The 62,312-nt window shown below is 37.5% G+C and overlaps 2 protein-coding genes across 5 annotated transcripts; one reads left to right on the top strand and one right to left on the bottom strand.

The window, feature by feature from the left end:
• The first annotated feature begins 32,550 nt into the window (after nucleotides 1-32,550).
• Nucleotides 32,551-37,323, top strand: LOC145165536 (cellulose synthase-like protein D3). Of its 3 annotated transcripts, none has more exons than XM_079084272.1 (4): nucleotides 32,551-32,763; nucleotides 33,479-34,405; nucleotides 34,499-35,306; nucleotides 35,428-37,323. In XM_079084272.1, the coding sequence occupies exons 2-4, from the start codon at nucleotides 33,540-33,542 to the stop codon at nucleotides 37,192-37,194; spliced, it is 3,441 nt and encodes a 1,146-aa protein (XP_078940398.1). In that variant the 5' UTR covers nucleotides 32,551-32,763; nucleotides 33,479-33,539; the 3' UTR covers nucleotides 37,195-37,323. The 3 variants fall into 3 exon arrangements, with proteins under 3 accessions (XP_078940398.1, XP_078940397.1, XP_078940399.1); XM_079084271.1 differs by lacking the exon at nucleotides 32,551-32,763 and adding an exon at nucleotides 33,283-33,399; XM_079084273.1 differs by lacking the exon at nucleotides 32,551-32,763 and adding an exon at nucleotides 33,335-33,399 and having other exon boundaries at nucleotides 33,537-34,405.
• A 605-nt stretch (nucleotides 37,324-37,928) lies between these two features.
• Nucleotides 37,929-51,692, bottom strand: LOC145165535 (shionone synthase-like). 2 transcript variants are annotated; one of them, XM_079084269.1, is made up of 19 exons: nucleotides 51,660-51,692; nucleotides 51,308-51,512; nucleotides 51,029-51,214; nucleotides 50,833-50,922; nucleotides 50,484-50,681; nucleotides 50,322-50,406; nucleotides 41,354-41,520; nucleotides 41,088-41,276; nucleotides 40,873-40,986; nucleotides 40,632-40,751; nucleotides 40,393-40,515; nucleotides 40,214-40,312; nucleotides 39,955-40,011; nucleotides 39,824-39,870; nucleotides 39,496-39,639; nucleotides 39,228-39,405; nucleotides 39,025-39,105; nucleotides 38,841-38,924; nucleotides 37,929-38,266 (listed from the first exon to the last, which is right to left on the bottom strand). In XM_079084269.1, the coding sequence occupies exons 1-19, from the start codon at nucleotides 51,674-51,676 to the stop codon at nucleotides 38,144-38,146; spliced, it is 2,307 nt and encodes a 768-aa protein (XP_078940395.1). In that variant the 5' UTR covers nucleotides 51,677-51,692; the 3' UTR covers nucleotides 37,929-38,143. The 2 variants fall into 2 exon arrangements, with proteins under 2 accessions (XP_078940395.1, XP_078940396.1); XM_079084270.1 differs by lacking the exon at nucleotides 40,214-40,312.
• Nucleotides 51,693-62,312: the final 10,620 nt, after the last annotated feature.

The following is a 62,312-nucleotide window of genomic DNA, read 5'->3' as shown; positions in this document are numbered from 1 at the left end:
TTGAATTGCAAATTAGGGTTTATAGCCATGAAACCCTAAAGGCCAAATTTTCGATTTTAGGGTTTTGGTTCAAAGGGTTTTCGAAAACCCTAGCCTCCAAAGAACCCTAATCGAAATTAGGGTTAGGGTTTTGAAAACCCTAGCCTCCTCCCTTTGAATTTCGAAATATGCCTAGTAATTTTAGGGTTTCTTGTTTTGGATAATTGTTACTTGATTAGATTAATTGAATAATTATCCTTTACCCTAATTTTCGAAATTTAGAGGGATAAGGATTAGGATTAAATTAATTGATTAAGTTGATTAGATAATCCTTACAAAATTTAATAAATTGATTAAAAGTTAATTAATAGATAAACATTAAATCTAGTAATTTGGTTTATTTTAAATTTAAATTAATAGTTTAATTTTCGAAATTTATATAAACCTTAAAGTTTTAAAAAGTTTAAAACATACCTTATATATGTATTATAATTAAAAGTTTAATATTATATATGTATAAGAATATGGTTAGTCAAATCGCTAGTATGCCTCATTCACGAAGCTAGTCTAAAAGGGGGTATAAGGAAAATGCCTATAAAATGGTAGTTGAATGGGTGTCCACTCTCACCCACCGCTTCCTTGATTAGTGGAGGGTCGTTAGCAGAACGGATTTGATAGGAAAACTACTTCTCATTAAAAGTATAATGCTATTAAAGAAAGTACTAGAACATTATTTTACAAAATCCCAACTCTAGTTACTTTAGGAAAAATGTGAAAAGTATGCTAATCCATGAAATTGCACATTGTGCTTTATTGGTCGTTAGTGGAGCGTGTGTGGTTAACCAGCACACTAAATGGCACTAATAAATAGTAGTAATGGGTATCTCATAATTGTCATTTTGATGGAGCGTGTGTGGTTTACCAGCACATCAATAGTTAATGATAAAGACAATGAGGTTACCAAGCACATTTGCATGGTTATTCACATCTTGTTTGTGATCCTCGGCATCCCAGTCACAAATAGAAGAGCATAATCTGAGATTAAAACATGCCATTGAATAGTTTCAATGTATCTCAAAAGAATTAGGAATTTCACTTCGTTTGTTTCGTCTAATGGTGGAATTGGTGAATCGTCATTCACCTACCTTTATGAAATTTACACTTGGATCTCGGCATCCCATTTCTAAGTTGTGAATCTTCATAGTTGGATCCTAACCTTGATATTTTATCTTTGGGTTATTATATTGAGGTATCTTGAAATCTGACTAAAACTTTCTTTCTTTTCAGATGTCTACTCCTGGAAACACTTCTGCTTCATCCTCCTCCAACCAAAACTTCTCTTTGCTCAATATCTGCTCCAAAGTCGTTATGGATGGCTCAAACTATAACGATTGGATGCGCAACATCAAGATGACGCTTCGTTTTGAGAACAAAGAATATGTTCTTGAAAAGGAGCTCAAAGAGCTTGATGAGTCTGAAGCTACTCCTGAAGATCTTGCTGCCTACAAGAAACATTACGATGATGCTACCAAAGTGGCGTGCATCATGGTGGCAACCATGTCCCCAGAACTGCAAAGGTACTATGACGACTACTGGCCTTTCGAGATGAACAAGGACCTTATGGAAAAGTACCATAAGCGAGCTCGTCAAGAAAAGTTTGAAGTAGTCAAGTCACTCATGGCTTGCAAGATGAAAGAAGGGGAGTCGGTTGTGTCACATGTGCAAAGAATGCAACGCTACATAGAGCGTTTGGTCAAGCTCAACATTCACTTTGATGAGGAATTGGCCATTGACATGGTCTTGAACTCACTACCTGATTGTTATGGTCAGTTTATTCTAACTTACCATTTGAACAATACTGAGCAGACTTTGGCCCAATTGCACAACTTGTTGCAGACAGCTGAAGCAGGAATGAAGGGTAAAAGTATACCCTCCATGCCTGCAAGTGCCCCTGTGTTGGCTATTGGACAGGGAAAGGGGAAAAAGAGGAAAGGTCCTCCCAAGCAAAACTGGAAGAGCAAGGCTCAAGCTGGGTCGTCTAGTAATGGCCCAAAAGCTAAGCCCAATGGTTCCACACCCCATGTTTTTGATCCAAAAGAGGCCGTTTGCTTTTACTGCAATCAAAAGGGGAATTGGAAGAGATCTTGCCCACAATATCTGCAAGATATCAAGGATGGCAAAGTCAAGCCATCTTCGGCAGGTATTTACACTATTTCTACTAATAACTCATTATCTTCTCGTTCATGGGTCCTTGATACAGGATGTGGTTTTCATATCTGTTCTGATATGCAGGGGCTAAAGGAAAGTGAGGAGATAGAGCGAGGAAGGATAAAATTGATCATGGGAAACAAAAAGTCTTCACCAGTAACCAAGATCGGAGTTTATCAGCTTTTGCTTAGTAATGATGTTAGATTAGATTTGATAAATTGTTGCTATTCGTCTGAGATGACGAGAAACGTTATTTCATTTAATGCATTGTTCAGACAAGGTTTTAAATATTCTTTTAATGATTTGAATGGTTCAATTTCTGTTTATAAGAATGGTGTTTTTATGTTTGAAGCTTTACCTTGTGATGGTGTGTATGAAACAGTGACTTGTGTTGATAGCTTAGGAAATAGTGTACTTAATATTGACTTGTCTAATAGTGTAGACAAGGCATGCTTGTGGCATTGTCGTCTTGGACACATTAACAAGAAACGCATAGCCCAACTCCAAAAGGATGGAGTGTTGGAATCATTTGACCTAAAATCAGATGATATATGTGAATCTTGTCTTTTGGGAAAGATGACAAAATCACTATTCACAGGGTCTTGTGAAAGAGGTGAAGGTCTGTTGGATCTCATACACACAGATGTGTGTGGGCCCTTTAGATCAACTACAAGAGATGCTAATCGATTCTATGTGACTTTCACTGACGATTATAGCAGATATGGTTATATCTACTTGATCAAGCATAAGTCAGAAACCTTTGAAAAGTTCAAAGAGTTTAAGCATGAGGTCGAAAATCAATTGGGCAGGAAGATAAAGATACTTAGATCCGATAGAGGCGGGGAGTATCTTAGTATCGAGTTCAACGACTATCTGAAAGAATGTGGGATAGTCTCACAATTGACTCCTCCTAGGACACCTCAGTTAAATGGTGTAGCTGAGAGGCGTAATCGAACCTTGTTAGACATGGTTCGTTCTATGATGAGTCGTGCTTCGCTTCCTATTCACTTCTGGGGGTATGCCTTAGAGACAGCCGCCCACATCCTCAATCTTGTCCCTACAAAGAAGGTTGCCAAAACACCTCACGAAATGTGGACGGGGAAAGTTCCCTCGTTGGCACATATTAAAGTCTGGGGTTGTGAAGCTTTCGTAAGACGAGAGACTCACGACAAGATAGCAGCTAGAAGTGAGAAATGTGTTTTCATTGGTTACCCAAAGCAGTCTTTTGGATATTTGTTCTACAGACCTATTGAAAACGTGGTCTTTGTAGCACGAAGAGGAGTCTTTCTAGAAAGGGAGCTCATATTCAAAGAGGACAGTGGGAGCACCATTGACCTTGAAGAAATTCGAGAGTCAGCCAATGAAGGAACCTTAGATGACACTAGCACTCAACCAGAGGAAACAGTTCCTGTTGAACCAGTTGATAACTCATTACCTCTTCGAAGGTCCACTAGGGTGAGTGTGCCACCTGAGTTGTATGGTTTTCATATTACTTCAGACGGTGACACATTCATCAGTGATAGGACACTGGTAAATTTAGATGAACCAGTCACTTATAAGGAAGCAATGGCAGGTCCAGAGGCTTCCAAGTGGAAAGAGGCAATGGACAGTGAGATTAAGTCCATGTATGACAACCAAGTTTGGAATTTGGTTGATAGTGCACCAGGTCGTAAGACAGTTGGGTGCAAATGGATCTTCAAAAAGAAGACAAACATGGATGGAAATGTGCACACATTCAAGGCTCGACTGGTTGCAAAAGGTTTCACTCAAACCCCAGGGGTTGACTATGATGAGACCTTCTCGCCAGTAGCTAAGATTAAATCTATTAGGATATTGCTCGCCATAGCTGCCTTTCATGACTATGAAATCTGGCAGATGGATGTCAAGACTGCTTTCCTTAACGGGAAGTTGGCTGAGGATGTTTACATGAATCAGCCAGAGGGTTTTGTTGATGCAAAGTTTCCCAATAGAGTGTGCAAGCTTGAGAAATCCATTTATGGATTGAAACAAGCATCTCGCAGCTGGAATCTTTGCTTCCATGAGAAAGTCAAAGAGTTTGGTTTCTCTAGAAGTGAAGATGAGTTTTGTGTGTATATCAAGGCTAGTGGGAGTATAGTAACTTTTCTGGTGTTATATGTCGATGACATATTACTCATTGGTAACGACGTTCCAACCTTGAAAGATGTTAAGTCTTGGCTTGGAAAGTGTTTTGCCATGAAAGACCTTGGAGAAGCTGCCTATATTCTTGGGATTAGATTATTGAGAGATAGAAAGAAGAGTCTAATTGGACTTAGTCAGAGCACATACTTGGATAAGGTACTAAAGAGGTTTAGTATGGAAAATTCCAAGAAGGGAGAGCTACCTATCCAAAGCAATACCAAATTGAGTAAGACTCAATGCCCGAGTACAGATGAGGAAATAGCAGACATGAGTCGTGTACCTTATGCTTTCGCTGTCGGATCGATCATGTACGCTATGACATGTACTCGCCCTGATGTGGCATTTGCTTTGAGCATGGTCAGTCACTATCAGGGAAACTCGGGTAGAGCTCATTGGATAACAGTAAAGAACATACTCAAGTATTTGCGAAGGACGAGGGACTGGATCCTTGTACTTGGTGACAATGATACTTTGAGAGTAGATGGTTACAGTGATGCCAACTTTCAGACGGATAGAGATAACTCCCGTTCACAGTCAGGCTGGGTATTTTTACTGAATGGAGGAGCAGTTACTTGGAAGAGTTCCAAGCAAGATACGGTGGCTGATTCTACTTGTGAATCAGAGTACATAGCAGCGAGTGAAGCGTCGAAAGAAGCAGCTTGGTTGAGGAACTTCATCGGAGATCTCGGAGTTGTTCCAACCATCCAGGAGCCTATGGAACTGTTCTGCGATAATGAAGGAGCGGTTGCCTTGACAAAGGAACCGAGAGATCATGGTAAAACCAGACATATCGACAGAAAGTACCATTTCATCAGACATAGAGTGGAAGAAGGCCATCTTATAGTAAAGAGGGTGTCATCTGAAGATAACCCAGCAGATCCCCTCACAAAGGGTCTGAGTAGGGCTAAGCATATTCAGCATGCTCGGAGCATAGGACTGAAAGATGATATTAGATTAGTTTTGTTCTGAACTTGTAACAAAGTAAATGTAATTGACTTTTGGTGATTAAATAATAAAGTATTATTTATAAGTTTGGTTTCTGCCTTTTGTCAATTGTTTATTATTGTGTTTCATTTTTGCATGTTTTACTTCCCGAATAATAAGATTATTCAAACTCCACAGTCGCTCGTACTTTTGGAAGTAAGTAGTGAATCAAGACTGTCATGAACTGGATTGTAGATTGTCTAAAGGATAGACATGGCAATAGAATTGCTGCAACATTCATGAGTACTCAGAAATTGAGATTTGAGTATTGGATAAACCCTCGCTCAGAGTATCACTTCATGGAATTCATCACGAGTAATACTGAGACGATAATATCTTATAATCTTGAAACGAAGATATATGAGTTGTAATTTACAAATCGGTCATGCATTGGTGATACGAAAACGCATCAGTAACTTGGTGTTATAAAACGTATTGTCATGTATAATTTGATGAGTAAAAGATACAAGCATATGAGTCAACGTTTATTCGTTCCTTTTGCCCTAACCGGAAAAGCGATATCTGTGGGCCCCTCGATGATTTGGTGTTGACTTATGTGCTGGGCCCAGCCAGGACTAAATTGATGTGTTCAATTAGAAGTCCTACATCATCACAAATCAGAAATCGGGAAACATAGATTCTGGACAAAGAGATTGATTACATTCCATGTCTTATGTCTGGGGATATCTTGCAGAACGAAGGATTATATGATCACTTATCTTAGGACACGTAACTGACTGGGTCAGAGTTCGGCAGCAGCTTTTGGAAGCTACAATTTGCTGGTCAAATTTAGAAGGCATACTAGCAATTATAGTTACAGACTTATCCAAGTGGGAGACTGTTGGATTAGGTGTCTAAGCCCATAACTATAATTGGTATGTACTTGAATTGATAGCAGCACAGTCCTTTTGGGTTGCCCTCAACCTAGCAACTGGACAAGGAAATTATGAAATGAGAGATATTAATTTATAAGATTAATAAATTAATATAAATGATATATTAATATGTTAAAAGATTAATATATTAATTAGAAATCATTATGTTTAATTAATAGTTAGCCAGAAATTAATCAGAATTAATTTTGGGGTTAAAAGAGTTAATTATAAAGTGCAGGGACTAGTTTGCAATTAACTAATAGTTGAGTAGAAGGATCCAGAACCTCCTTGGAAGGAAGTGGACGAAATCCATAGGGGAAACCCTAAGGATTTCGTCCAAGGGGCTTTGGATAAGTCCTTTGGGTTAGCTTAGGCCCTAAGCAAAGGATAATTAGGGTTTTCCCTAAACCCTAGATCCCTCAGCTATTTAAGGAGCCTCCTGGCTCACATTTTAGGCCACTCTATTCTTTGGAAGATATCTAGGCCGAAATTGCATACTCTCTCCATCCTCTCTCCTTCTAGTTTCTTTCTTGCTAGCTCTTGGGTGTGATTCCATTAGAGGCATTACATTTGTGGTGCTAAGCTTCCAAGAAGATCAAGATCAAGATCAAGATCAAGATCAAGATCAAGATCAAGAGGATTGTCAATTGTTTGCTATAACAATTGAAAGGTATGTATCTCTTAAACCCTAGTTTACTATTTTCGAAAATAGCCTCCTCCTCTAGGGTTCTTGTTTTGCAATTTAAAGTTGTATGTTCAATAGTTAAAACATAGATCCAAAGTAGGTTGCATGTGAACTTAGGAATTGTTTTCTAGTTTATTTGTTTTATCTAAAACCCATCAATATCATCACTGGGCCGAACTGAGACATTAGGTGGAACTAGAATACGTAAAACATGATTATAAAACTACTCAAACAGCCAATTCGAGCTTAAACGGAGAGATATACCTTAATTTTAAGAACAACTCCGAAAAGTTTAAGAACTTCTAGCTCCACTTTCTCCTTCTTTTCTTCACTGTTTCTCGTAATTTCTATGGGCATTTCGCTCAATTTTTCGAGCTATATATAATGGCCATGGTTGTAACCGAAGAAACCCTCTACATCTTCCAAATTTATGCATCTATAATGAGTGAGGTTTATTTAGGATTAATACCCATAAGTTAACCCCAATTACCATCATTTTCTCTTAATTACTTAACTAAGAATGTTAATATTTATTTACCTCTATTTATATTTTTATTTGGATTATCACACATTCGGTATCTAAGAGGTTAGTCAAATCATATTTGATTAGTCTTTCTTATGAATACCAAACATCTCATAATATAAAGTAAATCACTAAACTATATTGGTCATTGTTGTTTGCATAAAATTATGGATAATGTTAAAAATCTTTTCAATTTTCATCAATAGTAAAACACTGAAGCTTTTTATGGATATGGTTCCACTTTTTAACTTACGTCTATGAAGAGCCGTTAAGTAGTGTTGGAAATTTTAGTATAAATATTTATATTTTTACTAACTTTGGACATAAAAAATATATACATATGTTGTATATATAATTAACTCTAAGTGAGTTTATGTTCTATTCCGTGAGAACTTCAAAAAGATATATCGTATGTGCAAAATTAAGTATGTGTGAATGAGATATCGATATCCAAAGTTGGGTATTTGAGAATAAAAGTTAGCAAGTAAAGTAAGTGTAGGAATGAATCCCACGTTGAAAGAAAAACCATACTCTATTAAGTTTATAAACTTGAATGTATGATAGGCTTGTAAGCTTCTACATATGGTTTTGTAAGTGTGCTTTACCAAATTTTAAATCTTCAACAAAAAATACTTTGGCTTTGAAAGTTAAACATTATCTAGTAAATTATATCTAACAACGACTTCTACGCTTCAACATCATTATTATATAGGTCACGAGTTTCAAAAAAAATTTCTAATTCTCTTTTACTCTTATAAGTAACCACCAAAGTTTATCCTTTTTAAAGGGTACCAAGCTAAATGTTTGATGATATTTTTTAAAGGTTTTATAACTAAATTTATATCTTTTCTAAAAGTGTACAATCTATGATTAGTTTTTCGTTTTTCTCATATATTACCCTAATCAAATAATATATATGAGAAAAAGTGAAAAGGGATGGTGGTTTATACCCATTCTTTAGCATAACGGCATTTTTGGATTTTTATTAGATGATAGAGAAATAATAACAAATATTCTCAACTGACACGTGGACGTTGTTGATAAAGTGTGCATATTCTTTCCGCCAATCACTCCATTAATTCGGCGTTCTGACCTTGTTGCTTCTTTAAATCCTTTATTTCTTTCGATAACACGTAAAATTTTACATACATTAGGATATACGGTGTGACAATGTTACCGACGGTAAACACCGCATCTTGACTAGTACTTTTGCCGACGGTGATTTTTATCTGCATACTATTATCGATCACTTTGCCTGAAAAGGGATGATGTGCATGATTAGCTTGTACAACTAGCATTATATAAAATACATTACATGGATTTTATTTTTTTAATTAAAAACTGTTGGTAGGCAAGGATCTTACCTCACCATACTCATAAGCAAAAAACAGTAAGAATTACAAAAACTAACATGACACCTACCATAAATTTTTTCATATTTAAAAATTGCACCACACATTTTAGCCTTACCTTTTAACCTTATACGTAAAATATTTTATTTTAAAACCAACAATAGTAAAATATATATTTATTTACTTTTTACTAAAGGGTCCGTGTCCCGACCATAGTCTCGTTCGTGGTGAAAGATGTCAATTTATAAGTATAGTAGTGACTATGTAAGTTAATTTAGTTTGTGCGTTTGTGGCAAAAGTAAGGTTATGTTTTAGTCTATCCAAATCACCCGATGTATTTTAAAAAAGCTTCGACCCGCAAACATATATCTTTGTGTTCAATGCCGCCAAAAAAAATAAAATTTTGAAATTTTTTTGTCAAATATTACATAAATTTAGCTTTCATTCGTCAAATCATATCAAGAACATTTCTCTTCATATTTTGAATTTGTTTACTTTTGATGTCGCTAGATAGAGTTGGTTATAAAATTAGCTCCAGTTGTGTCGGCTAAACACTCATCTTGTCTATTGTAGATGCTCTTCCCTCTAATAATGGACTTTAATAAAGTCTTGATCCCTCTCTCGTGTAATGATCCCACACTTATGTGATGCAACGCCTCTCGTGACGAAGGACAATATAATTCTGCAAAGATATAAAACATCAAAGAGCATCAACTTGGAATACAAAATTAAACAAACTAAAAAAATAAAATCACACAAAAATAACTAAAAATGATATCACGGTCACTCGTCTTCGTTGCAATCATGCTACAATTGTCAATTAAATCATTTGCTATCACATCTAAACCACACCTTATAGGCAGTAAACTTGATTGAGTATAATATAGTTTTGATAAGCAAAAGTGTTGAACTCAAGGGGGAACGATAGTGAATTACATGTCAATAACTAAACTACTAGAATAAACTGACTGGAAACGAATCACTTCTGATACTCTGGTTCAAATTAGATTAGATCTCAAAATCATAGATAAATACTTTAGTGCAATGGTCATTTATTCATTATTCACCTATTCCTAAATTGATTCGTGTATTTGGTCCATACATGAATACTAATGACTCTAAGAACTTTTAATTTCATCGTCATGCCGTTAATTATCCCTAAATTCATTGTTCAGCTCGTATCATGCACGATTCGATTTTTATTAATCCTAAAGATTATTAGAATTAAATAATGTTAAGATTGGACATCTAAAACATGCACACACATTAAAGTTCATAACTTTATTAATCTAACCCTAGATTTTGATCCAACACTAGTCATAAATATTTTACGGTAATAAAACAACTATGATTTGAGAATACATAACTAGATTATTCTTCTAATCACATAGACTCAACAATAGGTAATAAAGTAACGAGCTTTAACAAATATGAATATTCAATCGAACTTGAGACAATAAATTAAATAAAAATAAACAATCCAAATAGCAATTTAATCCAAAATCTCATGATTCATCTATTCCAAACACAAAGCAAAAAAATTTAACATCTACATTTAGAAAGTAAAAACAAAAGGAACACAATTAGAATACTAATCGTGATCAGAAAAACAAATTGAATGATTACTGTCATGAATTCGCTCTTGAATCCTTCAGATCTTCGTTCCATATCAGCTAAACGGCTCTCCGACCGCCTTCTGTCACATCCCCAAACCAGGATGGCGGAAACGTCCGAGGGTGGATGACTTTCATGTATTGTATCATAACAATTGAGTAATAGTAAAGAAAGCAAACATAACCACCATATATATAATTGAAAAAGTTACATCATTGTAAGTGTTACATGTTTCAAAAGTCAATTACAATATGATGACAAAAGTTTTTTTTGACGCCTTAGCGCCCCATCCTCAAAAGCTGTTGGTTACCTTTTTTACTAATTCCCTGAGAATACAAGTTGTTTGAAAAAGTGTCAACAATTAAGTTTGTGAGTTCATAAGAGTTTATATGAAAAATAGTAAGCCTTTCCGTGAAAAGATATTGTGTTTGTTTCCAGAAAATCCGATATTTTCTAATAAATGAGATGTAAGTCGTTCACTTGTAAAATGATAGTGTTTATTCCAGAAAATCCAATATTTTCTGTAGAAATGAGTTGTAGTCTTAAATGTTCCAAGACTGAAATGTACCAGTGTTTTCCATACATAAAGTAATAATATGTAGTTTTATTCATGTATAAAACCGTTTGAAGAAATGTGTTTTCATGTAAAATGTACGTATAGTCGTTTCCCCATGTGAGTTTTTATAACCGTGCTTTTAAGATGCAGTGCCTGCCTCGTCGTTCTTCAGGCGTCGAGTTATTTATAACATTTGTCACCCATAACCTGCCGGTCTGACTGTAGCTAGTAGTCAGGGTGTGGGATCATCAGTCTCGTATAGATCTATACACAAGTATCACGCTCTCGTATCAGAGATTCCGGTTATAATACATGACTTTCGTGTATACCTCAGTTAGGTACGATGAAGACAATGTCTCACAAATTTATTCAACGAGTGTACGTGTTTTTGAAATGAAAACGTTTGTATATGAAATTATCCCCTCTTTCCAAGATAATATCGAAAATGCCGTAAAACAATTATATAAGTACTTTATATAATTTTACCCTTTTCTCAACGGGTTACAAAGGGAGTAAAGTTTCGTAAACTCTATTTATAAAGTTTTAAAGAAACGAATAATGTAATGTATTTTGTAACCGTTTTTCATATCTTTACGTTATTATCAAAACGATGTGTGTAAAAATATACTAAGTTGATAATAAAGTCGTTTCGTGTATTTAACACTTTTCGTAAAAATGGTAAAATAACGTATTTAAACGTTTGCGTTTTAACGTAAATTTTCTTGTGTGTTACTTGTATCCCCCCCCCCCCCTAAAACATAGAAAAAGTCTTGAAAAATATAGGGGTATGAACTCACCTTATGTGTGGTTGCGGTTTGATAACGAGGTGACGGTGACGAGCTTTAAGTTACAAACACTTGAAGATGGTTGAATCCTAAGAGTTTTTAACACATATTAATGTGTAAATAAGAAGAAACCAGTATTAAAGAATGTGAAACACTAGGTTATATATAAAAATACTTACCAAATACTAAGGAACAATGTTGATCAAAAGGCTTCCTGGGAAATATTGATGAAGAACTTGGAAGGTTTGGAAAATGGAGAGAAAACTCAATATGGAAGAGTTTGAATTTGTGAAATGTGATAACTGTGAATGACTCTGCTTGTGGTCTCTAATTCGTGCATTATATATAAGGGTATTAAGAGATAACGAATTGACAGTGAGTTGATGTTTACCTTGGTATGTGCACTTATCACCTTGGGAAATTAAATCGGTCAATCAAATTGCAACACAAGTGGGTCGAGTGGGTGATTTTTGGCCAAAATGGGGTGATTTCGGCCATGGTATGACCGAAATCACCTTGTCCCCTTTGTGATTTCGGTCTTAACTTCATCCAAGGAAGGGATTTCGGTCTTAACTTCATCCAAGGAAGGGATTTCGGTCTTAACTTCATCCAAAGAAAGGGATTTCGGCCCTAGTGGTCCAAGGCATTGAGATTTCGGTCCTGACATAAGGTTTTGGTCCCCACAAAACCGAAATCCCAATGCTTCTTTGATTCCAAAAACCGATTCCCCCTTAGTAGGGTATAATTTATACTTTTTTGATTTATTTCTTTGACTTGTGTTGAATTGGAAAGTTTATTACGTCAAGGTTTTTATTATATAACCATATTAAATCATATAAATATGCCCTCTTGGCTTTCAATGTTTTATTGCATCCAGTTATATTTGTGAATTTACTTGTACGCGGTTAACGTTTAGACCTTGTTTGCTCTAAAATTTTCCAGTTGTCACATCATCCCCCCGTTAGAGGGAATTTCGTCCCGAAATTAGTTATAAAGTGGTTACTCACAGACTAGGGAAAAGATGTGGGTACTTTTGTTTCATTTGGTCTTCTCGTTCCCAGGTAAATTCAGGTCCTCGTTTGGCGTTCCAACGGACTTTTACTATTGGTATACGAATTTGCTTTGTTCTCTTGATTTCCCTATCCATGATTTCCACTGACTCTTCAATGAAGTTGAGACTCTCATTTACATCGATTTCATCGAGTGGGATACGAGAGTTTCGTCGAACAGACATTTCTTTAGATTGGACACGTGGAAGGTGGGGTGTACATTACTAAGTTCCTGTGGTAGTTGGAGTTTGTAAGCTACCGATAGGGGTGAGCATTTGGACCGGTGGACCGGACCGGACCGGACCGTTTTTTTGGACCTCCGGGCCGGTTCTCGGTTCTAGGAATCCATCCCGGTCCGGTTTTTACCGGGTTTAGAACCGGTTGGACCCGATTTAAAAAAAAAATTGTAATCTGTGAAAATTTTTAAACAATCATAACTCATTCGATTTAAGTCGGATTGACACGCGGTTTTTTCCAACATTTAATTTACAGTTTGTAGATGAATTTAGACTATAATTTTGTTGATTTTGGTATTATATTCAATGAGTTACAGTCTTTCAAAGTTAAGCTATCAAAGCTGAAAATTTTCAGCTTTTTAGCAAGATTTTTAAAATTTTCTAATCTGTGAAAATTTTTAAACAAACATAACTCATTCGTTTTAAGTCGGATTGACCTGTGGTTTTTTCCAACATTTAGTTTACAGTTTGTAGATGAATTTTGACTATAATTTTGTTGATTTTGGTATTATATTCAATGAGTTACAGTCTTTCAAAGTTGAGCTATCAAAGCTGGAAAATTTCAGCTTTTTAGCAAGATTTTTAAAATTTTGTAATCTGTGAAATTTTTTAAACAACCATAACTCATTCGTTTTAAGTCGGATTGACCTGCGGTTTTTTCCAACATTTAGTTTACAGTTTGTAGATGAATTTTGACTATAATTTTGTTGATTTTGGTGTTATATTCAGTGAGTTACAATCCTTCAAAGTTGAGCTATCAAAGCTGAAATATTTCAACTTTTTAACTATTATTTTAGACTATAGTTATGAATTTTATGTATCTTTGAAAGATAAATCATATGAAAGGGATCATGGTGAGCGTGATTTATATGTTAGTTTCTTTTATTTGTAAAATTAATTTTGCAAGTTATAATATTCTTACATCAAGGTAGATCAGTTATGCATGAAACGGAAACGTAATCATTTTTACAAGTTGTATCGTATCAAACCCAAAAACTTATTTTTACGACTTGTACTCTATGCAATTAAAGTTGTACCGGTCCAAACGGGTCCAAGAACCGGAAAACCCGAACCTGGACCCGGACACGGACACGACTTATCCGGTCCGGTCCACGGTCCACAATATTCTCCATAATCGGTCCGGTCTAAGAGCCTGTCCAGTCCGGTCCGGTTCGGTCCAAATGCTCACCTCTAGCTACCGGGCCGATTCTAGTAACGATTTCGAAGGGCCCGATGTACATTGGATTTAGTTTTCCACGTTTTCCAAAGCGTATTATTCCCTTCTAGGGTGAGACCTTTAACAGAACGCGGTCACCCACCTGGAATTCCAAGGGTTTGCGTCTTTTATTTGCATAGCTCTTTTTCCGGTCCCTGGATGCTTTCAACCGTTCACGGATTTGAACGATCTTCTCCGTTGTCTCCTTTATGATCTCGGGGCCGGTGAGAGTGCTGCCAGGAATTTGCCCCTTTACTAGTTGCATGTCACCCACTTCAGCCCAGCACAAAGGTGATCTGCACTTGCGGCCATAGAGGGCTTCAAATGGAGCAACTCCGATGCTAGTGTGATAACTATTGTTGTATGAGAACTCGAAGAGGGGTAAATAGGTATCCCAAGCTTTACCAAAGTGTATCACGCAAGCTCTCAACATATCCTCCAATGTTTGGATAGTTCTTTCACTCAGCCCGTCGGTCTGTGGGTGGTAGTCCGTACTCATGTTGAGTTTAGTTCCTAAGGATTTTTGCAGTGACTGCCAGAACCATGAGGTGAATCTACTATCCCTATCAGAGATAATGGATATTGGCACTCCATCCAGTCGGATGATTTCTTTAATGTATGTTCTGGTCAGTTTCTCCATCTTGTTTGTCTCTTTTATTGGTAGGAAGTGCGCGGATTTGGTTAACCAGTCAACGATCACCCAGATGGTGTCGAGTCCACCTGTCGTCTTGGGTAACTTGGTGATGAAGTCCATGGTTATCCGCTCCCACTTCCACTCGGGTATTTTTGGTTGTTGTAGTAAACCCGAGGGCTTTTGGTATTCTACTTTGACCTTGGCGCAAGTCAGGCACTTGCCCACGTAGGTAGCGATTTCGGCTTTCATGTGTTACACCCCCAAACCAGGATGGCGGAAACGTCCGGGGGTGGATGACTTCCATGTATTGTATCATAACAGTTGCATAATAGTAAAGAAAGCAAACATAACCATCATATATATAATTGAAAAAGTTACATCATTGTAAGTATTACATGTTTCAAAAGTCAATTACAATATGATGTCAAAATGATTTGTTTGACGCCTTAGCGTCTCATCCTCAAAAGCTGTTGGTTACGTGTTTTACTGATTTCTTGAGAATACAAGTTGTTTGAAAAAGTGTCAACATTTAAGTTGATGAGTTCATAAGAATTTATAATGAAAATAGTAAGCCTTTCCGTGAAAAGATATCGTGTTGTTTCCAGAAAATCCGATATTGTCTAATAAATGAAATGTAAGTCGTTCACTTGTAAAATGATAGTGTTTATCTCAGAAAATCCGATATTTTCTAATAAATGAAATGTAAGCCGTCCACTTGTAAAATGATAGTGTTTATCCCAGAAAATCCGATATTTTCTAATAAATGAGAAGTAGTCTTAAATGTCCAAGACCAAAATGTACTAGTGTTTTCGCTACTTAAAGTAGTAATAGGTAGTTTTATTCATGTATAGAACCATTTGAAGAAATGTGTTTTTGCGTAAAATGTACGTATAGTCGTTTCCCTATGTGAGTTTTCATAACCGTGCTTTTAAGATACAGTGTCTGCCTCGTCGTTCTTCAGGCGCCGAGTTATTTATGGCATTTGTCACCCATAACCTGCCGGTTTGACTGTAGCTAGTAGTCAGGGTGTGGGATCATCAGTCCCGTATAGATCTATACACAAGTATCACGCTCTCGTATCGGAGATTCCGGTTATAAATACAGGACTTTATGTATACCTTAGTTAGGTACGATGAAGACAATGTCTCACAAATTTATTCATCGAGTGTACGTGTTTTTGAAATGAAAACGTTTGAACATGAAATTATCCCCTCTTTCCAGGATAATATCAAAAATGTCGTAAAAACAATGATATATGTACTTTATATAGTTTTTACCCTTTGCTCAACGGGTTACAAAGGGGTAAAGTTTCGTAACTATATTATAAAGTTTTAATGAAATGAACGTTTTGTATTTGAAATTGTTGGATTAGGTGTCTAAGTCCATAACTATAATTGGTATGTACTTGACTTGATTATGAGCATGGTCCTTTTGGGTTGCCTTCACTCATGCAACTTGATAGGATAACAAGAGGAGAGAGAGTGGGATTTATTATATGAATAATAAATTGGTACTCAAATTGGTTTTATTAATATATTACAATATTAATATATTATTTGGAAATCATATTATTAATTAATAATTAATCAAAAATTAATTTGATATTAATTTTGGGATTAAGGGAACCGATCAATAATTGAGGGACTGTTATGCAAATCATTGATAGTTGCAGAAGTGGGCTGATTGGACTCCTTAATTATGGAGTGGACGAAATCCTATAGGAGGCCCTATAGATTTCGTCCAATGCTTCTTAAGGAGGTGTCCATGGGCTGCTTGTTGCCTAAGTAAGGTATTAGGGTTTCCACCTGAAAACCCTAGCAGCCACAAATATATAAAGACCCTCTCACTAAGGATTTTCGGCCTATGCATGTCTTCTAAGGAACCCTAGCCGAAATCCTTCACTATCCAAGTCATCTTGTTGCATTGAGTGATTATGACTCCATTAGATGTGAAACACTTGGGGCACTAGGCTTTTAGAAGTCAAGATCAAGAAGGATTAATCTTGTTATTGCTACATAACAAGTAAGGTAAGCTTCTAACCCTAATTTGTATGTCAATTTCGAAAATTATATGCTACTCTATATGGTTATTGCTTTGGTGTTCATAATTGTATGTTTAATAGAGAAAAACTTAGATCCAAAGTAATTAGGGTTGCATGTACACTATAGGATTGTTGTAATGCTTAAAACCCATCAGTGGTATCAGAGCCTAATATGTTTTCAATAAAATAGATGCAAAAGTGAACTGACAAAAGATCAAGAAATCGAAATTTTTGCTGTCTGGCAGCCAGACTTGATGAATTCATCTTTGGACTCGACGAGTTGGGTGAACTCGACAAGTTCAGAGCCCAACTCGACGAGTTGACTCGTCTGGTGCCGGGATTTTCGACCTTTTGATTTGGATAGTTACCATAACTCGTTTTTAATGCCTAAATTCGATTTTTCTGATTGGTTTGTGATATCCTTATCAAAATTAATGGATTTGGTTAAATATGGATAATTTAAGATTATTTTGATTCAAAGATTTAACCTTGTTTTTTTGAAAAGATTTAAATTGCACCCTTGCGGTTTTATAGTTTAAATTTGAAATTAAAAGTTTTAATTTTTGGTAATTTAAATAGTTAAACCCTAGTGATTTAAATAGTTTAAAAATACACCCTCGTGGTTTTGCAACTTAAAATTTGATTAAATAGATTTAATTTTGAAATCTTAAATTTAGAACCTTAGTATTTTTAATAGTTTAAATTACACCCTCATGGATTTTATTAATTAATTAATTAAGTGTTTTAATTAAAGGACAATTAATAATTCCATAGATAGGTTTAAGTTTAATTAAATTAAAAGTCTAAATTATTAAAAGATTAAACCTTAGTATTTTAAATGTATAAAATACACCCTTATACTATATAAAATTAAAAGTCTAATATATTATATGTATAAGTAAAAGGTCAGTCTTGCCATTAGTAGGCCTCATTCACGAAGCTGGTCTATAAGGGGTGTTCAAGGAAGCGGACTGTAAAATGACTGCCATTGGGTATCCACTCTTACCCACCGCACCCTTGACCAGTGGAGGGTCGTTAGCCGAATGGGTAGGACAGGACACAAACTCTCATTAATAAGTATAATGAAATACAAGTAACTAAATGTTTTATAAATACCAAAATCTTAGTTACTTAAGAAAAATGTGAATTTGGTGCTAATCCATGAAATTGCACATTGCACCTTATTGGTCGTTAGTGGAGCGTGTGTGGTTAACCGACACACTAATTTGGGACTAATGAAGGATGACAATGGGTAGCTCGTTAATTATCATAGATCGATGGAGCGTGTGTGGTTAACCGGCACATTAATTAGGTGATAAATGTTATCGAGAGTACCAAGCTAATTTGCATGGTTATTCACACCTTGTTTGTGATCCTCGGTATCCCAGTCACAAACTTGAAGGGCATAATCGAGATTAAACATGTCATTGAAAAGTTCAATGAATCTCAAAAGATGTAGGAGTTTCATTTAAAAAAACCTAATTCGTTTAAAATTTCGTTTTCGTGGTGGAATTGGTAAATCGTCATTTACCTACCGATAAATAGTTTACAACTGGATTACGACATCCCTCTTCCGAATTGTGAATTATTGTGTTGGGTCCTAGCCTTCATATTTCATTTGGCTGTTATATTAAGGATTGAATCAAGTAACTTGAATTTCTCCCTTTTGTAGATGTCTAGTTTTGACATCTATGGTCTTCTTTATCCTTTTGGAAAAAGCTTTCCTCATGAAGATGATTTTCCACATGGCGATCGAGGTGAAGAATCAATCCCTTTGTCGTGCATTGGTGGAACAAGAAATCATACTTCACTTCCTCCACCTCCTCCAGTAATTCTCCCAGACCCACGTTTTCATCGACTTGAAAAGTTCAAGGTTACTCAAGCCCTATTGGCATGCAAGCATCGAGATTAAAGTTCTGTGTGTGCACACGTCTTGGAGATGAAGTTGCAAACTGACAGACTGGGAATGTTGGGTGTCATTTTCCCAAGGAAGCTGGATGTTTACTTGGTTCTTCAATCACATCCTGAGTCGTATAGTCAGTTTGTTAAAGATTACTATATAATAGACCACAACATGACCCTCATTGATCTGACATATTTGTTAATTGCTGCTGAATCAGCAATGATTCGACGCACTGGTAAAGCAAAGTTGATTGGAAGATCTACTTACCAAATTTCCATGGACGAAGGCAATGACAACGATAATCCAGAAATGATTTCTTCTCCTAAGGGAAAGAAATTGACCATGGTCAAAAAGTTTGATCATAAAAGAAAGGCAAATTCTAAGATAGGTCCATGTGTCACTCCTGAAGAGTCCATTTGCTTCTACTGCCATTTGAAGGGACATTGGAAGCGAGGCTGCCCTGACTACTTGAGAGATCTAAGAGATGGTAAAATCAAATTGTATGGTTCTACTTCATGTAAGTTCACTATCTGACTCTACTAAGTTCCTATCTATAGATTCTTAATACATGATGTGATAAGATTGCATTTTGATGTTTGCAGAATCAAAGAGAAAGAAGGAATCTTAGAAGAAGAAGTTAGCTAAGTTTGATCGTGAAGAGATGGATTTCGATCGCATGGTTCGATGATCAGATTTTTGAGCTGCTGCTTAGGAGTTATGATAGATTGCTTAGGAATATTTAGTAACATAGTTTTCATTTTTACTTGCATTGTAAGGACAAGTTTGTCCGCATTTTATAAATTTTGATTTTATCTTATTTTATGTTTCCTTGCAATGACATTTGTGAAAATGGTTGTTTGTATGTTTCTATTAATAACAATGTTGAAAATGGTTTGATTCTTAGTTATATCAATTGTGGTAGTGTCGTAATTTTCTAAGTAAGGAAAGATTCTCATCGCCCAAGTTTCAATTGGATAAAAACTTGGAATCATATGATTTGAGTTATGTGATGTATGAAAATCTTGGTACTTGGGAAAATTAGGACTAATTCCTTGTTTACATATGTATGTAAGTCAAGTGAAAGATTAAGGGATCTAGTGCGCATTGATGTGTACTGGTTAGATCCACCACAAAGAACGATAAGGTCTATTCGTCATGATTTACTGAAAGTTCAGTAAACATGGCTATATTTACAAGATTAAGTATAATTCTGATACCTTGAAAAGATTCAAAGTATAGGAGAACGAATAAGAAGAATCAAATTGGGCAGAAAAGATACATTAGAATTGTGTTTTATGATCATCCTATTGATTGTGGAACCATATCACAATAGATCCTCTAAGGACACCTTAGTACACTTATATGGCTAAGAAGAGGAATCAGGAATTGTTGAAATGGTTAAATCAAGAAGATGAATCATACTTCGTTCCAAAATTCGAGTCTTAGAGTCATACTCCAAGATTGTGCCTTGAATGACATGTTCTAAGTAGGTTTATAACACCTCATAAAATGTGGAGTAGAAATGTTTTCTAACTCTTGCACATTTGAAATTGGTAGTTGTGATGTTTTGGATAAAACAAAGATCAACTAAGACCAATTACATGAAGTGTTGTCTTGATAAGGTCTCACACTAACTCTTGAATATGGTTGACAAGAAATGTTTATTGACAGAGAATCTTATATGTTAAGAGGTCAGTGGGAGTCTTCATCGTCTTGAATAGTTTCAAGTACTAATCAAGAATAAGACTTTAAGTTATCACTAGCACACGACTTGAGGTTTACAACCTATCGTGATTGAAATATTCTTGTTTCTGTGCCTATTCCAGTTAAGTTAACTGTGCATGTGAGTTCTATGAGTTCTCATTTATTTGCATGAGGCAAAGCACCTTGATTAATGAAAGTTCATTGATCTGTAAGGGTGAGCTACTCAACAACCTGGAAGCAATGGTAGGCTCTTGTGCTACTAGGTGGCAAGAAATTAGGATTAAACAAGTTCGGTCCATATGAGTTTAGATTTGTCACAAACCTTGTCGTGATTATGGTTATGACAAATTTACATGGATGGAAACACGTACACCATAAAATCTAAGTGGCAAAGGTTTCTCTCCGCTTCATGAAAATGATTGTGAGGAAACGCTTTCACTAAGTAGATTTCATAGAGTTAGCGGTTGTGTGAATTGTGTTCTCAAATTCGAGTATGACGACGAAATCCCTCTTCATAGTTCGAATTGTGAGAAATGGCTAATAGTTTAAACATTTAGGACTTATTGCTTTAAGTTCTGAAATAGTTTAGACACACATATGAGCTTTCTAAATAAAAGGTGTATGAGCTTAGATAAAGACTTATCGAAGCGTCTAGTATCATAAATCTGAACTTTGGTAAGAAAGTCAATAAGTATTGATTTCTAGAAGTCCAACTGATTTTTAGGTACATGTCAAAGCTAGTGGGAGCATAAGTGTTATGCTAGTAAGAGTATAATTGTTATGCTAGTGTGTCACACCACCAAACCAAGGATGGCGGAAACGTCCGGGGGTGGAGGACTTCATGTAAAGTATCACAACAACGAGTATAATAGTGCTCAAAGTAAATACAACCATCATAAATATAATTGAAAAGGTTACACCATAGTATATGTTTACATGTTTCAAAATCAATTACATTATGATGACAAAATAAACTGTTTGGCGATTTAACGTCCCATCCTCAAAGTGCTGATATTTTTCCTGTTTCACTGATTTCCTGAGAATACAAGTAGTTTTGAAAAGTGTCAACAATTAAGTTGGTGAGTTCATAAGAGTTTTGTTTGAGAAAGAAACCGTTTTCCTTGTAAAAGCGACAGAGTACGTTTCCAGAAAATCCAATATTTTCTTTATAAAGTGTGAAATGAATGCTTCTATGTTATGCGATAATGTACCCTGGAAGGTCCCATAGATTCCTTCTATAATCGCCCAGCGTATATAAGTTATATAAAATTTAAGTTAAATAAACCGTTGAATATAATGGGTCTGCCCTAGGTCCACAACCAAACAAGGAACAGGAGATAAGGCGGGCCCACAAATTCTAAGTCGATTGTGACTAGATTCTTATATAACTCTAGCATATACACTTAGCAATTATAGCTGAAGTCTAACAATTCCAGATGAAATAGTTTGATAGAAATATGTTTCCAAAGAAAATCCAATATTTTCCTTAAAGAGTGAATTGAAAGTTTCTATGTTATGAAATAGTGCATCCTAGAATTTCCTATAGTTTCCTTCTATAATCACTCAGCGTATATAAGTTATATAAAATTTAAGTTAAATAAACCGTTGAATATAATGGGTCTGCCCTAGGTCCACAACCAAACAAGGAACAGGAGATAAGGCGGACCCACCAATTCTAAGTCGATCACGACTAAATTCTATATAACTCTAGCATATACACTAAGTAATTATGGCTGAAAACTAACAATTCTAGATAGAATGTAGTCTTAAAAACCAAAGACCGAGACTATGCCTATCATAGTTCATCAAGTAGTGGTAGTGGACATAAACTATACATATCATAATTCACCAAATAGTGGTAGTGATAGTGAACATGAATTATGCATATTATAGTTTATCGAATAGTGGTAGTGGTAGTGAACATAAACTATACATATCATAATTCACCAAATAGTGGTAGTGATAGTGAACATGAATTATGCATATTATAGTTTATCCAAAAGTGGTGGTGGTAGAGAACATAAACTATACCTATTATAGTTTATCATATTGTTTGTAATGTAATGCAACCTAACTATACCTACTATAGTTAGCGTATTTGTTGGTAGTGTACACTTATTATAGTTTATTGTAATTACTTGTAGTAGTGGAAAACCTTGGTATATGATTCATACCTTCAAGATAAGGTAAATAATATGTATTATCATTCACATGTATTCAATTAGTACTATCCTTGTCATGACTTACCAAATGTTTGTATGTAACGGATGTAAACTTTGTTTATGACAATTTATTATTTCACCATACTTAATATAGTAAAAACCCATTTGTTTTCTGATGTATGTCTACATACCAAGACAAAATGACATATAATTTAATAATATATAATCACATAATGATACACACCTTGCTCAACAAGTTACAAGGTGTGAATGAAATTGATGGCATTTTTCTAGTGATAACATTTCTATTCCTGTTTTTCGAAATTTATAGAAAAATCATCAAAGGTCAAAATCAAAATCCGTAAATTCTGAGAGTTTAGAAAACATGTCTAGTTTGTTCATAAATTTTCTCATGATTTCTAGTGACCTCCAACTTGTGTGAAAAAGTCCATAATCACAGACTGGTCCGGATTTGTTCTTGAAATGATAGGCAGTTTTGTAAAAATCACCATAAATTGTAGAAAAATCGTATGGGGATGTGCAAGTAGTCATTTTAAAGCTATGAACTTGAACTATTTGCACCAAGTACAGTTTAGAAAACTAAAATGTTTAAGTTGTCCAAAACAGTCCGTGAATGGAGTTAAACTTTCCTGATGAAAGCTGTTGGAAAAGTTTAGTTGTAGTCTTGGTGTTTTAACTTGTATTCCCCCCTTAAAACTTAAGAAAACATGAAAAGATAGGGGTATGAACTCACATTGTGTGTTCTTAGTGGATGGATGTTGAAGAAAAGAAGTGTTCAACTCAAGAACACTTAGAAGATGCCTTGAAGGTTCGAAGATCTAACACAAATGTGATGGAATTTATGTAAGTAGTCTATGATTTGGGTAGAAGGAAGTGAAATAATCATAAGGAGGATAATATCACCTACCAAAAGTGGAAGAAAACTTGATGATCAGCCCTTGAACCTCGAATTTGAGAGAGAGAGAAGTGAGAAAGAAAGGTGTTTGTTCTTTGGTGGAAAATGAGAGAAATGAGAGAGGAGAGATAATGATTCTACCTTTTGTTCAAGTGTATGACTGGAAGAAAATGATGGGAAGGACGATGGAAGTGACTAGGTATGGTGGAAGGACAAGGGTTGGTCATGGAGTGGGCATGGGGTGGTTGCTTGTGTCATACACTAAAGCAAAGTCAACACTCCACCTCAAGTACTTCACCCACTCTTCTTGGATAAGATTTACACTAAAAAACGTGATTATTCATGAAGTATGGGGTTTTATATGTTAAAACATGATTTTGGGTGAAAACCCCACGCTAAAATAATTAAAATCGGGCTTAGAACGCAAAACTAGTCGAAAACCGGGAAGAAATGCGAAGTCTGCGAAGCTTCTCGAATGGGGGACCGAAGGTGCGAGGGTTCGCTCCTTTAGAGGGTGGGACCGAAGCTCGGTTGTGAGGATAGGAACGAAGGTGCATGAAGCGAAGTGGCCCGAAGGCGAGATGAGGCGAAGGCGAAAGGAGGGTTCGGTCCGTGAGGACCTTCGGGTTCGGCTCTTCCAGCTTCGGTTCTTAGCAGGTTCGGTCCCTATAGGGGACCTTCGGTTCTAAGAGGGTTCGCCCCATAAAGAGGGGTTTCGGTTCCTTAAGGCTATTTTGCCCATTTTTACCCCGTTTTAAGTGGTTTTTGACCCGATTAAGGGTCGGGATGACCCGAATGATTACAAAAAGTCAAAGGAATTTTTGAGAGAGATTTGTGAGAGATTTTAAATAGAGAGAGATATAGTGAAAGAGATTGGGAGAGGCTTCATTTGTGACCTTTTTGAGTGTTTGGCTTCGCAACGCAAGGTTCGTAAACCCCGTTAAGTCATGTTTAAGGATCTTACACACCCCCGATGGGTATGCAATATTGTTTTATCGTTTCGTTACCTCACTTACCCCGATTAGGGTTACAGAAATCTAAAAATACGAATTTTCCAAATGATGATTTCTTATTAAAATAGCGAGTTGTACAGTAATTACATAACGCAAACCCTAGTATACAAGGGCTAATTGAGTTGACCGGTTTGACTTGTTGACTTTATTTGCCTTTGAGTTGACCGGAATTTGACGATTGTCACATAGTGGGAGCATAATTATACTTATTGCAAGTAGGCAATGCTATTTATAGAAAACAAAGGTTACAAATTTGCAAGGTTGCAAAGTTTGGATATTGTTTCGCTATAGAAAGTTATAGGGAGAAAATAATCATACTTCATTTCAAATCTAAAAGCTTAGATTGAGATTTTAATAGAATCTAGTCATGTACATATATGAATGTTATGTTTAAATGACTCAACATAAGGAAATTCTATATGTGGAAATATTATAGCAAAAGAATGATAAAGTATCATGTCTTTATGTAAGACATTGTGTATCGAATCCCATATGCTTGGTATATAGGATTGATTACGCATGCTATAATATTAATCGGTTCTGATTTTTCCAAATACCTAGGGTATTAAAAGAAAAAAAAGGACCAGAACCGGATATGACTAAAGTTGTTAAACAACTGTCATGGACAATCTGAGGTTTACCAAAGATTGGTCACTTGTTGACAGTTGGAAGTATAGTATAATTTTGGAAGGACCATATTGACATGTTCTGAGAAGAGGTAACTCTTGTTCAGAAGTGATAGTCAAAATGGGAATATGGAAATGTTTCCATAAGTGGAAGTTAATCATAAAATCTATGTAAGATTAGAAGCCTTAATGCAATAAGGATGTTCAAAGGAATGTACTTTGAATATGAGACTTTGTTTCCATGGAATTATTCTCAATTGGAATACCTTGTAATATCTTTGGCCAAGTCTGTGTGACTTTTGTGCATAGAAATTACAAAAGGATCATTGCATATAAGTTTAGAATCTAACAGATTACAATAGATGGCAAGAACTTGGTATTCTTACGCTTACGATAAGGATTTGGAATTGTGAAATGAGCATTGTTCAAAATGTGTTCAATTGATCTATTCCACAAAGTAAGGACCATAGATAAACATGGTGTGCATGCTAAGAGCATGGGATGACTATTGTTTTAATTCAAGTATTGAGTTGATGTCGAAACAGTGTACAATGAATAAAGTCTGATTAATATGGCGATTAAATAATAAGTGTTTTATTTATATTCAAAAAATTTGAGACTATAGTTAATTAGATTATTCTTGTGTTTCACTTTGCAAGTTTTACTTCCCGAATAACTAGGTTATTCAAACATCCACAGTCAATCATACATTGGAAGTAAGTAATGAGGTAAGGTTGTCATGAATCCGACTGTAGATTGTCTAAATGCTTAGACATAATACAAGTTTGCTGCAGTGTTCAAGAGTACTCCTGAAATAAGAATTTGAGTATTGGATTAAACCCACGCTCATATGAATCACTTCATGTATTTTATCACGAGTTATTGTGAGATGATAATATCTTATATTATTGAAACAAAGATATATGAGTTGTTGTTTACAAGTCGGTCGTGCATTGATAATACGTAAACGCATCAGTAACTTGATGTTATAAAACGTATTGTTGTGTGTGATTTGATGAGTAAATAGTACAAGCATGTGACTCGAATTTTATCTGTTCCTTTTACCCTAAATGGATAAAAACGATATCTGTGGGCCCCTCGATGATTTAGTGATGACACCCTAAGCGCTTGGCCAAGCCTGGACTAAGTTGATGTGTTCAATTGTAGTCTGTTGTCAGTCGTCATAAATCAGAAATCGGGAAACAACACATGGACAGAGAGAATGGTTATAATCCATGTCTCATGTCCATACGATATCTTGTAGAATGGAGGAATATTTGATCCCTTATCTAAAGGACGCATTACTGATAAGATCAGAGTTCGACAGCGGCTTTTGAAAGCTACGATTGCTAATCAGATTCTGAAGTCGTACTTGCAATAATAGTTATTAGACTTATCCAAGTGGGAGACTGTTGGATTAGGTGTCTAAGTCCATAACTATAATTGGTATGCACTTGACTTGATTATGAGCATGGTCCTTTTGGGTTGCCTTCACTCATGCAACTTGATAGGATGACAAGAGGAGAGAGAGTAGGATTTATTATATGAATAATAAATTGGTACTCAAAATGGTTTTATTAATATATTACAAGATTAATATATTATTTGGAAATCATATTATTAATTAGTAATTAATCAGAAATTAATTTGATAATAATTTTGGGATTAAAGGAACTGATTAATAATTGAGGGACTGTTTAGAAAATCATTGATAGTTGCATAACTGGGTTGATTGAACTCCTTAATTATGGAGTGGACGAAATCCTATAGGAGGCCCTATAGATTTCGTCTAAGGCCTCTTAAGGAGGTGTCCATGGGCTGCTTGTTGCCTAAGTAAGGTATTAGGGTTTCCATCTGAAAACCCTACCAGCCACAGATATATAAAGACCCTCTCACTAAGGATTTTCGGCCTATGCATGTCTTCTAAGGAACCCTAGCCGAAATCCTTCCCTATCCAAGTCATCTTGTTGCATTGAGTGTTTGTGACTCCATTAGAGGTGCAACACTTGGGGCACTAGACTTTCAGAAGTCAAGATCAAGAAGGATTAATCTTGTTATTGCTACATAACAAGTAATGTAAGCTTCTAACCCTAATTTGTATGTCAATTTCGAAATTTGTATGCTAGTCCATATGGTTATTGCTTTGGTGTTCATAGTTGTATGTTTAATAGAGAAAAACTTAGATCCAAAGCAATTAGGGTTGCATGTACACTATAGGATTGTTGTAATGCTTAAAACCCATCAGAAATATATATATAGTATATATATATATATATATATATATACACACACACACACATTTGTATGAATACTATAATGATTATCAAATGTTGTTCGTGAAATCAACGCGATTGATAGTAAAACCATTTCGTGTATTTAACGCTTTTCGTAAAATAGTATATTAACGTATTTAAAATGTTGGCGTTATAACAAAAAAATCATTGTGTGTTACTTGTATTCCCCCCTAAAACATGGAAAAAGTCTTGAAAAATGTAGGGGTATGAACTCACCTTATATGTAGTCGCGATTAGATAATGAGATAAAAACGGTAATCCTTGAGTCTAGAATACGTGACGGGTGTTGTTTCCTAATGGTTTAAACACATAATAATGTGTGAATATATGAAACTAATAATACAAGTGTTGAATAAACACTAGATAAAATGAAGGAACTTACAATGTATCCTAAGGAAAAAGCTTGAAGTATAAGTTCTAGGGGATGTTTGATCTTGGAGTTTAGAGAGGAATGGGGTTTGATATTTGAGAGAGAATAGAAGTGAATATGTTAACTGTGAATGGGAAATGAACTCAATTTGTGTATTATATATAAAAGGAAGGATAAGGTTTTGAGTTGATGTTTGCCTTGGTTTGTATAATTATCACATTGGGAAATTATTTCAGCCAATCAAGTTGCATAGAATATCTAATATTTGAGGGGGATTTCGGCCAAAAAGAAGGTGATTTCGGCCAAGCATGACCTAAATCCCTTAAACTCATTCACAAAGTGATGATTTCGGTCCTAGTGGACCTTTTGACTTGTGTTTTCGGTCCTAATGGACCTTTTGACTTGTGTTTTCATTCCTAGAGTGTGTTCATGAAGTGATTTCGGTCCTAGGTGGCTCCATGAAGGAGATTTCGGTCCTATATGGCCGAAAACTCAAAGATAGTGGACCCAAAATTGAAAACATTCAAACAATGTGTGTTATTTGACTTTTGTTGACCCTTTTTACTCCTAATGTCTTGTTAACTTGTATTAGTTTATTTCTACATGGTTTTCTTATTTATATTAACATATATAACTTATGTAAGCACGGTTGTCAATTGATATATATATATATATATATATATATATATATATATATATATATATATATATATATATATATATATATATATATATATATATATATATATAAACATATATAAACATGCCCTCATGGCTAATGGTGGTTTAACGTAACCAGTTTACAATGTGGTTTTCACTTATACATAATACATCCTTTGACTTGGCTTGTCTCCAAGTTTGCCAGTTGTCACATCATCCCCCCCCCCCCCCCCCCCCCGTTAGAGGGAATTTCGTACCGAAATTTGAACTTTGAGTGGGATTTCAGGTGTTGGGGAAAAGATGCGGGTACTTCTTCTTCATTTGATCTTCTTGTTCCCATGTGAAGTCAGGTCCTCGTTTGGCGTTCCAGCAGACCTTCACTATTGGTATACGGCTTTGCTTGGTTCTCTTGATTTCCCTATCCATGATTTCCACTGGATCTTCGATGAAGTTGAGGCTCTCATTTATCTCGATCTCGTCGAGTGGGATAACAAGAGTCTCGTCGGATAGACACTTCTTTAGATTAGATACGTGGAAGGTGGGGTGTATGTTATTAAGTTCTTGTGGTAGTCGGAGTTTATAAGCCATCGGACCAATCCTTGCAAGGATCTCAAATGGTCCGATGTATCTTGGATTCAGCTTCCCTCGCTTTCCAAAGCGTATCATCCCCTTCCAGAGTGAGACCTTTAACAGAACGTGGTCACCCACCTGGAATTCCAAGGGTTTGCGTCTTTTATTTGCATAGCTCTTTTTCCGGTCCCTGGATGCTTTCAACCGTTCACGGATTTGAACGATCTTCTCCGTTGTCTCCTTTATGATCTCGGGGCTGGTGAGAGTGCTGCCAAGAATTTACCCCTTTACTAGTTGCGTGTCACCTACTTCAGCCCAGCACAAAGGTGATATGCACTTGCGGCCATAGAGGGCTTCGAATGGAGCAACTCCGATGCTAGTGTGCTAGCTATTGTTGTATGAGAATTCGACAAGGGGTAAATAGGCATCCCAAGCGTTACCAAAGTCTATCACGCAAGCTCTCAACATATCCTCCAATGTTTGGATAATTCTTTCACTCTTCCCGTCGGTCTGTGGGTGGTAGGCCGTACTCATGTCGAATTTAGTTCCTAGGGATTTTTGCAGTGACTGCCAGAACCGTGAAGTGAATCTACTATCTCCGTCTCTTTTATTGGTAGGAAGTGCGCATATTTGGTTAGCCTGTCAACGATCACCCAGATGGTGTTGAGTCCACCTGTCGTCTTGGGTAACTTGGTGATGAAGACCATGGTTATCCGCTCCCACTTCCACTCGGGTATTTCTGGTTGTTGTAGTAAACCCGATGGCTTTTGGTATTCTACCTTGACCTTGGCGCAAGTCAGGATTATGCCCACGTAGGTAGCGATTTCGGCTTTCATGTTTGGCCACCAATAAAGTTTCTTGAGATCCAGATACATCTTATCTGAACCAGGATGAACGGAGTATCGAGTCTTGTGAGCCTCGTTCATGACAACATCTCTGAATCCTTCGAACTTTGGTGTCCAGATCCGATCCATGAGATAACGAGCTCCATCCCCCTTGACCTCCAGATTTTTCTCCATTCCTCTCAAGGATTCTTCCGAAACATTTTTAGGTTTCAAGGCTTCCAGCTGAGCCTCTTTGATCTGAGTGGATAGGTGTGAATGGATAGTTATGTTCAACGACTTTACTCGATGGCCTGAGTATTCTTTTCGGCTGAGAGCATCCGCTACAACGTTGGCTTTTCCTGGATGATAATGAATTTCACATTCGTAATTGTTTAGTAGCTCCACCCATCGTCGTTGCCTCATGTTTAGTTCCTTTTGATCGAACATGTGTTGGAGACTTTTATGGTCAGTGAAGATGGTGCATTTGGTGCCGTAAAGGTAATGTCTCCAGATCTTCAGGGCGAACACTACTGCTCCTAGCTCGAGGTCATGTGTTGTGTAGTTAACTTCGTGAGTCTTAAGTTGTCTCGATGCATAGGCAACGACTTTTCCTCGTTGCATGAGTACACACCCAAGACCCTGATTCGAAGCGTCGCAATAGACCACAAATGATCGGTTCCTTCTGGAAGAGACAAGATCGGGGCGCTGCATAGAGCTTGCTTTAGTGTTTGGAACGCAACTTCTTGTTTCTCTTCCTAGTTGAATGTCACTCCTTTTTGCGTCAAGGTAGTGAGTGACTTAGCGATCTTGGAGAAGTTCTGAATGAATCTTCTGTAGTAGCCAACAAGGCCTAAGAACTGGCGGATCTCCGTCGGTGTTCTTGGTGCTTTCCAGTTCTCGATTGCCTTGATTTTGGAAGGGTCCACATGTATTCCCTATTTGTTGACCACATGACCCAAGAAGTCCACCTCTCGGATCCAAAATTCACATTTGGAAAACTTGGCATATAGCTTTTCCGTCCTCAATGTCTCCAGGATTTGTCGTAGATGTTGACACTACTCTTCCTTACTTCGCGAATAGATCAATATGTCATCGATGAATACAATGACAAATTTATCTAAGTAAGGTCGGCATACCCGATTCATCAGGTCCATGAACACAACTAGTGTATTTGTCAATCTGAAGGGCATCACAACAAACTCGTAGTGACCATAGCGAGTCCAAAACGCCGTTTTGGGAACATCCTCCTCCTGGACACGCAGTTGATGGTAACTCGACCTCAGATCGATTTTTGAGAAGTAGCACGCTCCCTGAAGCTGGTCGAATCGGTCATCGATTCGGGATAGAGAATATCGGTCATTGATACTTATATTTCTTTTATTATATTGAAATATATAAATTTATTCGTACATCTGTTTTTATATGTGAAAGTATATTCTTCTACACATCTTCTATCAAACTTGTAAAAGTTTTACAACACTAAGACAACAAAATTAATAAAATTGCAGATACAATTGTTTTTAAAAAAATATCATGGCACCTACATTTTTAAGGTTTTCTACTTTTTTTTACTCCATACGGGTAATGCAAAACATCTTCTCATGAACCACATTCATAATAAATTTTCATTCCAATATATGGACATAATTCATGACTCGATCGAATCACATGAATCAAACAAGGATGAAACTTCTTTTATACAAAATTATGCTAAACACAACTAATTTTCTAAAAATAGAATGAAAAATATATATTTTTGTTGAAAAGCAATTGTCGTGCCGGTTGCCGGAAAAAGAGAAATACTTTAAATGTGAAAAAGAAGAAAATTTTATGCGCGTGGGGTACCCTGTTGCTTTTTTCATCCGTTTTTGCCCGTTGTTTCTGTTTTTCGTTTTCTTTTTTCATTTTTCTCAAAACAAAATTCAAACGTTATTGATAAGGAGGGTAGTTTGGGTATTTCGATAATCTGCTGTTCTTGTCTTCTGCATGTTTGTATCTTTGTACGAATAACTTCAGACCCTCGAGTACTATTATTTATTTTGTTTTGTTTTCTTAAATTATACATTTATTTCATATATAATTTAAGTAATTATTATTTGAATCTTTCCTATATTAAAATGCGGTATGTTCAAGTTTTATTTAGAGCAAACATATCTCAATATCTCATCATATAAAAAAACATACACGAGATATATTCACCGGTCCTAAAGAAAAATGTACGATAAATACATTTGTAATCTTGCATAAATGCTAATTAAGTATATTTGTAAAGTAAATACTAATAAATAAGACAAATAATCATCATAAGATCTTATCCAAAAAGAAAAAATTATTCAACATATAATCATATATAATTTTAATCATTAGATAAAACATTAGTGGAGCGATATATATATTTACAGATATAAACAGTCTTTAGAAAATGTTAAATAATCATATCTTTATAGAAAAATAAATAAATATTGTATTGAATAAATTCTTATTTGAAATGATGATAATGTATAATTCGGAAATAAAATAAAGATCCGCGTAGAATAGCAAAGGGTTGGGCCCACCCACAAATTTCAATTTCCATACGTATCCCTCGTCTTCATGCTTTCCCCCAACATTTCGCCATTTTTATACTCAAAAGCTTTTATTTCTCTCTCACACACAACACACAGTCGCTTAAATCGGAGAGTTCTCCGGCACAACAACCATTTGGAGGATTCTTGCTTTCGGCGATTCATCCTAAGATCTTTGATTCTCTCTCATTATAGTCCGGACAAGATCTGTCAACATTATCCGATAAACAATTCAGTTTATTAGTCTTCGTTTGTACAAGGTATTTTAATTTTTTTTCTGCTAAATTCTCTCTCACTCTCTCCTACACATGCTTGTCGTCACTGCTTATTTAGGGTTTTCTAATCTCTTAAAAATGGAGAGCCGGAGCCGGCGTTTATGGTATCGTATGACCAGGTTTTGATTTTTGATCTCCAGCTGCGTTTATGGTGTCTTATAGTTTCAGTCTCTTTCATTGACTATTTAAACGTTCATTTAAGCTACTATGCGAAATTTGAATACGATTGTTTTGTTTTCGTCGACTGTGACTACTTATTTAATTCAGTAATTAGGTTAAAATAAATTATTGTTGTTTTTGAGTGTTGGTTTGGGTCATCAAAACAAAAATTAATATGATAAAATTAAAGCTCTGTTAATTACAGTTGTAATATGGAAGATGTCCAAACATCTCTTTTTCAGTCTTCGTGTTTGGTTTGAATTTTTCTTCACACGCTCTCGGGAAGCGGCTTCATTGTTTCTATGGATTTTGTTTTTTAATAATAAAATAATATTTTCCCCAGTAAGTACCTAGTCGTATATATTAAGAACAAATATCTTGTTTTTCTTTATCTCCTTGCTCTGCTTACTGAGTAAAAAGTTTTGGGGTTTCTTCCATGGATGATGCTTGATATCAGATTAGGTACTTATCGTTGCAGGTTTCGTCATCTATATCTTAATTACTCTTTTTCCTTATCTTGGTTTTCTTCTTCTTCTTTCAGGTGATTTGTGGATTCCTTCGATAATCTAAATTACAAGTTTTTTTCACAAATTTCATAGAAAATGTCGTCAAGATCACCGAAAGCATTAGAGCTACAGCAATCGAGGGGTCCGATTCCTCCACAAGTGACTTTTGCTAGAAGAACCTCTTCAGGGCGCTATGTGAACTACTCAAGAGACGATCTGGATAGTGAAATTGGAAGCACAGAGTTCATGAATTACACAGTCCACATACCTGCTACACCCGACAATCAACCCATGGATCCTTCAATCTCCCAAAGGGTAGAAGAACAATACGTCTCAAACTCACTTTTCACAGGTGGGTTCAACAGTGTAACACGAGCTCACTTAATGGACAAAGTGATTGATTCGGAAACTACCCATCCACAAATGGCTGGAGCAAAAGGGTCTTCCTGTAAAATCCCTGGATGCGATGGAATTGTTATGAGCGATGAAAGGGGTGTTGATATTCTCCCATGTGAATGCGATTTCAAGATTTGTAGAGATTGTTACATTGATGCTGTGAAAACGGGTGATGGGATTTGTCCGGGTTGTAAAGAACCGTATAAACAAACGGATCTTGATCAACACAGTGTTGACCATCGACAACCTTTATCTCTTCCATCAAATATCCCAAATTCTAAAATGGAGAGAAGGGGTTCCTCAAAGATGGAAAGAAGGTTATCTTTGATGAAGTCGACAAAGTCAGCTTTGGTTAGAAGTCAAACAGGGGAGTTTGACCATAACCGATGGTTATTTGAAACCAGTGGGACTTATGGTTATGGGAATGCTTTTTGGCCAAAAGATGAAGGATTAAGTGAGGATAAAAATGAGCCAACTGGAGCTGAACAGCTTGAGCTTCTTAACAAACCATGGCGCCCTCTCACTCGTAAACTCAAAATCCCTGCTGCCATTATAAGTCCTTATCGGTATGTTTAAATGCAAGAATTAGCAACCTACTTTCATTCATTCTATTTTTGAAATAACTTCTTAATGTCTAATTGTGATGTATAATTATGTAGGCTTCTAGTTTTGGTTAGAATGGTGGTTCTTGGATTATTTCTTCATTGGAGAATAACTCATCCGAATGAAGATGCAATATGGCTATGGCTTATGTCGATTATTTGTGAGCTTTGGTTTGCATTTTCATGGCTACTTGATCAACTGCCCAAAATTTCCCCGGTCAACCGGGCAACTGACCTGAATGTTTTAAAAGAGAAATTTGAAACACCGTGTCCTCAAAACCCATCAGGAAAGTCTGATCTTCCAGGGGTAGATGTGTTTGTTTCCACAGCAGATCCAGATAAAGAACCACCTCTTGTTACAGCAAACACCATTTTATCCATTCTTGCTGCTAATTATCCTGTTGATAAGCTATCTTGTTATGTTTCTGATGATGGTGGTGCTCTTTTAACCTTTGAAGCCATGGCAGAGGCTGCAAGTTTTGCAAATTTATGGGTACCCTTTTGTAGGAAACATGATATTGAGCCGAGGAATCCTGAGTCTTATTTCAATTTGAAACGGGACCCGTATAAGAATAAGGTTAGGCAGGATTTTGTGAAGGATAGGAGACGAGTTAAACGGGAATATGATGAGTTTAAGGTCAGAATCAATGGGCTTCCTGATTCTATTCGTAGGCGTTCTGATGCTTATAATGCTAGAGAAGAGATTAAAGCCATGAAACTTCAAAAAGAAACAGCTGGTGATGAACTTCTGCAGCCTATTAAGATCCCTAAAGCTACATGGATGGCAGATGCTACTCATTGGCCTGGCACTTGGATGATACCTTCTCCAGAACATTCCAAGGGTGATCATGCAGGCATCATACAGGTGAGAATCTTAAATGCTTCTAAACTTGTCTAGATAATTGGTTTTTATTAAATAGGGCTAAATGCATTAAGTCATATATATAACTTATGAGATAAATTTTTTGTGTGTAAAATCAAATCAGGTGATGTTAAAACCACCGAGTGATGATCCACTAAACGGAACAGACAATGAAGTAAATCCATTGGATTTCTCGGAAGTGGACATCCGCCTCCCACTTCTTGTCTACGTGTCCCGTGAAAAACGTCCCGGATACGATCACAACAAAAAAGCCGGTGCCATGAACGCACTCGTCAGAGCTTCCGCCATCATGTCAAACGGGCCCTTCATGCTCAACCTCGATTGCGATCATTACATCTACAACTCCCAAGCCATCCGCGAAGGCATGTGCTTCATGATGGATCGTGGTGGGGACCGCATCTGTTACGTTCAATTCCCGCAACGTTTCGAAGGAATCGACCCCTCCGATCGTTATGCCAATCACAACACCGTTTTCTTCGACGGAAACATGCGCGCCCTCGATGGAATCCAAGGCCCCGTGTACGTTGGAACCGGAACGCTATTCCGGAGGACCGCGTTATACGGGTTCGACCCGCCCCGGTCTAAAGACTACCAGTCCGGATTTTCTTGTTGTTTTGGTCGAAAAAAGAAAAGCAAAAGCTCAGTTTCTTCCGCTCCCGATGAACATAAAGGATTGAGAATGGGTGATGATTACGATCCTGATTCTGATTCCGATATGAATCTTTCTTTGTTCCCGAAGAAGTTTGGGAACTCGAGTTTGTTGATCGATACGATCCCGATTGCGGAGTTTCAAGGTCGACCGCTTGCGGACCACCCTGCCGTCCAAAACGGTCGGCCTCCCGGTGCACTCACGATCCCGCGTGAGCTTCTAGATGCTTCTACAGTAGCGGAAGCAATCAGTGTCATTTCATGTTGGTATGAAGATAAAACCGAATGGGGGAACCGGGTCGGGTGGATCTACGGGTCGGTTACTGAAGATGTGGTTACAGGTTACCGGATGCATAACCGCGGGTGGCGGTCGATTTATTGTGTAACGAAACGAGACGCTTTCCGGGGAACCGCTCCGATTAATTTAACTGATCGTCTCCACCAGGTGCTCCGGTGGGCCACTGGGTCTGTTGAAATCTTTTTTTCTAAAAACAATGCGCTTTTAGCGAGCTCAAAGATGAAGTTTCTTCAACGGATTGCTTACCTTAACGTCGGAATCTACCCTTTCACCTCCATCTTCCTCATCGTTTACTGTTTCCTCCCGGCTCTTTCTTTATTTTCCGGCCAGTTTATCGTTCAGAGTCTCGACGTCACTTTTCTTGTTTACCTCCTGGCGATTACCCTAACTTTGTGTATGTTAGCTGTTCTTGAAATCAAATGGTCCGGAATTGAGCTCGAAGAATGGTGGAGGAACGAGCAGTTTTGGCTGATTGGTGGGACAAGCGCGCATCTCGCCGCTGTTCTTCAAGGTCTTTTAAAAGTGGTGGCCGGAATTGAAATCTCGTTCACTTTAACATCAAAATCCGGGGGTGATGAAGACGATGAATTCGCGGATCTTTACTTAATCAAATGGACGTCGTTGATGATTCCACCGATTGTGATCATGATGACGAATCTGATCGCGATTGCGGTTGGGTTTAGCAGGACGATTTACAGTGCGATACCGCAGTGGAGCCGGTTGTTGGGCGGAGTGTTTTTTAGCTTTTGGGTTTTGGCCCATTTGTATCCATTTGCGAAAGGTTTGATGGGCCGAAGAGGGAGGACTCCGACGATTGTTTTTGTTTGGTCAGGGCTAATTGCGATCACCATTTCGTTGCTTTGGGTTGCGATTAATCCGCCAGCTGGTGCTAATGAAATTGGTGGGTCTTTCCAGTTCCCTTGATTGTGAATTAGGAAGTTGGTATATTCTTCATTTGTTTTGGTCTTTAAGCTTTAGTCTTACACATATTCTTCATTTGTTATGTACTTTTCATACATGGATATTGTTGGCAACAAGTGTTAGTGTTTTAAATTTCTTCGTTTTTTCTTTTGATGTGGTAAATTTTAAAAAACTTAACATTGTTAGCACTAGAAAATGAAAAAACAGGCATCATAGAAGTTTTTATAAATTGATAAAGTACCAAAAGTAACTATATTACACAATTTTATTACAAATTTAAAAATGATAACCGCACCCTTTCGGCACTAGTCTCGCAAAAAAATACTTCGTGAATTTGCATATTCACAACTAACGAGAGAGGTGTGCATCAAGTTCAATAAGCTTACAAAGTTGATAAATTAAAGTAGCAACATTCAAATAATTAAATAATGAGATGGATATAGACCTCATAAGTCACTATGGTTCTATGAGATATATCTTGATTATGAAATGATCATATAATTGACATTTACATTTGCATTTGCATGCAAACGCTGAAATGATAATTAAATCTCATTAAGATTAAAGATTGCTTCATCAGCCTTCTACAATTCATGTTACATGTTCATAACTCTTTTTCTTTTTTTACTTGAAATTCATAAAGTATGGAAGCACTTTTAGTGACTAGTTTATTTATTTTAACCGGGCCAGATCAAGACATTAGTTGAAACCGAAAGAAAACTTAAGACAAAAGGAACGAAACAAAGAAAACATTATTGTAAATTAATTTGGATTATTCTACATTTCACTGTGGCGTCGATCAAAACTGTCATCTCATATTGTAAAGGTATCCTAGTTCTTTAAAGGGAAGCATGTCTAGTTGCATAGAAACTGATAAAACACCAAGGAAAATGATATTTTTTGATGGTATAGTACATGATCATTAGCTATACACAATGATACATGGTCTATGCTAGATACCCGTGGGCTTTTGTAGTACTTGCTTACGGTATGTAGCTAAAGCCCACATTGGAAAGATATCCCTATAAAGTGCATAGTGCAAGATACAAGTTTTCTTGAAAGCTCCAACTGATTCCTGCATTATGTAGTTTTCAAGTAATTAGCAAATACAGGAACCAAGCACAAATCGATAATTGTAACTTAATTAATTATCACTCTATATATCATTTGAAATCATCAGGTTCTTAGTATTTTATTTAATGTGATTGAAAATTAGAGGGATGTTTCTTCCTCTATGTGATATTTAAACCATGATTTGTTGGGTTATCCGTCGTATGTTGGATATAGCACATGCTATTAACAACAAACCAATAGTATCCACAATGATTTAAACTATAATGGATTGACACATAATCATTCCATGTTTCATACAACTTTACCATTTTTTTTCTACAATATATGCATTGAACTTTACAAAACATATTTTTATAAAAAAAACCATTTATTTGTTAAGCATTTAATATTAGAAGAGTTTTACGTTCCCAAATGAAGAGTTTAATGGTCATTGAAATCCATATCCACTGCACACCAATGTGGTATCCCATTATGGTTGAGTTTAATGCATTGAATGTAAACCAGACAATCCATCTCATGTGATCATTCTATTAAACTATGTAACGTGGATGCTCAAAATATCCAATTAGCATTACCTGTTGTGGAAAATCACCATTTTCCATCTGGGAATTAATCAACAACTTGGCTGCTCTGTGTAAAGGTGTTGGATCTCTCTCTTCCTGTACAATTGAAGACATGTATTACAATACAAATTATAAATGACAAGATAATATAAATACGTATGATATGTTATGAATTTTTTTACAAATAAGAACTGACCTGCTTGGAATGAATCAGTCCCATCATACCCCATGCAGTTTGTACCAAGTTGGACCTTCCTCCTTCTAGAACTACGTATGTCTGTTTATAAAGAAACCATTGAGATGAATGCAAGTATACATGCTTAATCGTGTATAATTTGAAATGATCAAAATGGATCGATATTTTTAAATAATTGGAAACTTGTCTTGTTGACGTATTACCTTTTCAGAGCAAGATCTATAACTTTCTCCCCAACCACCATCCTCTCGCTGTGTTTTCAGCAAAAAATTGACAGCTTTGCGGATTGACTGACAATTTTCATATGTCTTCCCGATTGCTGCTAGTCCTCCAAGAGCCCACCAGGTACCGTATATAAAACATACACCCCACTCTCCATACCTAATATCCATGTCTCTTTAATTTAGAAAAATAAATGTGATTTCAAGGGTTTTAAGAATTCTGATTGTGATGATGAAATGAGAAATAAACCATGAACCATCTGGCGTTTGCATTTTCTCCAGGTATCCACTTGCATCTGTAAGAAAACTATCTATTTCTTCCCTCCTATGTTCAGGATACAAATTCCTAAATATAACCAGGGTCTGCATTGCTGACGACGTGCATTCAACATACCTAATCCACAACGACCATGAAAAGTCTCTTAAAATCGACATTATATAGTATAATTTGTAACTAGTGAAGACATATATATATATATATATATATATATATATATATATATATATATATATATATATATATATATATATATATATATATATATATATGTAAGTAGTAAACAACATCTGAGTCTTACTCATGCTCAATGACAATGTCCTCAAAGAGTTCTGTAGGATTGAGAATCTAAATTGGAATAGAAATTCAATAAATAGGATTCATAATGACACATGCATTCATAAAAAAAGAAACAGTTCAACAGCAAGTCACCTCTAACCATTTTGATGATCCTGCTGGTTCCCATGCTGACATCCCACCATTTTTGCTCTACATTATCATGAGCGTTAAAAAATAGAACTTTTCAAGATTCACAAGATTAACGGTTTAGATATGTAAATTACTTATTCTACTTTTTCTTTATATCCCCTTCATCTTTCCCAACATCTAGGTTTTCTTCAACAAAAGTTTTCTAATAGTGTTTCCATGAAATGGAAAAGAGGAACAAGTAACATAAGCAATCTATGCTTGCCTTTAAGGAAAGTATAATGTTGACAGCCTCACTAAGTTGCTGAGGCTCCATCTCTTTGCCGACAATTTCAGGGGGCATCAGTGACAATAAAAGGCAACACTGAGTATAGAAAGTAAGTAGATATTATAGGCTATTTCGTGTTGTGTGCTTATGTGTTTCTGAAAAAAAAATACAAATACCTTCAACCCTTCAGAAGTACAATCTGTAACTTGCCATCCATGGTCTTGATCTGAAAAGGTCCATGACCCTCTAGAAATATGGCGATACATGCTTTTAAAGTCACCCGAAGGATTGTCCTTAACCTACATAAAAATTGATCAAGATCATTAATTGACAATCACATATAGGTACTTACTTTTATGTTTAACTAGTAATTCAAGACATGCATAATATTAGCTTTAATTTGGGTCTCAAAAACCTGTGAGGCTTTAATAAAATTATGTCCCTTCTTCAAGGTAAGGCCAATCTCGTGGGTCATATCTGTAGCCAACAAAGCTTGAATGGCAAGACTTGCATCCCATTGTTGACTGCCAAAAGTCTATTTTGAAATCACACCATCAAATTTTTTAATCATAATGATCTAATTAAGTTAATCTATCTAACATTATAGCATGTATCATGAAAAATATGTTTTTTTTTTTTTTTTAAAGTTAATCTACCTGCATTTTCATCCCATCCTCAGTAACCCATAAAAAATCTGGGATTCTGGCAAGGTGCTTTTTAAAGTAGTCCCCGTTTGGATCCTCAACCCAACATGCAAGCATACACAAAGCCTGCACAATTTTTTTTAGAGGGAACATGAATACACATAACCTTAGGACTCGTACTTGTTAATATTTCTATGAATGTTCATGTGATTTTCTTTTCTCTTTACCTTCTCCACAGCACCAATTGTGATATATCGACTATTCTCATCTTCATAATGGATATGATCCATGGTTGTTTTGAGTGCTTTCTCCCGCAACTTGTTGAGTGGCCAATGTGTTAGGATTGGCTCAGTGAAAGTATAAAGACTGTTCCATATTAGATCTTGTAGTAAAGAATGAGGGTAGTATAGGTCCTCCTGAGATATTCAGTTAATATATGCAAATAAGAACTGAAAAGATATAAGCAAACCAATGAGGGAAGCAAGTAATTCACCTTTGCACACAAATGTCTTGTACCAAACCAATTAATTTGATCATAGGGCTGTGCGTATAATTCTTCTCGTAATTGTAAAACCAGATGACTGATTGGACCAACAAACCTCTTTCCGTATAGGTAAGACATTGGCATGTATATCAGTCGACAGAAACACCACATTTTTGCTGTATTTGGACAAACAAAACCAGTAAGGGTAAAGTTATCAACATAATACATGGTCATTGATGTTAATTGATCTTGAAATCTGGTATGATATATAGTTTTAAGATGTTTTTCTTGAATCTTTTAATGATTTAATCATACATTATTTTTTTTTGGAAATGACAATGTATTAAAATAGGCCAACATTGGCTAGCAAGTAACTAAAAAATTACATTTTATTAGCAACTGTTGAAGTGTATTCTAGACTTTTAACATGTTTTGGTGATTTTAGTTATTTTTAGTTATAGGTTAGTTTTGGTGGCTTAAGTCAGTTAACCCAAGTATAACCGTCAATATGAAAAGTTAATTATGATTGTTACTTGATGGATTGCAATTGTTGAGTTTGTTGTGTACCTACATATAAGTAAATAAGTGTATGTATATTCGTAACATGGTGTGGAGTTAATAAAAGTATGTGTTACTTTGTAAAGCAATCATCTTTTCATTACTTTGATTGCAGAAAAGTTCCTGTAACTATTATGTTTTTAGACTAACTCCAACAAAGTGGCATCAGAGCCTTGTTCGTGACTTTGGAAGATGATCTCCATAGTAAAGTACGGACCAGTGATGAAAGAAAGCATATATATAGTTCAAGGAAAGGACGATATGTTTTTGTTTCAGAAGAAATATATTATGCACCTTATGCATGGTGTTTGTGTGAGAAAAGACCCAGAAGGAAAATACCAAGGGCAATGAAAATATGAGTTTGAGGATTCTATAATTAATCCCAATGAAGAAAGTGATCCCTTAGAGATTTTTGTAAGGCTGCTAGGTATGGGATTAAAACACCATGGAGGAGGATGGGTTGGCCTCTCTCCACGTCGTTGAGCTCCTTGGAACACTGCCCCATCATATCGCGTCGTGCATACCATGGACAACTCGATGCAAGGCGGTGCGTATGGAAATCATTCAAACGGTCAAATGGACCGGTCGAATTTTCAATTTTTTACCTCTATAAATATAAGATCCACTTCATTTTTTTACACACTACTACCATTTTTACTATCTTTTTATACGATTTTCCAACATATTTTTATATTATAGATTTGTTTGACTCGTCCTCCGATGATGATATATTCCTCACCATGATGTACAAGTATTACGCTAATGAACTACAAGAAGAAAATGAAACCACTCTACGAACAAGAAGCGTGGGGCTAAATAGAAATCACGATTTCTTTGCGATAATTGTGTATACAACTTAAATGATTTCAATGAAAGTTTGAGTAGGAAAGTGTTTGTATAGATAGCTAACGCTTTAGAAAGCATGTATCGTTTCTTTCATATTTATACCTGTTAAATATATCTTTATATATAATAAATACATATTTTTACCTATTAAGTATATCTTTAGGTATCGTTTTTTCCAATTGAAATATGATGGTAGAGGTAGGCGGGGATTCACATCATTGCAGAAATGTGCTGCAACAATTCAATTGATGGCTTACGGGGAGTCACCGGGATCCGTTGACGATTATTTGAAAATGTATTAATGAACTCCAAAAGAAAGTTTGTATAGATTGTCAAAAGATGTTGTTGAAATATTTGATTACGTTTATTTGCAGAAACCTTTGTTGAATGATATGCAATAACTATATGCGACATATGAAGAGAGACATGGTTTTCTCGGTATGCTTACAAGAACTGATTGTACACACTGAGATTAGAGAAATTGTCCCCGGGGGTGGAGAGTGGATTTTGGAAGTGGTCATCATGAAACACCTTTGTTGCTATTAGAGGCTATTGCTTCCCAAGTGTGGATTTAACATGCTTTTTTCGGGGTTGTGAGTTCCAACAACGACATCCTCATTCTTGATCATTCACCAATATTCAACAATATGATTTTTGAAAAGACTCAAGATGCTCCTTTCACAGTAAATAGAAATGAATATAATTTTGGGTATTACCTTACGGATGAAATATATCGTACGTATTCCACATTTGTGAAGGCATTCCGACACCCAGTATAAAGGAGAGAACGATTCTTCAAGAGAAGACAGAAAGCAACACGTAAGGATGTGTAACGTGCTTTTGGAGTCCTAAAGATGAAGTGACACATAGTAGAACATGCATCACATCCATATGATATAGAAAGTTTATGATATATTATATATACATGTATCATAATGCATAATATGGTAGTGGGAGATAAATGACGGAATATTGCACAATATATACCAATAGAGCCCCAACACATGCAATTTGTACAAGGTTCAGCGAAATATTTGCATAAAGTCGTTGACATTCAAGACACAAAAACACGAGCGGTTTCGACAAGACTTTTCGGATCATATCTACGATGCTAACGATGATAACGAGTAGTGCATTTACAAAAAAAACATTATGTCGTTTATTTTCACGTTATGTTTTATAAAATTGTTTTTTTATATAATTATCTAATTTATTTCTAAAACTATAAAAAATGAAAAAAAAATAAATTAAAACTTGATAAAAGAAAAAGAAAAAAATGACATGAAAATTATTTTGGTGTGGCGACCATGTCCTAGCTAAAATAATGTGGTGTGAGAGTGACATGACATATGAGGTGACAAAATTGGTATGGAGAGAGTGCCAATATCCACCGGCCTAAAGAGAAAGTGATAGAAAATGGGCAGTTTTTTGCATCGCCTAATTGTGATAAAGAGAAGCAGTCCATGTGTTATGGAAGGTGTGGGTGTAATTCGAATTTAAGGTGTGACCTTTCGAAGGTTAAAGCTGGTGGGTATGGGTCACACCCTCCACACTATTTTGTTTGCCACATCATATGTCATATCAACTCCACACCATTTAATATTTACTAGAAAATACCCACCACACATGACACAACCACACCATATTTGATAGAAAAAAAAAAATAAAAAAAAATTGAAAGTTGATTAGTCTAAGCCTTTGTCCCCCACGCTGAGTCATGTTGAGTCACCAACATATTTCCACATAACATGAAGGTGGGGTGGTCTTCCAATCACCTTAACGACATGGAGGAGTGCCAACTCAGTCTCCTCCACCCTATTAAGGGTACATAACGCATAGCCTAATAGTGTACTTATGTTTCAAGGAACAAGTTGAGAAGCACAAAGAATCATTCACGTACAACGTACGGGTACATGTCTCACATAGCCACACACACAATGCACATCTAACTGTAGGATTCAAAACGAATGTTATTGTCATGATAAAAAAAGAACAAGAGGAGAAGCACGTAGTAGAAGACATTTGTTATGGCCATGATAATGAACATGTATGCAATGAAAGACAACGATGGTCGTTGTGGTTAAGTGAGTCATTGTGGAGAAAAGAAGAACGATGAGTGTTGCGTTAATGATGTGGAAGAGGTACATGGTCATGATCATGTACATGGATGGAGTATATATGAGTTCAAATAACTATTACCGAGGAGGTCCCTCACGGAACATTAGTAATATTTTACTAGTAATATTTTGGATGTGCTTGAACCACAATCCTTAATTATAATAAAATGGTGAAAAGAGTCTACACTTGATGTTCTTGAAGTGGAAATGGTATTGGGATCAGTTGCGGTTTCAAGCCGTGAAAAGGCTAATTAGGAGATGGCATACATTGAGGAAGTTGATGTTCCACTGAGAGGGTTCTTCCGGTATCTCCAAGAAGGAGGATGATATCTCAAAACGGGTGGAGGGTGGAAACTTTGAGGTGGTGTCAAGTGATGGAGGAGGTGGATGTCTAGAAGTTGAAAGAACTTTAATTAAGTACCGAATCAGAGGTGGAAGACTTAGTCTTAGGAAACAATAAAGAAATATTATGGTTGGATGATTTCTCTGTACATTAAACACAAACATATATATAGAGTACAAGAGGGTAAATAAGGAAAATACAATAATACATAATATATGCTAAACTAATACATAATATATACCAAACTATCTATAATCGCTAATACCCCCTCATGCGAACAGGTGGCAATCTTAGACCCAAATGATCTCGGAATAATTCAAACGCAGGTTGAGGAAGCAGTTTGGTGAAGATATCTGCCACTTGGTAGGAACAAATTTTGTATGATGTTTCCCAACTAAAACCAACTCATGAACGAAGTGATAGTTAATATCAATATGCTTTACATGTTTGTGAGCAATCAGATTTTGGCTCATAAAAATAACACTGAGATTATCACATAAAAAGTAGGTCGACTAGGCGGTAAAGCATTTAGATCACGCAAATGATGGGTGATCCAAATAATTTTAGAGGTCGGCTTTGCCATAGCTCTGTATTCGGATTCACAACTGCATCTCGAAAAAGTAGGTTGCTTTTTAGTGCTCCATGAGACCAAGTTACCTGCCAGAACAATTGAATAACCATATGTTGATCGTCTAGTTTCGATGCGTCTTTCTTAATCCACATCATAGTAGCCAACAATAGAATGGTTAACTGTACGTTTGAAGACCAAACCATGTGAAAGATTTCCTTTGACATATCGCAAAATCCTTTTTACTGACTGAAAATGAGAAGTTATTGGAGCATGGATAAATTGACTAGCCTGATTAACCGCGTAAGAAAGATCTAGTCGAGTAATTGTTAAATATTATAGAGCTCCAACCAAAGATCGATAGTAAGTAGCATCTGAAAAGGCATTACCTGTGGAAGAGAACACATCAGTAGTACTTATAGGGGTATCGACGGGTTTGGAATCAATCAAGACAACTCGTTTCAGAATTTCAGAAGCATATTTCGTTTGATATAGGAACAAGGCATTTCACGTGCGTGTGACCTTAAGACCAAGGAAATATATGAGTTCACCAAGATCTTTGGTGGCGAATTTTTGTGAAGAGAATCACTGAAACGTTTAATGGAAGACTCATTTCTGGTGAGAATGATATCATCGACATTAACAAGGAGGTAAATGAGACATGATCTTTTAAGGAAGGTAAATAACGATGTGTCATCTTGACTGCAAGTGAAACCTTGTTGAATCAGGAACGTGCTTAATCGTTGAAACGATACACATGGGGTTTGTTTAAGACCGCACAAAGCCTTTTTTAGACGACAAACATGATTGGGAAAGCGTTTGTTAATAAAACCTGGGGGTTGTTACATAAAAACTGTTTCAAAGAGGTTGCTATTTATAAAATCATTTTTGATATCCAGTTGATGCAAGGACCAACCTCGAGTAATAGCAATAGAAAGCACGACTCGAACGGTGGTAACTTTAATAACCGGGTTGAAAGTGTGTGAAAAATCGAATCCTAGGATTTGACTAAATTCTTAAGCAACGAGACGAGCTTTGAAGTGATCTATAGAACCATTTTCCTTGTATTTGGTGCGAAAAATCCATTTAGATCCAAAAATATTGGAGTTGGACGGACGTGGAATAAGATCCCAGGTGTTGCTCTTGTGTAGGGTAGCAAGCTCATCTATCATGGCTGCCATCCAACGATAATCCTTGGCACTAGTTTTAAACCCTTTTGGTTAAAAGGAAACCATAAGGGCGGAATGTAAACCAGATGGGGAGAGACATGCAAGATCAACTTGATATTTTGGACGACTATGACCGGTTTTTGAATGAGTCAACATGTGATGTGGAGCGATCGGTGGTGGGCTGGTGGATGTGATAGTAACTGGCAGTGGGGAAGAGGGAGGAGGTGATGAAGGGGTTGAGTGAGATGGAGCTATTGGAGAAGGAGGTGATGAATCGACTGGAACATTAGTGGAAGGGTTTGGATGAGGACAAAGTGTGCATAGTGGGTGGAAAAAATGGGATGTGGATTCAGGAGGTGAGGGTAGCGTAATGGTATAAGAGGGTGAATCCTCTTCAAGGTAGGTGGAAAATAATAATGGTGAGGAGGATGGTAGAATCGGGTTTTTAGAAAAAGGGAACACAGTTTCGTCAAAACGAGCATGTCGGGTGATATAGATACGAGAGGATATTGGTTCTAAACATTTGTAGCCTTTGTATCGATTGGAATATCCCAAAAAAAAATACACGGTAGACTTCTATGTACCAGTTTGTGATCAACATAGTGTCTCAAATATGGATATACACAACAACCGAAAACCTTAAGATTTTCATAATGTGGTTTCGATTGAAACATGAGCTCAAAAGGAGATTTATTGCCCAATAATCTGGCTGGGAGCCAATTAATAATATGAGTCGCAGAAATGAAGGCGTCGACCCAAAGAGATGCTGGCGTGCTGGATTCAAATAACATACTCAAACCAGTTTTGGTGATGTGACAGTGTTTTCCTTCGGCTCAGCCATTTTGCTCTGGGGTTTATGGAAATGATAATCGATGATGAGTTTCGTTTTCCAAAAAAAAAATTGCTTAACACGGCCTTTTACAAACTCAGTTCCAGCATTAGACTGAAAAACCTTGAGTTTGGTGGAAAACTGAGTTTGAACAAAGGTAAGGAACACTTTTAGTGTCTCAAAGAAATCGCTCTTGCTTTTGAGAGAATAAAACCATGCAAATCTGGAGAAGTCGTCTATGATATTTCATAATAACGATATCCATCGGTAGATAAAATAGGAGACGGTCCCTATAAATCACAGTGAACTAGGTCAAGGACATGTAAAGCACCTTTATCATTATTCACAAAAGGAAACCGATGTTGCTTTGCAAGTTGACAAGAAGAACATATAGTAGGTTTTGGTAACAAAGAAGTGAAAGACATGCAACCACTTTGTTTTAACAAAGAAATAATATTAGATGTAGCATGGCCTAAACGAGTATGCCAAATTTCATATGAAGCGCATGGAGGAGAACGGCTCTGAACGACGACATGTGCTTGAATGCTTGGCTTAAGAACATAAAGTCCATCTTCATGGCGTCCTTTTTCCAGGATTGTCTCTGTCTTGCGAACATGAATAGAAAAGTAATCACGTGAAAATAAAATATCAAGAGGGTAATCACATGTTACCTTGCTAACAAAAAGTAAATTCTTGGATAATTGAGGAACGACAATAACATCTTTTAAAGGGATATTCTTAAAGAGACTGATGTGGTTAATATGCGAGACGGGTAGAACATTACCATTGCCAAATGTGATTTTTTCGTAACTAGGAAGGGTTGAGACGAGTCCAAATTGCTAGAGGATGGAGCCATATGAGCCATAGCTCCCGAGACCACATACCAATCTGGTGTAAAATCAGAAAAATTGCAATTTTCATTGAAAGCTTGAGCCAAAAATTGCAATTAGACGAGTTTCCTTAAGCGAAAAAAGCAAGATTGGGGCATGATGGAGCATAATGACCATCCGTACGACATAATTGACAATGAGGAGGGCGTCGACTCCTACCACGACCATTAGAAGAGTTGCGATTGGAGGGGCTACCCCGACCACGATATGATGACCCATAATTGTTAAACCCTTGTTGACGAGCCGTGAATGCAACACGTGAAGGTATGTTTGAGCCATGAAGGGAAACCATAAATAACTCGTGACTTTCGGATTTTAACATCAGATCTTTGAATGGTGGTGGTGGATAAATGTCTAGATGAGCAGTAGAGAATGTATCAAAAGCAGATCCTAGTCTGCATAAGAAACAATGGGTTTTATCACTGTCTACAACGTGTTGTCCGATGGTTGCCAATTGATCACACAAAGCTTTGAATTTTTTAGCAAACTAAAAAACAGAGGAGGTACCTTTCTTGAGTTGCCAGAGAGAATCATGCAAGTTTTGAGAACGTTCAACATAATCATGACTATAAGCCGATTCTAAAGAAAGCTAGAGTTGTCGAGCATTTTGATGGCCTAGGGACTCGGCCATGGCCTCTTCAGTTAGGGAAGAGTTGAGAAGCAGGCGTAAACGTTGATCGGCTTCAAGCCAGACGACATGTGCTGGGTTTGGTAGAACTGAATTCTTTTCACCAGAAATAGTTGTTGGTGGTTTTGAAATCAATCCATCCACATAACCTAGCAACTATTTATGAGATAGGAGAGGATAAACTTGATTTTTCCACATGAGATAATTAGAAGATGACAATTTAATAGTCAACATATGGAGAAGAGTAGCCACGGGGAGATTTCGTTCAAAATTTGGAGAGGGGGACAACATAGTGAAGAGCAGGGAAGAAGAGGAAGAACTTAGATTGTCAGTAATTAGGGTTTAGAGGATCGATGGTTAGGCTAATACCATCTTAGGAAACAATAAAGAAATATTATGGCCGAATGATTTCTCCGTACATTAAACACAAACATATATACAGAGTACAAGAGGGTAAATAGGGAAATACAATAATACATAATATATGCTAACCTAATACAGAATATATACCAAAATATCTATAATCACTAATACTTAGTCTCGGCTCGAATATTTGGCTCTTAGATCGGAAGTGTGAGATGACTTAATTAATTGCAAGTCAACACGGAGCTTCTTTGTAACTCACAAATAAAGTCTTCAGGTGGTTTTATTTATGGGGCACCTCGGGATACCGCACGGGCAACGACGAGTGCCGAACTCGACCGCGAGTGACAGTACGTATGCTCCCATCAGAAGCAATTAAATAGCCAAAATCTTTGGATTTTTTTGTTTGTTTCATTTCAATTTCTATTGCTAGTTCTAGTTCAGCACAACATTCTGGTCTACATTGCTCATGTTTCTATGTAATTAAAGGGTTAAGAGGGGGGGGGGGGGGGGGGGGGTTCCATGAAAAATAGAGCCAAATATTCCATGAATAAATTTGTAGCAAATGAAAGGAAAAACACACATCTAAAACAGCAGAACACAGTTGTTACCAATCTAAAACATATCAACTTGCATGTCTTAGAATTGCTAGAGAGCCAAGCTAACCTGGATGCATAGGCATGAAGGAAGGGATGATCCAGAACTCTGGGGGCATTGGGTTGCTTCCTGCCCATTCTGAAACGCCAAGGATCTACCATGTACACGTTTTTTTAAAGATTGATAGGAAAAAAAATAAAATAAAGGCATATATACACATTAATGTCTTACTGAAAGCCAAGTTTTCCCCCAAGAAGGATTGGCTGTCGCCGTGCCATGATCTAAAATCCATTTTCTTGCTTTGGTGCATGAACCATCCAAACCACCATCAGGCCCTTCTCCTAAAAGACGCATGCAAATGTAACTGAGGGTGGTGCAAAACATTGTGCTAGGACCTTCTATGTGAAGTCCCCAACCACCATCTTCGTTCTGTACATTAATCGGCCACATCTATGCGTCAAATGGTATAATTGGATCGATGTCTTTGTGTACGGATGCACACATATATGATACAAATTAAAAGGTATGCATACATAAATCTGTCATCCGTACGTTATAGTAGTAACATTTAGTACCTTACCTGATGACAATATAAGTACCGAAGAGTTTCTTTTCTGTGTTCTGCTGAGAAGACGCTGTTAAGATGGCCTGTGATATACAAGCATATAACCTGCAAGAATTGTTATCAGCTTGTCAATATGAGATATATACCGGCTGATCATACACCTTATAAAAACTAATTATATATGAGTATGAAAGAAAATCAAAATATTTACCAATGGCGGCATAAAATACAAAAGACCAGCATTTTCAGCTGGCCAATGGCCATCGTCCGCCTGCAAGGCGGCAAATAAGTGAACAGACCTCCTCAAGGCGGTGGTAGCTTTTTCATAAGAGATCTCTTCATCATCCTCTAACTTCACCTGAGGTATGGTCTGTTTGAATAGCTTCTCTCTCAAAAACTGCATATACATATAGATAGTTCGAAATTTGATTTACAGAAAAATAAAGGTACGAATTGAAATCCAGGAAATTAAGAAAGAGCAACGATCGACCTGCATGCGCCAAAGGACATCACTGGTGGGCTTGACCTGGTGTCGATGGTTCCAGAAATGGAGACGAGCTTGTTCAACCTCCTCACGCTCTTCTGCAGTTCCATAGTTAGGATCAAACTCCCATATTTGCCTACCAACAAAGTTGTTTGTGCTGTACAGGTATGGATTGTTACCCCCTTCAGCTATCTTCAATCTCCACATTTTGCTGCAATTGCTTATCAGTACGTTGAAGCTATCAGTAAATTGTGAAAACAATATCTCAAGTAGTTAAAAATGACGGTATAGCCTGTGAATGTGTAAATGCAACGACTTGATATATTTAAATATTGACACTTAGCATTACAACTGCCACCTGTTTTTACAGTGCATGCAATAAGAGCCGATCAGAAATACATGTATCCAAGTCTCTTAAAGATATGTTATATTTGCATTTCGTAAATACGTAGCATTAATGATGTAGACTCAGAAGTCATTCAATATTGATGGGGATTCAAAACTTCAATACGTGTTTCTTCCATTTTCCTTTATTAGGCTAATTAAGCGGCTAAGCACATGGGTCCGGCAAAGTTCCTTTTAAAGAAAAACAGCAATAATATTGCCGACACTACTAGCGATCCGGGCTATATGTAGCAGTGACGCCATTATTAATTAGCTGCTACATCGGCTATAGCGGTAGGATGGTGATTTTCGATAATATACAATAAATAAACAGGTTTGGACCGGTTTAATTAAACATAAGGCCATCCACATCAGTGCAATAACATGTAGTCTTTTAAACGTGCCACGTCAGCTTTCCAATAACTTTTACATCAATTCAATAACATTTATCTTTCAAAAGTGGTCCCACTCCCACATCAAACATCCAATTTGTATTTTTTTAATTTATATCTAAAATATTTATACTTAGTATTAGTTAATATTGAATTAAAAGTTTATTACTGACTTATAAATTGAACAGTTTTTAATAGATAAGTATATTTATATAAGAAAGATTAAATATCTTCCTACTTTTCCTCTTAATTATCTTCCTATCCACTTTAAATGATGACAAGTGTCTTAAAATATAATTAATTTTATCAAAATATGACACATGTCACCATTTCAAATGGGTAGGAAGATAAGTAGGAAGAAATGGTAGGAGGATATTTAATTTCTCATTTATATAATACAAGTTAATGTAATTATTATATACATAAATCTAATTTGTAAATAACAAGTACCACGTATAATTTTTTAATAATCAAATACTTCATATAAAATCAAAAAAATTAGATTTTTAAGTAAATTGTGGGACCATATGCCTTTGCAAGGCTTTCAAATTCTGAAAGACAAGAGCTTAGGTGGATTTGAAATATGCTTATATGTGGACTTGCAATTTTCATTTGCAAGAAAGGGTGTGGATGCTCTAACATAATTACATAAAAATGGGTAAGGATAAAGGGAAGGTTAAGGTCCAAACTTTTAACATGAAAATGATCAATATGTAACTTCTTTACTTAATATTTTAGGTAAACTAGATATTCTCAAAACCAAAACCAAGTATAATTTTTTTTAGATTGAATTGTTTTGTAATGCGGAAGCCGCACCAATCAATATTTATTTTTATTTATTTTTTTCATTAATATCCATACTCTACAACCTCACTCGCCAACTTTCCCTTCGATACGACTTCTATTCTCTAAAATATTGTGAATTTTCCCCTCTTGCTACTCCTACCGATTTTTCACCTTTTCTTTTCAACCTTTCCAACTCTTACTTGTTCAAAATATTTAGTGCTTCAATCTAACATAACACGACATATTTACACGGTCTAAACCCTAAACCCGACACGAACTCGACATAAAAATAAACGGATTGACACAACATGATACGATAATTAAATGGATTGGGTTAGGGTCAAGTTATTTCAACTCATTTAAGTTTCAATCCAACACAAACACAACACAGCATGCCTGTCACCCCTATATAGCAACGACACTAAATTGTCCATGTTTTGTGTCGCATCTATAGCTCGTTTTACCCAATTTGTATGGTCGTTGATGCATTTATACTAACCATTGATAAACATTCTCAATCCAATGGTTAGGGTTTGTTCTTAGTCCACCATTAGCGGCGACAACTTTTTGCTGCCAATACCCCCAAGATTTTGCCCACATGAAGTTCCCTCTACTACTTTCAGTAGTGGCTGCTATTGCGACTTAACTGTCGTGCAAATGCTCTTTGTTGCCGCTAAACATGTCGCCCATAAAGAATATGTCCTTTAGATTCTTCTTTCTCCTATTTTCCGGATTACACTCCGTCTCTTTCTCTCCAAAAAATCTAACCATCAAGTTCACCACCGGAGTAACTCTTCACCATTCACTAATTCCACTAAAGAACGCCAAAATTTGTCTTATTCTCACTAAAAGCTCAGGCAATCAACACGAATAACTCCGTTTTCCTCTTATTGTCGGCGACCACCACCACCACTAAGTAGGTTTTGCTTCACTCCACTGATTTAGTTACTGATTTCATGCTTAGGCTACTAATTTGTTAATATGCTTTGTATATGGGTAATGGTTTGTTATTTTTCAATTGGAAAGTGGTTAATGATTTGTTTATTTGCTTATAAATGGTTAATGATTTCTTAAGATGTTTGGAAAATCACAGCCTTAGCATTTATTAATTTGTTTGAAAAATGACTTAATTGTTAAGAACTTGATTTATAACGACTTGATGATTTGTTAATCTAATTTTCTTTTGACTTAATTATTAAGTCGAAAAGTTTGTTTTTGTTGTGACTTAAATGTTAAAGACTTTGTGCACTTTTATGTAATCATTATGACCTTAGTTTGTAATGACTTAACTAGGCAAGTCCTAAAAACTAAATAACATGTAAAGTACATGTATCACCTGATTCATGGTATTTTTCATTTTGAGTCTTGGTGTGTAATTAGTTTGCAAATTTGGTCCCTATGGGCATGATTGTAATTTTTGGGAAGGGGAGCGTACGCTGGGCATACCTCTTGTACGCGGGGCGTACGTAATTAGGGGACAAACCCTAATTTCAAGGTTTGGACCCTATTTAAGAAACCTTATGCCCAAGGTTTTCTCCTTACTAGCCACCTTAGCCTCTTTTGTGTCCCTCTATGGACTCGCCGAGTTCCTCTATCTGATTGATCCATCTCAATGGATTAAGCTCCTACCCTTCATATCCAAACTCCATACTTCATCTACACACTGGGAATACACTTTTAAGGGTAAAGTTTCCAACTTTACCCGCTATTAGTCCTTCTTAATGGTTTTAGCTCAAACCCTAACTCTCTAGAACATAGATCTTGGTCCACAAGCCATAATACTCTAAACCAAAGCACATTATAATAGATCTAGGCCTTGGACATTAGTTGGATACGTAAAGTTCCTAGCTTTCCTTCCATGCATGGCCTTTTAGGGATAAAAACGCCATAATAACGTTTTTATGCTTGCATGGGGCTTCCATGGTCATAAATTTTGCACCTTTATGCCATGGAACCCCTTCCAGATTCCAGATCTGAAATGTAAGTCACTTGGGACGTCCAAATCCCAAAGACCAAGGTTCTTGAACCAAAACCCTCATAAAAATGAAAGTAAGTAGATCTAATGATTGAATGATCAAGTTAGAGACTTGATTACCAGAAAGTGATGAGGATGGAAGGAACTCCCTGGATCTACTATCTTCTTCTTGAACCTTCTAGCTCATTCTTCCTCTACTAGCTTCAAGAACACACAAAATCACTCAAGAATGGCTCACACACTCACAAAATGCTTTAGGATTTTGTGGATTAGGGTTGGACTTGGAGGCTGGAAATGAGTCCAAAAGGTGGGGATTATGATGCTTAAATCGGGTGCAAAACCCCGAAATTAGGGTTTCACTCTGGCAGACCTACTCGCCGAGTCGAGGGCTCTTGACTCGTCGAGTAGATGGCTGAAAACCCGCGTCCAAGACTCGATTCTACTCGATGAGTTTGGGGCTTCCAACTCGTCGAGTAGCTCTATAAAAATGAATAATTTTATAAATAAATACGTACCAGAAACCGGGCGTTACAATTATCCCCCACTTGTCTTAGACTTCGTCCTCGAAGTCTGCTGTGTCTGGAAACAAATCTGCCCATTACGACATAGTCCCTACTGTAGAGGAATTTCGACTACTACAAGAACAATTTGGTTTCTTACCGGAGCATGGCGTGATGATTCCGGCGAAAGGATCATCGATCTATGACTGTCCTCGAGGGAAAATGGGGGTTCCTGTTCGTCTATTCGAAGCGGGGTTACGCCTGCCAACATATGACTTATTTGATATGATCGTGCATCACTACGACTTTTCCGTTGACGAATTAACCCCCAGTGCCTCCAATAAGATCGTAGGCTTCAAACCGATCTGTCAATCTCTGGGTTGCATACCTACTTTTTGGGTTTTCAGTTACTTCTTTTGTGCGTCTACGAACTCCGACGTACGCACGCTGGTGAAAAGGCGGGGCATTCGTCAGTTGATCTCTGAGCAAGATACTCCGAAGAAAAATTGGCAAAGGCAATGGCTCTGGGTCAACCAAAGCCTTGTGCGACATGGGTTTTGTAAAGCCCAAGACTTTCCCGACCGTCTACCCAAGCTATTCCGGGATAACCTAACTCTTGGAAAACGGCTGGGAAACATTACTGTCATCGGGGAGATGTGGAAAGATTTCATCCTTGCCGCAGCCGGCATGAGTGTCGCCTGGAGGGCGCGTGGGAAGATGGCGCAATTATTCGTCGTGAAATGTGGTATTCGCTCATCTGCTTCTCCCCCCCCCTTTAAAAAAATAATAATAATAAGAACAAAGTATTTTATTGGCTTGTCAGTTCTCATGCTTGGTGTTTGTGTTTGCAGGTGCCGAAGCCGAGATTTCCTTCGAGATGGCCCTGCGTGGTCACTATCGGGGTAAGATTTGTCACTGGGAGGTTGACCTTGTGGAGACTCTTCCTCCTCCCGTATCAGAAAAACGTATGCGGGAGCTTGCTGGATTGCTCTCGGTATAAGGGGGAAATGTTGGTTCTAGCGAACTTGCCTCGTCTTCTCAACTGGTTGTTGGGGCCATTTTCCCAGCCCGTTTTCCGGCCTCTGCTTCTGCCGATATTCCTATGGTGGATCAAGTAGGAAAAGGTACTACTCCTACCCGGAAAAAACAAAGTGTGCGTGTGGTGCTGTCATCGGACGAAGAGACTGAATCTGATGACGTGGGCCTTCGTCCTCGTAAGATGCGAAACAATGTATCAGTGCCCAAGCTTCTTGGTGATATTGGGGATGTTCTTGGCGATGGGTTTTATGTGCCCAGGCAGAAAGAGATGGTGGTGATGCCCAATTCTTCAAAGACATCGCCTCCTCCGTGTATTGATTCGCTCACGATTGATCCGACGCTTGTTCTGTGCTTGGAGGTGCATTGGGTGTGTCAGGAGATTCTTCCCCATTGAACAAACCTTACATGATTGACAAGATGAGGACTGCGTCCCATCCCTTGGCTTCTGAGGCTTATGTTCCAGGCTGGGCGGTTACTAAAGACTCATTACTTTCAGAAGACATCGTCGCTCAGGATTGGAGTAGCTGTGCCCATCCTACGGCCACAATGAAGTTGCTTGCGTCCCGATCGGGCGCCCGCATGGCCGGTGACCTTCGATATGCCGCTGCTCAAACTTCCGCCCTTATGGTTGTTGCTGCTGACCGGTTTTGCCGCATTGGCATAAATGAAGCTCAGTTAAAAACTTTGCAAGATGTTGTTGCTAGCTTAAAGGGAGAACTCTGTGATTCAGAGGCAAAACGCCAAATGCTATCTGAGCAAAATAGCATTGTGGCCTGTGAGAAGGCTGCTTTGGAAGACCATGTGGCCACCGTGGAAGACCAAGCAGAGCGACTTGAAAATCAAGTGAACTCTTTAGCTCGAGAGAATGGTGTTCAGGTGAGTGAGTTAGACAGGTGCCAACGTCAACTGGCCCGTGCCCGGGTTTACGGTGTTGTTGCCCGAGGCAACTTGCAATAGGTGTTGGAAAAGGGCGTGGTTTGAGTAATCAATAAGGTTATCGAGAGTGCGGAGTTTGCCAGCGGGATCCAAGGCGTACAAAAGGCGTGTGAGGCCCTTAGACTTGAAAATGTGAAACAGTTAGCCCGTCATCCCTCAACTTCTAGTGAATCTGACGCCCCGGATCCTGGTCGTGTACTGAAAAGATCCGAATAGGTGGATATTGTCCTTTCGTCCCTTGTTGAGACGGATTTTGCAGGCCACTTTCGTCTGGGGGAGCTGGATTATGACAGCTTCCGCCAATTATGTCGTAGGCCGGGTCCGGGAAGCTCTTCCTCGGACTCTAAGGACTGATTTTTGTTTGTCCCTTTTTGTTCATTCTGTAGTGTATCCGCACTCCCGTGTATTGTATGTGCAATGAAAGATATTAGTTATCAACGACCAAGAACTGTGTATTTTGCTTTGTACTTGGTATATAAGTGCTATTTCTGTATTTTGAATTGACCTGTAATATCTTTAGACTAGAGTTACTCGACATTTATACTGTAATTCTTTTCTACACGCTCCCTTGTTCTAGAGTTCACGTTAATCAGTTAGCTTGCGTTTCAGACGTCGTGAAACCGCTACTGTTGGCTTATATGTTTTTGACAATTATTGACTTGTATGTTTAGTTGAGTTTTTTTACATTAACTCGTGAAATGTTAGCCTATGTTCTTGGCTATACTTTGAGGTTTAGCTACCTATGTGTTGGCCGAGATCGTCACCTCAAGACCTTTTGCTGTCTGATTTTCAGGGGAAAGGTTATGAATCTTTTTAGGACCCCCTTTTTTTATGCCATTAATTAATGTTTGTACATTCTCAGTTCTGAGATGTTATTGGCAAGTTTTAGGTAAAGATTATGACTCTTTTAGACCTATGGTTGCATCCTTGTATAGATTTTTCTCAAGTAGCGTAGGTGATCAGCCGTTGTTGCTACTTGGAAAATATACACAACCTCTTTACTTTGTGTTTTTGCAATTGATTAAACAGAATTCTGGAAAGCTCTTTCAAGGGAAAAATTATATTAACTCTTAAAAAGGAAAAACCGAAAACATTAGACTCTAAATGTCTAAGCGCCAGGGCGCGGGCCCGGTCTTCACGTTGGCACTTGGAGTATGGTTATCCTGTACGGAGTTTGACCATACTCCCTTTTCTCAGCCTTCGCTTTATTTTCGGTCGAGTGCTTCGCTGTGACTGCCTCGTGATAGTTGTGCATCCTTTTCTCATTTCCTCCAAGTGTTTCTTGATAGCTTGGGGTTCCTTCCTATTTCCACCACCGGGTCTTGGTGTGGAAGAGCTGGATTTCGTCCTCCATGCTATGCAGGCGCTCGCACTTCCCCTTCTTCTTGGCCCAACATGTGCTGCGACCGTGGGAAGCGTCTCCAATCAACTAGGTGAGAATGCCACTCTCTCTTTTCTGTGCGCCTATCAATCTTGCGTCTCGCACGGTTATTCAGGGTTTTGTTTTGTTCATTAGAGACCCTGCTTGGTTCTCTTCTACAATAAAGCTTGCGTGTTAGAGTGATTGACACTCCGTCACTATCTGTGTTGTTACTAGCTCTTAGCTTCTTCATCCCAAAGGGGTTTGGTTCATCTTTAACACTGGCGAAGATCCGGTTCGAGTCTCGAATCATTCTTTGTTTGGGCATGGCTTGGCCATCGATTGCGGGCAAGACTGATACCCTTGCATGTGGGTAGGAATTCCCTCGCTTTACGATTTTTGCTCCGTGTTCTGGCTGGACCATCTTTGGATCAACGTTTGCTTCTTTCCGTGAAAGAGATGTTGTGAATCGTCTGAACGCGTCTCTGTGCCTTTTCCTTGACTCGTTAACCAGCATTTGTGCAGTTGCTGATCTCCCCTGTCGATTCTCCACTTTCTGGAAACTTTCACTTTGACACGATTTGGTTTCTTGCTTTGTTTCTTGTAGGGATGCGCATATGGACCGGGGAACCGGCCGAAACTGGTCCCGGAACCGGAACCCGATGGAACCGGTCGGGCCGGGACCGGTACTATAATTTCGTCAATTTTTGGAACCGGGACCCGGTAAGAACCGGTCGTTGGAACCGGCCCAAAACCGGGAACCGACCGGATAACTCACTCAATTTAACTTTTTTTGACCTGAATCTTTTTCCTCCATGTAGATTAGGATTTATAGTTAAGTTTAGACTATAAAAACACTTGATTTGGTTAAAAATTGAATGAGTTACAAGCACCGCAAAGAAAGGTGTCAAATCTGAATTTTTTTTATGTTTCAGCAATTAAATGTAATCTGACTTTGTTGTTCAAATGTGAATAACTCACTCAATTTAACCTGTTTTGACCTGAATCTTTTTCCTACATGTAGATTAGGATTTGTAGTTAAGTTTAGACTATAAAAACGTTTGATTTTGTTAGAAATTGAATGAGTTACAAGCCCCGCAAGTAAGGGTGTCAAATCAGAATTTTTTTATGTTACAACAATTAAACGTAATCTGACTTTGTTGTTCAAATGTGCATAACTCACTCAATTTAAGTTTTTTTGACCTGAATCTTTTTCCTACACGTAGTTTAGGTTTTTGTAGTTAAGTTTAGACTATAAAAACGTTTGATTTGGTTAAAAAATGAATGAGTTACAAGCCCCGCAAGGAAGCGTGTCAAATCATACCGGTTCCAAAACCAAAAACCGGAAAAAACCGGACCCGGAACCGGTAGAACCGCCGGGCGGGTTCAGTTCTTGTTTTTGGCCGAAGCTGGTTCCCGGTTCGGGTCCGGGTCGGGCCGGTTCCGGCCGGTTCGGTCCGTTTGCTCATGCCTAGTTTCTTGTTGGGCACTACATTCATTATTTGGCCTTGTTGCTACGACCGTCACCGATCCGTCGCTTGTGCTGAATTTGAGAATGCCGTGGAGAGTGGATGGAATTGCTAGTAGCTGAAAAAGCGCAGGTCGGCCTAGTAGGATATTTTGTTTTGCTGGACAGTCAACAAACCAGAACTCGAGTACCCTCGTTACCTGCTTTGTCCCATAATGGCTGACTAGTGTAAACGGGAGCATGATTGTACCTGTTGGCCAGATGCCATGACCATTAAACCCGACTAGCGAGCCCTACTGTGGTGGCTGGAGGTACTTTTTCCACCCGATTGGCAACTGCCGAAGGCAGTGCTCATAGATTACGTAGACCCTGCTTCCGTTATCAATGTATACATGCTTAACACGGTTCTGGCTAATAAACCTTATGATGTGTAATGGGTCGTTTGGATCCCAATGTTCTGGTCTGGGATCACTCATTGAAAAGGCTATTTTAAGCATGTTTTGGTTGTATACCGTTGCACTGGATTGTTGGCTTTGGCGATTGCTGCATGGCCGAGGCTCGATGATGGTTAGTATCTCTGGCCTCTTATCATGGTCCTTTCCCCTGTCCTTTTGATTTCTAGGCTGGTGTTTGTCCTCATCAAATTTTTCTCTAAGCTCTTTTGCGATATCAATTATGTTTTCCACTAGCTGCTTCTCGTCTATCTCCCATTTCAACACCGTGCAGTCGGTGGTATCATGAGTTTTGCTCTTGTCATATTCACAGAATTTGGTCTTGTCCTTGCTCTCCTTTGATGGAGTTTTTTTGATTGCATGGACATCTGCATGACCATTCCTGTTGTCATCTTTATTGAACAGCCTGTACCTGCTCGACAAGTGTCTAGAGTGTCAATTGTGTTTCTGCTGGTTACCTTCTTGCCTTTCCTGTTGATTTGAACTCGGCCACGACACCGCCTCCTCATGTTTGATGTATGCGTTGGCTATAACTTTGAGATTGGACTCCTTTCGCTCTTCCCCTTCGATTTGTCTTAGGTATTTTTCCACTCGGAACTTGAGCTCGTCCTTGGATCTGGGGACTCTCCCTTGCATGTTCTTAGATAGGGGCCCTGGAAGCAGACCTTGGGCGAAGGTGCCCATCACCAGGAACTCTTCGTGTCCTGGGACGTTCAAGGTAGCTAACGTGAATCGATCGTAATAGTCACGAATCGATTCTCCTTCTCTTTGCTTACACGCCATCACAGAGTTGGCGTTCCCTTTTCCTTTCCTTAACTACATGAAGTTGTTGAGGAAAATGTACTTCAGCTGCTCAAAATTCAAAATACTACCTGGCCTCAGAGACTTGAACCACTTGCCTGCATTTCCTGTTAAGGTGCATGGGAAATAGGTGCAGGTGAAGTGACGATCCATCTTCAGAGATGTCATCGTCCACTCGTAGTTGTCAATGTGGTCATCTGGGTCAGTAGTGTCGTCGTATTTCAACATGTTCGGTATCATCGCAGTGTGTGGAATCTCGTATTGTAGCAGTTCATGGCTGAAATTAGAGCTTGCACTTTGCATGGGGTTGTCCATGTACGAGCACGGCATACCGCCATAGGCTATATGTTGTTGTACCTGGTAGGGGTTCGCGTACATCTGGTTGTACATGGCCGCCGGCGAGATGTACGGTTGATACTGCTGCAAGTTTCGCTGTGACCCAAATTGCTCAAATGTGTATTGCCCTGCTGGGTGAACTAGGTGTAGGTTTGCTCCCGTGCACTGTTGTGCAGACGGGTTGAATGGTTGAGCAGGCCCCATGAAGGGGGTGAATTCTGGTGCTGCTGAGAAATGGATGCCAGGTCCATAGGAGCTAGAACCCTGGTTGATCGAGGTCTACACGCCTGTGACTTGCGGCTGAGACGCTTCTGGGATCGGACCTTGAGTCGGTTGTACGAACGGGTTGAACACCGGTGGCTGCTATATGAACAGCGGCACGCGGGGCACACTTTCTATGGCTGTGTGTGGGTAGATTATCGATGAATATTGCGGTTGCGGTTGAATATTGTAAGGAATCCAGGTTCCGGTGTCCGAACTGTGTGGAAACGATTGTTGCTGAGAAACAGGTATTTCTGTTTTCTGTGTTGCGACGATCTGTGGGGTTGTGGTTACGATCACAGCTTGTTGAGGTGGGTTAACT

This window comes from Lactuca virosa, chromosome 3, assembly GCF_052849685.1.
Source record: "Lactuca virosa cultivar CGN04683 chromosome 3, Lactuca_virosa_CGN04683_v6, whole genome shotgun sequence".
Taxonomy (NCBI): Eukaryota; Viridiplantae; Streptophyta; class Magnoliopsida; order Asterales; family Asteraceae; genus Lactuca; species Lactuca virosa.
Note: the sequence above shows the minus strand (reverse complement) of the source record. Positions and strands in the feature narration are given on the sequence as shown.

Excerpts from the sequence above, each read along its gene's own strand:
- LOC145165535 (XM_079084269.1), bottom strand. Across the intron at positions 41,277-41,353 it reads CAAGACATTTGTGTGCAAAG|GAGGACCTATACTACCCTCA; the intron begins GTGAATTACTTG and ends TGAATATCTCAG. Across the intron at positions 40,516-40,631 it reads ATTTTATTAAAGCCTCACAG|GTTAAGGACAATCCTTCGGG; the intron begins GTTTTTGAGACC and ends ATTTTTATGTAG.
- LOC145165536 (XM_079084272.1), top strand. The coding sequence starts at position 33,540 with ATGTCGTCAAGATCACCGAAAGCATTAGAGCTACAGCAATCGAGGGGT. Across the intron at positions 34,406-34,498 it reads GCCATTATAAGTCCTTATCG|GCTTCTAGTTTTGGTTAGAA; the intron begins GTATGTTTAAAT and ends ATAATTATGTAG. Across the intron at positions 35,307-35,427 it reads ATCATGCAGGCATCATACAG|GTGATGTTAAAACCACCGAG; the intron begins GTGAGAATCTTA and ends AAATCAAATCAG.